At 31.4% G+C, this 72,089-nt stretch overlaps 2 protein-coding genes across 2 annotated transcripts; one reads left to right on the top strand and one right to left on the bottom strand.

Moving 5' to 3' along the window:
• Positions 1-20,151: 20,151 nt before the first annotated feature.
• LOC132712734 (uncharacterized protein K02A2.6-like) lies at positions 20,152-24,153 on the bottom strand. The gene has a single exon (XM_060695157.1). The coding sequence runs from the start codon at positions 24,151-24,153 to the stop codon at positions 20,152-20,154; it is 4,002 nt and encodes a 1,333-aa protein (XP_060551140.1).
• Positions 24,154-41,828: 17,675 nt separating this feature from the next.
• On the top strand, positions 41,829-52,109 carry LOC132712741 (uncharacterized). The gene is made up of 14 exons (XM_060695170.1): positions 41,829-41,874; positions 42,806-42,864; positions 43,193-43,234; positions 43,636-43,715; positions 43,861-43,926; positions 44,143-44,266; positions 44,764-44,886; positions 45,078-45,248; positions 45,468-45,638; positions 46,188-46,358; positions 48,472-48,596; positions 49,105-49,201; positions 50,612-50,773; positions 51,668-52,109. The coding sequence occupies exons 2-14, from the start codon at positions 42,840-42,842 to the stop codon at positions 51,931-51,933; spliced, it is 1,623 nt and encodes a 540-aa protein (XP_060551153.1). The 5' UTR covers positions 41,829-41,874; positions 42,806-42,839; the 3' UTR covers positions 51,934-52,109.
• Positions 52,110-72,089: the final 19,980 nt, after the last annotated feature.

Here is a 72,089-nt window from a genome sequence, read left to right as displayed (position 1 = left end):
AGCCATCATTAATTTACCTTAACAATGACACTTGTCAGTGTAATTTTACGAATTATCACGAAGTTAACAGGATGAATGTCACTTAAAGTACACGTTTTTATCAGCAAAGTTGTCAATTATTCGTGTCCTAACTTAAAAGAACAAAAGCATTCCCTGATATTGATTTCCATTAGACTAAATTCAGTTGTAGAAATTTCAAGAACCAATTATCATCTGTCTTCCATTTTTCTACATGTTACAATATTCATTTTTTTCCCATTTTCTTGACGTCGTTAAACCAAGTGTTTCTTGACAGGAATTTATGGGTATTTTTGAACAGTTGAACTTGGGTTCTTGTTGCTTTGGCTTCTAGATTCGTTGCAAATATGTGTCAATGTGTGCCTATTATAATAACAAATACGTGCTTTAAACAGTAATACAATGTCCTCTACCCCACACTGTTAACCGAATTACGTAATATATATACATTTGATAAATAAATGTTCAATAGACTATAAATCCATTCTTTGGGTCTTGCTATCTTTTCATTTCGCTTTAATTAAAATATACCAACCTTATAATCGATAATGCCAAACTAAAACATTCAGTAATGTGTGGATATGTCATGCATTGAAAAAAATATTGGACTTAGAAAATTGATGCCAGTTACCAAAAGGAATATTCCAGATTGCCTATATAGCACATGCAAACACTTTTCAAAATAATTATTGGACTTTTTTATATGAATATTTATTGCTTTAATCAAGAACCGAGTGACTTATTCCGAACACTATCTATAGCTTTAACATTGACAAATAGACAATCGAAACATTGAACATATTAGGGCAGCAAACAAATGGACTAAATATTACGTGCTAGCTAATAACGATAGTGCTGATATTTTAATACGTAGTAGATACACATCGACAAAGGATAACAGCTTATAATATAAGATACAAAACTGTAAAGCGACATTGTATGTGTATCAAATGTTCTGTTGCTTGAAGTAACTGTTGCAAACGAATGCAACGTAAAGAAAGCTAAAAGACAATATGATTTACTAATTACTAGACATTTTTAGATGCGTATGAACATATTTAAGGGAACCCATTTTACAACGTTTTTACTTATTCAGTTGCTTTGCTATGCTGATCATTACATTGAGTTTTGTATGGACTAGTGCACGCACTCATTTATCCGTATCGATCTTAAAGTGCACCCTTGCTTAATAAACTAGCAAAGAAAAAATCCACGTTAGCATAACAATGAATAAATGTAAACGTGTATGCGGTTCGTAATAGAAGCATTAGCGTTCACAAGACAATATATATATGAGTCGCGTCACGACAAAACCAACATAGTGCGTTTGCGACCAGCATGGATCCAGACAAGCCTGCGCTGCCGTGCAGTCTGATCAGGATCGCTTACCAACTCTATTACAAGTAGAGAAACTGATAGCGAACAGCATGGATCCGGATCAGACTGCGCGGATGCTGGTCGCAAATGCACTATGTTGGTTTTGTCGTGACGCGGCTCATATCTTCAATAGTTTGGTTCTTTGGTGTATTGTTTAAGTTCTCCAGCGCATGATATACCCATCATATAATCAGTTAATTACATTGTTTGATACACCATATTCGTTTCTTATTTCCCAAGAGCCATCCATATTTCATGTGAACACACTGCTTACTAAAGCGGAATATTAAATGTTTGCTTTTGTTTTAATACAAATTATATTAATAAGTTTGGCAATATCAATAATTTGCCTTCTAGGTTTATAAAGTAAATATATATTACAATAACAACAAACTTTTATGATTATATGCTGCTTTTACACAGCATTTAAGGTATTGTTTAACGTTAATATTTAACATTTGTACTATGTTTTCATTACCATTTTTATATTGTTGATAATGTACCCATATAGAATATTAGAATATCAATCCAGTAAGCGTAACATGTTTAGTACGCATATGCATATATTATCATTCTTAAAGTAACGCTTTATTTTGCTATATTGAATTGACGTCATGTGTCATTATTATGAACAGAACAGAACAGAAATTTTATTAAGACTTGTACATAGTACATCATCTAAAATACATTATATTCACATATGTAATAGCTGCATGAAAATTAACAAACAAAATAAGGATATCACATTTTACGTATACAATAGTTTCATAGCAACACACAAACATGCAATCAATCAATCAATCAATCAATCAATCAATCAATCAATCAAACAAACAAACATGTAGCTATGGAAAAATGTGTATTTACTATCTACTTTTATAATTAAATAAGATGCTTTTATGGATATCTTTGGAATCAAAACAAAACATTTGGAGAATGAACATTAATTGTAATCAGACAGTAGCATTTGAAAGTACATACCTAATGGAAAGAGCTTATTTAACAAATTTGGATAAACGTATAAGCTCATTTTTATTTTTTGAGTTTAACAGTTGAGTAAATTTGTAAACTGATGGATTTCTGTAATAGTAGGCTTTTAAGTATTGTTTTCTTATAACATCATAGCATTTACATATACAGATAAAATGGTACTCGTCCTCAATATCTAAATCATCGCAAAACAAACAATATCTTTCTTCACTAGGGATTCTCTGTCTACTAAATCTACCTGTTTGAATTCTTAAAGGAAGGCCATTCATTCTTAATCTACAAAAATAAAATCTAAAACACCTAGGTAGTATATTTAAATAACATTCATATTCAAACCAAGATTTAACATTTCTATATATACATAAAACAGGACTTTTTTCAAGATTACCGAACCATTCTTGCTTGAAGGAATCAATAAGACGACATTTAAATTCAGATAAAAACATAACCTTGTCTATATTGTTACAATTATCAAAAATATATGAAAATCCATAATTGTTTAAGATATTTTTAACATTAGAAACCCAATTTGTCTTCCCTTTATTGCTATCTTCAAGTGCCTGAGTGTAAACTGTTTTTAATATTATGGTGTCTGTATTTACCAGTTTAAACCAGAACTTAATAATTCTCACATATCTATGAATATATAATGGATATATGCCAAGTTCACCATATACACTAGTAATACAAGTATTTAATCTAACTTTTAACAATCTTTTACAAAATTTTAAATGTATTCTTTCAATTTCCTTAGATTTAGAATAACCCCAAATTTCACATGAATAATTAAGTATTGGTGAAACGAAGGCATCAAACAATTGACATAATGTTTTTGGACTAAAATCATACTCTTTGCATTTACATAACAACATATTCATTGATTTTAAAGTTTTTCCAATTAAATGTTCTTGATTAAGAATAAATTTACCAGTATAATTAAAAACATTACCTAGATAATTGAAATCATTAACAGCTTCGACTTCTTGGCCATCATAGGTCCAATGCTCAGATGGTAAAAGTGCACCCCTTTTTCGAAATACCATTATTTTTGTTTTTGAAGTATTAACTTTAAGGCCCCAAGTGTTACAATAAGACAATAAGAGATTCAAAAGAGTTTGTATTTCATCTGGACTTTTACCTATGATAGCCATATCATCAGCAAATAATAAAAGAATTAAAACTATATCATCTAAAGTAAGACCTGCTTCAATTTCAGACTGAAGATATAATTCAAGGTCTTCAACAAAAAGTGAAAATAAAAGAGGGGACATAACTTCCCCTTGACGAAGACCTACAGCATATAAAAATAATCCGAATAGCTAGAACATGACTTAACACAAGATTTTACTTTTTGATAATACTCAGTAACTTCCCTTGAATTCCGCAATTATACAATTTAAACCAAAGGCCATTTCTATAAACAGAGTAAAAGCATTTCATCATATCAACAAATATAACATTCAATCTTTTATTATCATTTAAATATTTCTGAACCAATAAATTAAGAATAAAAATAGCGTCTACAGTAGATCTTCCCTTACGAAATCCGAACTGGGCATCCGAAATAGTGTTGTGTTCATTACAAAAATTTTCGATTCGTCTATTTATAACTGTAGTAAATAATTTTGACAAGCAACTTACAAGTGTAATGCCTCTGTAATTATTAACGTCATTTTGATTCCCTTTCTTATGCAGAGGGATAATTATAACTTCGGTCCATTTATCAGGAAAACAGCCCGAGTTTAAAATACAATTAAATAAGTCACAAATATAAGACGATAAAATATCAATACTTTCTATAAAATATTCGTTCAATAAACAATTATTACCATAAGCTTTATTACGCTTCAGTGATTTAACAGCCGATAAAATTTCAGAACAAGTAATAGGCTCGTCTAATTCAGGAAAAATTTCATTAGTAATTGTAAAATCATTATTTTCACAAAACTCCTCAGCTTCAGCATTGTAACACTGAAAAAAAGTCATTGCTTCAATTAGAAAAATATTCTCTAAATTGTTCTAAATTTATTTTATTATCAACTTTTCCCATTTGTTTTTTAAAATATTTCCAAAAATCTTTCGGCTGACTCTTTTTCAAATTTTCTATTTCTTGCATTTTCTTTCTATAGAGCATATTTTTCTTCTTTGCAATAACAGATTTATAAGCAGATTTATGATTACACAAAATTACTCTATTTTCATCCGTTTTACAACAGTTAAATGATTTTAATGATTCTAAATATACGTTTCTGGCATCAATGCAATCTTTATCAAACCATTCTGAGTGCTTCATGTATTTTTCTGCATCATAGTAATGAACACTTCTAAATTTCAAATTATATGAAAAAAGAGGATCTGCAACACTCCGCATTGTATCTGTAAATTTATTTAATGCGTCATTAACAGACTGTCTACTATTACAATCTAATGTATTAACAATAGTATTAAAAACGGGTAAATTTACAATTATGCCCGAACGAAATTGTTGCCGGCGATCATTGTCCCATTTAAATTTGATCTCAGAATAATCTGCATTATTATCATGTGTATTATTACATACAAGTGACAAGGTCAAAGGGGAATGATCACTCCATTCATTAAATGGATGTATAGTAAAGTCACTGACCAATGAAAAAAATTGCGTTCATTGCATAACACATAGTCTATCACAGATAAACCGTTATGAGATAAAAAAGTATAAGTGTTAGTATTCCCGATACGGCCATTGATAATACGTTTACATGATGATTTACAAAAATCTAACAGTTTAATGCCATAATTGTTATGTTTACTATCTATTGTGGCCCTGCATGGGGTACTATCGGGTTCATAATCTATGTCATCAATGTTTTTATTTACTTTATCATGTACAATGAAAACATTTTTGTTGCCTACCCTACTGTTAAAGTCACCTAGAAGATAAACAGAACCAATATTTTCATAATTAGATACATCATTTTCTAACGTTTCAAATAAGTCTATATTAAAAGTATTATATACAGGTGAATTTTCACCCCAAGTATACACACCACATAAATATATATATTCATCAACATTAAAAAAATTGCAATCTAATTTCAACCATATAATTGTATCAAAATGGTTCTTAACAATTTGAATTCCTTCTTTTAAATATTCTTTATAATAAAGTACTATTCCGCCACTGCATCTACGCGCATTCTTATTTTGAAATTTTCGAAAAAAGTTATGAGTGACGTAACCATTAATAGAAACATTACTTTGAGCATTTGTCCATGATTCATATAAAAAACAAATATCATTGTTACTTATAATATTGACAAAATTATAATGGGGCTATCTAGCAAAACAAGTCAATATATTTTGACGATATAAATAACGTTTTCTATGATTTATTTGTATTATTGTATTGTTTTCTCAGTTATAAAACATCCTCACCGTTCTTGTCCTTAACAAGTATTGTTTGTTTTATCTACATCTCTGATTTAATCAAAAGCGAATGGGCATGCGTGCAACCATCGCCAAACCTACTTAAAAAAGCCGCCAAATATTTTGTTCCGGAACATTTTATTCTGTTTACGTACACTTTTCATTTATATCAAATTACATATACATTATATGTAACATTTTTAGCTAAATCACCATAAGGTTGTAAAAGACATCATAAAATTACATTGTTTTTAAATTTTGATAAAATATTGCATCATATAGCTTTATATACTTTAAAATCAGAAAGTCCCACATTTACTTTCTTAAAATACATAACCAATCATCTGCTGCAAGAAAAATAATTATTCACAAGAAAAATAATTATTCACATCAATCACATAATTGTTTGCCCAGAAGGGAAAGTATAATTATTAATCACACAATCTAAATTGCTTTGAAATTAGGAAAAGTGTGCTGGGAAGAATTCCATGATTGAAAATTCTCTTTTTCTCGCCGTTTGACTGGTAAAATAACTAAGGAAGATGCTGTTTTAAGTCTTCATGAGACCATGAGCAATATGCATGTTTACTAATAATACATTTGTACAAAGGATTATTGCACAAATAAAAATTGCTCTTATTTTAACATTGACATAACCATAATAATATGTTGAAACCTATATAAAAACACTTAATATTACCCATAAAAATTATAAAATAGTTGTGTGCCAACAGCACAGAGCTTGATCAGACGGCAAGAATGTTCAGCTTGGCTTAATTCTACACAGATTAGTACACTTCGGTTCCAGCAAGGTACAAACAACTTCATTTTTATTTATTAACATTACTTTTTATGATTCAGTTTGATCAAATATGCTGCTTTAAATTCCATGTACCACATTTTTATGCCTATACACTCTACTTTTCTTAAGTCTCTGTACTTTTGAAGGCAAGTTAAAAGGCATGTACAGGCATTAATGATTTTCTATTTATATATATTATCATTGTATTGGCTTTGATAGTCCCTGTTATACATTATAAACAAACGTCTTTGTTTAGATCGATTGTATATGTAAGTCTATAATTAATCGTGTGGATGATTAATATATGTACCATCAGTCTAGTTCACTCAGTTGATACATCATAATTATGTGTTACTTATTTCCCAAGGGGCATTCACGCGTCCTTATAAAACGGCTCCAACCTAATCTAGGACTTCTACGTTACGAAGCATAACATTACACAGGACGTTTTAGACAAATGATTTCCACATAATATGCATAATACAATTTAAGAATATCCAATTAATATATATATTTGATATATGATAAGAAAACAATATCAACATTGAAGAGTGGCATTCAACGAACAAATCCGCCAAAACAGGACCACGGCAACAAGCCCAGCATGACACAAAACAGGAATGTCAAACAGACAAAAAATGGAAATGATGCAATCACAAACCACACAAAACAGGAACTCATTGAAACCTACAAGTTAATGAAAGATATGTCAAGAAAAAAATTAAACCCCTATCACAAAAAAAAATTTAAAAATGTAACAAACTAAAATGAAACAAATATTATAAAAAGGGAAAAATGCGGTTGCGCAATATATCTTTTGCAAAAATTTTAAAAACGCTGATATTTCTTTAAACAAAGGGGCTATCTAAACTGGAAAATGATCATACATTGATGTTTCAACTACAACTACAATTCTAAATACATTACATAAATCAATAGAAAAGTTAGCCCTTTTCTTTTGCTCATTTTTAATAACATTTTTTATTTATATTCGTCTGAAACGTTTATCTTGAATGAATGTTAAACTATTTTATATTTCATTAATTGAAATTTGCATGACAAAATATTGTAAAATATCAGATACTGCAAATAGAAAAAAGCAACAAACAAACAAAAACCCTTTTATGCGACATTTTCATAATATAAAAATGATATTTCATTTTGGAAAGTTTGTTTTATGGAGTATGGTGTCAAATTACCAATACCACGCGGTCAGATTACTGTTTGTCAATCAGTGATCAGAAAAAAACCTGTTTTAAGTTTTCATTTAATCGGGTTTTTTACGTTATGATTACAATATATAAGTATTTCTCAAAACCGATGCAATCATGCTTATCAAGAAAACAAAACAGTCATACCACTCAGGGAGGAACAACAGGCATTCATTTTTAACACCAATAAGATTGGAAATTGCAGTAATGAATTTCAAATTACTAATATTATCTATCTGTTTTGAGTTTGAACAACGTTTAATTTGCCAATTTCTAGGAGTTATTTTTCACGTATTCTTTGTAATTAGTGCATCGATTGTCATAAAGATTATTTTATATACCTATACATCTTCTCCATAAAATGATCAGGAAAAAGCTTCAAGGGATAGAAAATCCATATTATCTTTTACCATTTAGTGACAAATGCGTTCCATATCTGAGGATGATTAAAAAAATAAATCTTATTCTAAAGATAGAAAGATGAAGTAAACATATATGAAACCCAAACAAATAAAATACCATGGATCAAAACAATTAAAATGTAGACATACTCAGAATATATATTTTACAACACTACATTTTTAGGAAATGAGCAGGAGTTATGATTAGGAGTTATATTAAACTATACGAAAAAAAAAAAAATAATAAATAAATAAATAAAAAATAAAAAAAAATGTAAAATGAAAACTGCTGATAGTTGCTTTTAACGAAGGTCTATCTAAACATGGAAAATGATCATGCATTGATATTTCAACTACAACTACAATTCTAGCTACATTACATAGATCAATAGAAAATGTTTTAGAAGACTAAACGTCGAAAGCTTAAGAAAAGCGTTTGTTTTTATTGAACTGATTATATATTAAACTATACGAAAATACAAATTAAAGTAGCTGAAATAATTAAACTTTTAGGCGGGCAAAACAGTGGACGCTGACCTTACAAATCCACTGGTCTCAGATCAGTCGCGTTAGATTGTTTACGACAGTACATTTCCATTTAGACTGACAGTCTCGAAAGTAATGCATTAATCTTGCGACGCAATAAATCAATGGTAATGAAAATAAGTAGAGTGATCTTGTTATGTAATTTCCTGAGATCTACTTTATACAGCATTTTTTTTTTGAAGTCATTATTTTTTCTTTCTCCGATGTGTGTATGGATAAGATTTATTTAGTTATTTAGTTTATACAAAATTTATTTTTAGTTCGATTGTGTTGAAGCTTTAAGCTTATTGAAACACTCTTCGAATCCGTTCCTTGTAAACCCAAACCAGTACTAAGCAATGAATGTAAAGTTTCTTGCTCAAGGAAAAAACAGTCTGCCCCATGGCAGGGATTTGAACCCACGCGGTCAGCAATCCTTAGATTACTAGTTCCACGCATTAACCACTCGGCCACGCCGCCAAAGTTTTTTGATATTCTATTAGTTATTTGAATGTTACCTATTTTACATATTATTCGAAAATTTATTTTTTAAAACTGCCTGAACATCACATTTTCTTAAGTGACGTAACTATGTGTTGCCTAACTTGACACAATTAAGCGTAAAGTTTGTGTGCCAACGTTACAAATAATGAATTATTGAGCAAAGTTTTATTAGAATTTGTTATGTTAAGAATGATATACTTAAGAATGATAAATTTAGATTTTTTTAATCCAAAAATCTCGAAGCATTTAGAAGTTTTTCTACTGTAACACCACAACTTTATATTCATTTTTATCCGAATATAGTATTTTTATTTATATGCATGCATGACGTGTGTTCACAACTTTTTAGACTATTTAAGAGGTACAGAGTCTTTTATTACATACTTTAAAAGATATAGCTCTGTGAGTGGTATTTTTTGAAAACGAATACTGACAGGCTTTATCATAGGTTAATAGAAAAAACTTAAAACGAAACCCAAACTGGCCAATGTTGATTTTTTACTGATAAATGAAGATTTAAATTGTAATCAGTTTTTTTTAATATGTGTATCTTAAATATTGTTTATTATTTTACCTTTTTTTGATATTCTATTCCATTAATAAATTGGTCGAATCTTACAATATAGATTAGGAAGTAATTTACCTATTTAAAACAAACGTTTATGTGAGTTAATGCATGCAGAAATGAAGGGGGTTGCTTAGAGATATTACAAGTCTACCATGGCGAATGTTAATTGCATATTAGTTCCGTATTCCATTGAAATGCCACTTAAGGCAGAATGAAAGATCAAGTATACTGTAATGTAAAGTACTTTTCTTGCGGTCTGCAAAAGGATTTATTATTGAAAGATGTAGGATATATGGTAAAAAAATATGATTTGATGATTACTTCTCACGCATTCTGCTTCCTATCTCCGTGTGGAAAAGCTGACTTTAGTCCGCCAAGCAACAGAAAGTAATGGAAAACAATTACCGGTGTCTCAACATATGATAAAAAAATCAAAATTGTACCCTTCGTTTTGACTTTTTTTTTCGTTTTGCTAATTACATTTTTTTCTGATTTGCGTTCATGTACTGTATAAGTGGTTAATATTTTGCGACGTGGAAATATTTGTGATTTTTTGCGAATTGAAATAATTCGCAAATAACTGATCACGCAAAAGTTATATCTATTTAGACAAACTTTTCTTTTATCATTTGAAAAGACATTTTTATACAGTATCTTACATGAATAAGTCTAACTGTTCAGGGACTGAGATTAATTTTTCTCATTGCTTGTTTGTTTAGATTTGGTCATAACAAATCACAAATGTTTTAATGAAATAATGTATGTGTAAATAACACAAAAGGTTATTCATATAAAAAAGAATGTTTCAAAATATGACAAAGAAATGTGTGATCAGGTCCTTTATTAAACTAACAATGTATATATCAAACATTTATATAAAAAATAAAGGTGTTAAATTACTGAATAGAATGATTACAATAAAGACATATTCAAAGTTTATTTCAGAACTCAATTCATGTACACACATGACAATATGAGCTATAGCATATAAACGTACATTACATAAAGAGGCATAGCATACACATGAAAATAACAATATTAATACAATCCATCTTAACAAAATGGAGAGAAACACGCATTTTCAAGGACATGATGAACAAATATGTAGAAATGTTAACTATTCTCAAATTTTGTTATTATTTCCTTAACAAATAAACAAAAATTTCTGTATTCATTACAATGAGTCATATTCATGTACTTGCTTAATTAAAGTTTAAAATACAAGAAATCATATTTTCGCAAATATTTCCGCACTCAAAATGTCCATTTTTGGACATTTGCAATTTTTTTGTGACGCAACAATATCCACTTTTACAGTAATAAGTGTTGCTTGAAAGTCGGAGTTGATGAGCAGTACTAATCTTTAAACAATCTGCTGCCTTTTTGTGGTTATAAAATACCTTTTAGTAGCTAAACTTTTAATTTCTACAGGGTTTCTGCACTTAAACAATAGTCATACTGTATCTGTAATAAACCAAACACGTGTATTCGATGTCTAGTATATGAATTAAAAATCTATACCCTCGCTTTCAATTTTTCAATTCAAAAGAGGAATTTTTAGTTTTCCATCTTTAACACAAATTCAACTTTAATTTCCTTATTTTTTGAAAGTTTATGAATCGCAAAATGGTCAATCAACAATTACTTATCTTGTTCTTATTGTTACATATAACATTAATCAATTTTTCAACTACAAGTACGGATAGTACAAGTAAAATGGTTTCCTGCGGGGAACATTTTTAATGTTTTTAATGATATAAAGATATTTCATTTAACTATTTTCAACATTTGTATCAGGAATATAGTTGACAATAATCGATCAATATAGAAGAAGGTCTTTGGAAACTGGTGGTCTTTGGAAACCGGTTGAAAACCAGAGAAGGTCGAACATAAAAGAATTACTTCTTTTTAGAAAATGATTAAATATGCCTACCATTTTATGAATAATTCCGAGCAAAAATAAAATAAAGTAAACACACAAGTTCAAGCAGAAAATATCTATATTTATTATGGCAGATGCCACTACGAATATTTTAATTTTGTAGATTTTCAGTATAAACAATTTATTGTTTGTAAAATTTGAGACAGATATTAAAGAAACATTCATAATTTTCAAACACATCATTCAAGTTTTTCCACCTTAAACAGTAAAATAATTATAGAAAATTAGAAATATCACGTATGTAATAGTTTTTTGTTCTTAATTATGTGTAATTCGGACTAATTCCCTAGAGGTAAATCCGTAACGTACCGGCAAACGGTATTTAGCTAGGTTTTCGAAAAGGTCAATTAACCAATCATATACGGTTTATAGATCACATGCTCCTCCATGTACCGAAAACAGGTCACGTGCTCCTCCATGCCTCAAAAGTTAAACGCGTACCAATACCCTGCGGTCTCCAGACCGCAGGGAATAAGCAGTTGATTTGTCACTCATTTCATTATGTTCTGTCTTTACTTTTAAAGCGTGAAAGTTGTTTTCTAAAGGTTAAAGTTGTTATTTTTAAGTTAGTTTTTTATATTATGGTCATATCAAACAAAAAACTAAAGTGGAAAATGAAACTTGCTGTATTTAACAATAAAGAAACCCTATTATACATCTTACCTTACAGCTTGTTCTTTATTTGTAAATGAGCAAAGCGGACAATTCGTTTCCCGATATTCTATTTTTAGAAACGAACATCACCTACGCGTAAAATAGCTGCCGGGACACTTTGCTAAAGACTTACAGTGATATGATGCACTTTTCAAAGATAAAGTTACTGAAATACTTATTTTGAAACAACACGTAATTGTTTGTCTAACAAAAGATAAAAGCTGAAGGCTTCTTTGAAACCCTTTGAGTAATACACTGGCGATACACTTCATTTAAGTCAATTATTTATCTAATTATTTTATGTACTCATACAAATAACTTTCATTGGAAATGTAACAAAGACTTTCCTTTTGGGATTTGAATTGTATAAACTATGTCTTTGCTGTATTGCCGCTAGCCTGTTTCTGTTATATTTCAATGTCAAATGCGAATATTGTCATTTCCGTTATACATTTGTGTATATGTTTTTATTGTTTATAAATGAGTAACATAATTTTGGAAATGCCTTAACTAGCCAAGTCATATACTCGAACTAAGATGTTCAGATAATTTGAATGCTTGTTATTAACCATTGAACAATGACATTGTGTTTATCACAATAGCTTATGTAAAGAATAATGAGTAAAATCTTCCAAAAACATACTTGTTATAGGATATATGGGCAAACATGCTTAGTGATATTTTATATTAGTAAACAATATTACAGAAATAAGAAAAATGAACACAAAAAGAAACAAACTATGTTAAAATAACAAATAAAAAAGTTACAAACAATGCTGTGTATTAAATAATGAAATTGTACCTTCTGCAGACAAGCAATCTGATTGTTTTTACATTAATGTTACCGGATAATGCAAAGTTAGAGGATTGTCAATATTTGATAGTCTGTTTTCTTGATTGTCACGGAAACAAATGCTTTTCACAGCTATTTAGTTTCCAGTTTAATGTGTTTTAGACAGCATGTCTTACAAAGTAATGTCAGCAAGTGTTAACTGGTAAAGCATGTCGTTCTGGAAGCACTACGTTATTTAAACTTAAAACGCATGAACTAAAGACAAGTATTCATATTTTCCGAATTTCGAATATATATTGTAGATTTTCAGCAGACGTTTATCTTCAAAAACTCATTTTAAACTCATTTATGCTTCTTATAAATGTTTCTGTACCTGATAATGTTGCAAATATTGGTTCTATTTCAAGTTGATTATATTAGAGTTTCATACTATTTTGTTTTCGTTTATTGTCTCGTCAACTAATGAACTTGATTATGTTACCTGCCTGTAACACTCGTAAGAGGGGTTGGCAGTATCCAGAGATAGATAGATAGATGTTTCATATATCACTTTTTTCATTATTTTAGTATGCATTCCCTTCTGGGCGTTGAATACATCTGAAGATGTGCTTCCTAATTTGTTGCTAGCTTTTCTCCAGTAAACAATTATTTTACGACATGTCTTTTCATTGATTATAATTACTTTTATTATATTTCAATGTTTCTGTACTAGAAAGGAAATCCATTGAAGGAAAGCTTTAAAAAGCCATGCCAGAAAATGTATAAGATAACATTTATGGAACTTAAAAGTTTTAAATTTACTTGACAGACTACTATAATTTCCTTTTTTAATATTTCTATAATCATACAACAATCGAAGATAAGAAATGAAGATACTTCCCTTGAGCTATTGTAGCTCTCGGTCCAATTCCTTTCTGCTTAAATTGTAAATTATTTTCATGTATATATTACCTTGAATAAAAATATGTTTAAACCAAGATACTTCCCTGAAATGTTTGTTGAACTAAAAGATATATTTACAAAAACAGATTGATATCAAATTTGAATACATTTTGTATATTAACTAACGTACTTTTTGCTGATCATAAATTCTCATTAATTCAAACTTTGTAAGTTTTGCAGGCTAGTAAAAACGGTAATTTTACCTAGCTATTAAAAATCTTTTGATTACAATTTCATCCTAAGTATTCCTGAAGGAAAAATGAAAGAAAAAAAAGAAAGACAGACAGATAGACAGGAAGGGAGAAAGGAAGGAAGAAAGGAAGGAATGAATGAAAGAAGAAACGAAAAAACTGTCTTTTATATTGGTTTGTTGCCCATGGAAGATTACAAAACGCCACGTGGTATATGAACCGTTAAAATACTTTGGAATGAAAAAAAAAAGCCTCATATGGCTTTCAGTTACTTATCAAAATGAAACTGTGTTCTTGTAAATCGAGTTTCTTTCTATCTGTTAACATTCTAGGTGATTTGTAAAAGTATGTATGAAAAATGAATCATGAAAGAAATTTTACGTACGTTCATGATGAATTAGTAATATAATCATGCAATTTTACATTGAAGAAGATCACGATATAAGTAGAAATAAAGGTCTAAGGATAACTAGAATGTACAGTATTTAAACATTCGTCAACTTTGGCACTATACCCATATACAAAATGACAGGACATTAAGAAAATACAAACATCATTGTATATAATTGCAAGGACAAGACAGAAATTTAAGATGAAATTTGACAATGCAAAGCGAGGACTACGGATACTGTAAAATATCCTCTAAAATCAATAATGTGCCAATTTGAAAGCAAGGACACTACATTTAACTAATGAAATAAAGATATTAGATCCGTCTTGTCTATTGTTGAAGAACAAAGGAAACCATATCATTGTACAAATTTGTCTGGCGTGAAATTAAATAACAAGTGATCTGTTAATTTTCTCAGACACAAGAAAACACTCCCTATAACTATCTGGCGTTATCAAATAAACTAATTGTCTCTTCTTGTGATTAAAGATAGAACCTTATCTTGTTAAGATATTAAACGCAGTTTTACTATTTTTCAATCTTAAATAGACAGTACAAATTCAAATGCCAAAAGAAGCACATGTCTTGTTTACAATACACTAAATATTTCGTAATACACAAAGTTATATCTATCAAGTTAATATATATATGTTAATGCCCTTTACATATTGACTATAAAAAATAATCATAAATTATATTTTTGATGAAATAATCGATAAAGTTAAAATCACGATAATTTTTCATTGTTTATAAACTTGAACTCAAACCGTGGAAAGATTTGTACAGAAAGAGTTTATAAAGAACGGAACAGAACATATATTTTATTTCTTTGTTTAAGCATAAAAAGCTCATCACCATATTAAGTACACAAATACAACATATAAAACATAAATGACACATGACATGAGTAAAGATATATAAATTATTTCAAAATAATGGCGTTTATGAAATATGAGAATGTTAAATCAGATAAGAAATTACTGATAAAACATATGAATACATGTACTACACAATGATGTGTCTATCTTTATCTAACATTCTCAAATCAAGCTACAATACATTTTGTTTTATGTTTGAGAAACTCGGTAATAAACGTGTTTTTAAATTAATTAATTCACCTGCCTTATGTTGCAGAAGGATGACCATTTCCACATGACGTATTATTGTCACAAATGACAACTTACCATTCATCAGGGGTGTCAACAATTAGTAAGTAAACGTGATCTGGCAGAATTTCACACCTAAGATCTATACAATATCATTCCGTGTATAAACGTATAAGTTACAATTGATCGCGGTCCATATCTTAACTTTAAGGCACGTTATGCTTCGGAAACGATATTTTTTACTATAATTTTGAAAAGGGCAAACTTGAATTTTATAACATTGAAATAATGGTTTTTAAATTACGTCATCTATATTTTACTCGAAGAAAGAGGTGTTTGATCTCATAAGAATAGCAACATGTTCATAAAGTAGTATTTTGACTTCAATTCAAACTACTTAATCGCTTGAAGTGTAATAATTGCCTAAATGTAACAGCAGAAAAAGATTGTTACGATAATTGACAAATAAGTAACTGTTTGGAAACGGTAAAAGTACACCGAAATAAAAACAAAAACTTTTGAGAAATAAAACTATCTCTAGGACATAATAGGTCTTTCACCATTTTATAAATATTATTTTCTCTCATTATGTACCGTTCATTCCCACAAATGGATGGTCAATCTAACAGACTTGTATAAGGAGTATATTTAGGAAAACTCACATGCGATATATCCGTTAAATAATGATGCGTCTTTGAGAAATAGAAGTCTATCATGTGCATATAATGGCATACGAGTTCCGTTTTCCATTTAAATGCACTTACGACTGACTGTATGATATGTTTCGTCACGTAAACCAAGAATATATGTTTCATTTACTATGAGCTTAATAATAATGTAAATGTAATGTAAAAGTAATGGTCAAAAAGACTACATAAGTAAAACAGTTATAGTGTATGTATTTTGCTAGATTTTTTTGCCTACAATCCTACTCAGCATCATCAAAAAAATATTACAATTCTCTTTAAGTATATCTATGTGAAAACAATACTGGCCCGAGATTTTCTACTTTACTTTATAATTTTCCTAAATTTTATTAAAAACGGTCTCTGAGGTACCCGTTTATACACAGTGCTATTTTTAATACAACTGAAACGATCTCTAGTTGAATTTTCATTAAATACGTTTTATTGAACAAGAAGTATATTTAAAAACGATACTCGGCCGAAGTAAATCTGTTTGACATTATGTTATTTCTAAGTTTTTTGATACAAAAAGAATTGTTAGCAATACTTGAATAACAATGACATGATAATTATTTCTTGTAGCTATTAAGAAAATACCCATTTTGTAAACATTGAAATTGATTTATAGTATATTTTTATTGATGATTTTTTTTCAAAGAACACTTTCTATTTAAGATGTCCCTTTTGGCTTCAAAAGTTTTGTAATCATTTACGAATTAACCTAAAAATTAAAAAAAATATCTTCATTCTTGTACATATTATTTTGGAATTATCCTCTTCATTTTATTTTATAGTGGTTTACCACTATCCCTTACATTTTATCATAGAGCTATCCTTTACATTTTATTTTAATATGGTCAGAACTGACCTTTACATTGTATTTTAGAATAACGATTTATCTTTGTAATTTAAAATGACCAATGAAAATTCGTCTTATGTTCAGTCATTCCTGTTAATATTTACTGGAAGTCAAACCGATAACAGACGGACTTCGTCCGAAACAAAAACGTTTAAGAAACTCGTCAGAAGTTAAACAGGGTGATCGGGACTGAATGAATAACTTAAATAACATTCAATTTTGTGCAATTACATATATTGAGTATGTAAGGTATTGTATTATACTTCTTCAAACGATTACTTTCTTGATATCTCGGTAACGGTGCTTAATCTAGCACATAATCTAGTTTTTTCTTTAAACCACTAAAGGATAAACACATAAATATACATTTATACTAATGTTTTATCGTTTTCTAAGTTTTTAAATTTTTTATTTTTTTTCCATTCAGTAAGTCTATTTGGGAGTGATGAATCACCTCAAGCCATTATATTGTATTGTTTTGTGCTTTTCTTGTTTTATTTGTTATATTGTTTTTGTAATTATAATTCAGTTTAATGAGATAATATATATTTTCTTTACAAAATTTTACATTGTTTAAATATCTACAAAGTACACTTCTTGGAACACTTTTATGCAAATGGAGAAAAACATTCTCTTTAATTTTAGGAATGCCAGTATCTTTCCAAGCAAATTTATATCAGACTTTACGTAGACTGCCTTGATGTCAAATTGCTGGACTCGAAGAAGAAGAAGACAATTAGTCGTCTCGGCTACTGTAGAATTGAAACTGATGTTTCAAAACTGATCGGCAAATTAAACTTAATGGTATCCCTTCTTTTCGGCTTATTAACATGGCATTAATTTTTCTTATTTTCTAAAAACAAGTTGAATTTATATTGACATGTTTGTTTTCTATTTTAAATGTCTATTTAATGTGCCTCACTTGATCTATATGAGAATTTTAGTAAATGAATAATTTTACAATCATACTTAAGTCAAAATGTTATATTCAATACTTTTTGTGTGAATTATAAAGTTTATATGATAAACATACATTTAGACAATGCAATTATTTATTTGACATAAAACAACAACTAATTCTACAAAAATATGTATACAATAATATTTATAATGTTATTGTGTTGGTTTTTTTACTTTTACAAATAGTTGGACTCACCGTAACCAACATTGAACTGACTTAACGTACATCATTTTGAGTAGGCCAAGAAACCCATTAACAAGACAATTCTATTAAGATAATGCCACTTTTGTTTATTTATGTTGATCTATTATGATGTGGAATATCTGAAGGAGAATTCGTCTACCATAATGGTTTCATTATAGATACGAAATGGGTAAGATGAACTATAAAAATACAACGCCATCAATGTAGGACTCTGTGACATAAAACGTATATAGGTTTATGTTCATAATTGTGTAATTTGACCATTATGTATAAATATGTAAGATATGTTGCAGAATATCATAGGTTATGTTGGAATATGTTGGATTTGATATATCAATTACAATTAAGAAATATGTCTGCCAAATTAACAAATCAATTCTTTTTAAATTCATGCAAAATATAAATGTTTTGTTTTTTATTTATTTTAAGTTCTTTTTTTATATTTTGCTTGTAAACAACCGGACGCTTCCGTAACATATGAATCTAGATTTATCGGTAACATATTACATGTATTAGGTTTCATGTTTGCTTCTATATCAAAATACTACGCTAATATATGGAACATACTAATAGATGAGTTACAAAGTAGCTGGTAACATGTTACACAATTTTTCAACGGTTATATTTTGTAAAGGTTATTAGAAATGCATTAAATTATTGTTTATGCACTAGAATTGTTCGAAAGAATAATTTTATGTCTTATTAATATGAAATCGGTTTTAATGTTTAATTGCATAATTATGCTAATATACCATTAGTTTACAGTAATATTTTAATTATTGAATAATATATAACTTTTTTACTTATGTATCTAGTTATCTGTTTATTTGCTATTATTATTATTATTATTATTATTATTATCATTTTGTTTAGTTATGTACCATTCATGTATTTTGAACAGTTTTTACTTTGATAAGTTACAGAGTTAGACCTCTAAACAAGCTTCACTGCATTTTTATGACTGACTTTTAATAAAAGGAAATTCCATAAAGTGAAGTCATACTTTTTTCAATTGCTTGAAACTTTTCACTGAAATATTCAAATATCTTCAGTTAGATATACGAGTTTGACTTTCTAGACAGTTTATAATGATAGTATCTGCGAAATAAATAGGATATTGACAGTGTAATATTCTTTGTATATCTTATATACTATTAAAGTTGGTCCATGCGATTCACAAATGTGAATATAATAAGAGAAAAGACACAGGTGTGTTCTAGTCAGTTTTATTATCTGGACTGTTGCATTGGCGGGAAATCTCCCAGGATATAACATTCTACAGGCACAACGTGGTCAGTGGAAATTTACAGAAATGAGTATTAAGGTTAAAGGTCATATGAATATAAAATAACTCAATATCATTACATTTCCCTCTTTTTAAATACATATAGCTGAATGGTATCCACATTAATAAATCATAAATGAATATGGTTCAATTTAAAATAACGTTAGAATAACACATGTTTAAATATCAATTAAGTAATCAGTTTATGTAAACAAATATATGTTTATCAAACAATGTATGTGTTTTTTCCAGTTTATATATATTTTCTTTATAGTTTATTTTTTTGTTTGTGATGTTTTCTTATTAGTAAACACTCAGTATTTTTTTTTTCTTTCAATTGTTCACCATGTTCTCATTATAATATCGTTTGTTCAATTTCACTTCCCTGCCTGATCGTGTGTGATAATAGTGGTCAATTGGGCTGGGCTTATTGGAGGTCAATGAGTGGTCAGCATCATGTGATTCTGAAATTTTTCCATTAATTGAGGGAGTGATAGGGTTATTAGCCAAAATGTTGGGGGAAAATTCCTGAATTTCTGGGAAAGTTTCTTCAGTTTTATTAAGCATTCGCCTATTTCTGCGGTAAATGCCACCTGCATGAGTTATTACAGAGTAGGATCGGTCATTGTGAATTTTTATCACTTTTGCTGGTTCCCATGTTTTGTTGACCTTGATGCGGACATACTCATTAAGTGTAAGAAGGGGTAGTTGCTTTGATGTTTTATCATAGCAACTTTTTTGTTTCTGCTTTATTTTTTGCATCTTTTCGCGTACCTGTTTACAATTTACTGTTTTGGGTTGTAACTGAGAATTTGTGGTAGGTAGACTAGATTTAGTTCTTCTACTCATTAGTAATTGATTTGGGGAGAAGCCACATTCAAGAGGGGTGTTTCTGTACTCAAGTATCGCGAGATAAGGATCTCGATTACTCTCCTGAGCTTTCCTGAATATCCGTTTAATAATCGACACTGTTTTTTCGGCCAATCCATTACTGTTTGGGTGGAGTGGGCTGGATGTTATGTGGGAAAACCCCCAATCTTTTGCAAAATCTGAAAATACTTCAGAAGAGAATTGTGGCCCATTATCAGTGACAAGTTTGTCACAAATGCCATACCTTGCTAAGTGAACTTTTAGCTTTCTAATTATAGTAATGCTTTGTGTGTTAGGTAGAGCATCTACCTCAAAGTATCTACTATAGTAGTCTACAGTCAGCAAGTAGTCCTTACTGTCAAAGGAGAAGAGATCAGCGGCAATGTTTTGCCAAGGTCGGTCCGGCACGTCGTGGGGAGTTAATGGTTCTTTTGCGTTGGAATACCTGTACTTTTGACATAAAGCACATTTTAAAACATGATTTGTGATTTCTTTTGTCATACCAGGCCAAAACATTACGTCTTTAGCCCTTTGTAAACATTTTTCTACACCCATGTGACCTTGGTGCACTGATTCAATCACCTGTTTTCTTGCAGATACAGGTATGACGATTCTCTGTCCTCTGAATATAAGGTCATTTACAGACGACAATTCGTCCCTGTGGTTCCAGAACTCAATTATTTCTTGTTTACAGTCTGCACGTGAAACTGGCCATCCGTCAATAATAGTTCTCTTCAGAATCTGCATGCTCGTGTCATTTTGAGTTTCATGCCTGATTGATTCCAGTCTGTTATCGGTTATGTGTAACCCTTTCAACACTGTATGTACATGTAAGTCGAGACCCTCTAATTGTAATGTCTCTGGAAACGGTTGTCTAGAAAGTAAGTCACTGATTGGTACTTGTTTTCCAGGAACGTGGCGTACGTCAAGGTCATATTTTGATAACTGTAACCGCATTCTTTGAAGTCTCGGTGGACATGCAGACAAACTTTTCAACATGATTGAGCTAATAGGTTTGTTGTCGCAGTGTACAATTACATGTCTACCGTATACATACTGATGGAAGCGCGTGCAACCAAACAGTATTGCTAACATCTCTCTTTCTATGTTAGCATAATTAGATTCAGTCTCTGTCAATGTCCTAGAAGCGAAGGCAACTGGGCGGCCATTTTGGATGATGGCTGAGCCGACCCCACGCATCGAAGAGTCAGATTCAAGAGTTACACTCTGTTTTGGGTCAAAGTATGCAAGAACAGGGGTACTTGTGATTATGTTTTTCATTTTCGTAAATGCTTCTGTCTGGGAAAAATCCCAAACAAATTCTACATCTTTCTTTAGTAAGGATCTCATGGGGCTTGTGACCTCTGCTAGGTTTGGAGAGAATTTTTGCAGATAATTTGCCATACCAAGAACATTTTCAAGTTGCTGTCTATTTTCTGGTATTTTGAGGTTCATAATTGCCTCTATTTTACTAGGATCTGGCTTTAACCCTGTTGATGTTATAAGGTGACCAAAGAATGGGACTTCATTTACCCCGATTATACATTTGTCCGGATTGAACTTTACTCCCTTGGAATGTGCTCTTTCAAGGGCGTTACGCAAGTTTGCGTCATGTTCTTCACGTGTCTTCCCATATATCAAAATGTCATCTACTATGGCTGTTAGACCCTGCAATCCTTCAAAAATTTCATCTACTTTCTGCATGAATATGTCACTCGATGCAGATATGCCATATGGGAGTCTTAACCAACGGTATCTGCCGAATACCGTGCTGAAGGTTGTTAATAATGAAGACTGTTCATCAAGTTTGATGCTCCAGTATGCGTGTGTAATGTCAAGAATGCTGAAGTATTTTGCATCAGTCAGTCTTGATGTAACGTCGTCAATAGTACGCATTGGGTAGTGAGGTCGCCTTATAGCCTCATTTAAAGCTTTTGGATCAAGGCAAACTCTGAGTTTACCTGTCTTTGGTTTTTCTACAATGACTAGGGAGTTTACCCAGTCCGTGGGTTCAGTGACCTTAGTTATTATTCCATCATTCTCCATGCGCTGGAGTTCTTCATGAAGCCTGTCCCTTAAAGCTTCCGGCACTCGCCTAGGTGCGTTTATTACAGGAACAGCATCACTCTTAATGTGAAGTTTACATTCACCTGGGATAACCCCTACACCTTGGAATAAGTTCCCATACTCTGACATGACCCTTTGTTTATCTAATTCTGTATTTGATCTGTCTATTGAATAGGTGAGCTTTATCAGGCCTAAGTTTACAGACGATTGTAAACTTAGCAGCGGGACTGTCGGACTATCAACAACATAACATAATGACTCGCTAGTCTTGTTGTTGTAGCGCAATTGCAGATTTATTATACCGCATACAGGTAACATGTTGCCTGTGTACAATGTTAATCTATTTTCCGCGATTTCAAGAGGTTGTTTTATCTTTAATTTCTCATAATAGCTCAATGGTAGAATATCTACCGCGCTCCCAGTATCTATCTTAAATTTAACAGGAATATGGGAAGGACCGACATTAATTGAAACAAAGGCACGATCAGGAGTAGAAGATGAAAATTTTACCATATCAACGTAATAATCCTGATTTTCCGATTGAACGTTGTCACTATAATTGTATTCAGAATACTTCACATTGTCAACGTTTTTATTTCTAGATCTGCAAACGCTTGCAAAATGATTTTGCTTTCCACATGCGTAACACTTTGAATGTTCAGCTGGACATTTTGACCCTGGTCTATGAGTGTTCTGTCCACATCGTTGACATTTCAGTGGTTTTCTTCCATCTTGTTTTTGAATGTTATGATAATTTCTGTGTTGTTGTTGTTGTTGTTGTTTAGGTTGCTGAAATGGTTGGTTCTTGTATCCTTTATGTTTTGATTTGTGCTGCTTAACCAGGTGTACATCATTAGCTGCTGCCATTGATTGAAGTTGTTTCTGTGCATATTCGTGTGCTTGTGCGATTTGAATAGCATTTTCGAGTGTTAATCCATCGCCTTTGTTTATCAACTTCTCTCGTACTTTTCCAGAATTTGTCCCAAAAACAATTCTGTCTCTGATCATTTCGTCCTTGTCTTTAAAGCTGCAATCTGCTGCACTTAGTCTTAGTCTTGTGATGAAGGCATCAATACTGTCAGTGCCTTGCACTTCATTGTTAAACTTGTACCTCGCAAATATCGGGTTCAAGGACGGCTGCACATGTGCTTTGAACTTATCATAATAAGCCTGAAGATTTTCAGCATCATCGCCAGTGAAGGGTTCCCATGTAGCGTGAATGTCCCTGCCCTTGTCACCGACCCATATCAACAAATATGATATTTTTTCTTTCTTAGTTTTGTTCTTGAGCGGCCCTGTAAACATCAGTTCCACATGCCTTTGGAATTTAATCCATTGTTCAGGAAGATTTGAAGCTTCCCAGTTTATAACTGGCACAGAAAGTCCTGTTAATTCCATATTTTGTTATCTTATAATTCCAACTATAAATTCTGACACCATGTAATATTCTTTGTATATCTTATATACTATTAAAGTTGGTCCATGCGATTCACAAATGTGAATATAATAAGAGAAAAGACACAGGTGTGTTCTAGTCAGTTTTATTATCTGGACTGTTGCATTGGCGGGAAATCTCCCAGGATATAACATTCTACAGGCACAACGTGGTCAGTGGAAATTTACAGAAATGAGTATTAAGGTTAAAGGTCATATGAATATAAAATAACTCAATATCATTACAGACAGGACATGCCTCTGTAGCTTAACCCATCTCAATTATTCCAAACCGTCTGTGAATTTGACATTGCAAGGAATATTTTAATAGGGTTTAAGTGGTAGAGATATTGATTGTAGCCATGTACATGGAATATTCTCTTCAACTGTATCACGTACCTTAATGATATCTACAAGAACAACTTGAACAGAAGCAAAAAGTTTCATTTTACGTGCACGTGACATATATTATGTAAAAGCACTTTCCAGAACCGACCATAAGGTAATGGAAACAACACCATTCTGTTGTTGATAAAGGATTTTATAAAAGTATTGCATAAAACATAGCTTCATCCTCTTAAAATTAAACATTAAATGTAATGAAAACATATATGAAATTCCTAGTACTTGAAGGGTTAGAAGAACAGTCTAATTATAACTAAGATATTTGATTGGGACAATTTCTCATATTAACAAAAACTATTCCTAATACTTTTCTGATCTAATATGATACAGAAATCACCAAACCAACCAATGGACATCTGTTATAACTGCTCATTTTAATGGACATCTGTTATAGCTGCTCATTTTAATGGACATCTGTTATAGCTGCTCATTTTAATGGACATCTGTTATAGCTGCTCATTTTAATGGACATCTGTTATAGCTGCTCATTTTAATGGACATCTGTTATAGCTGCTCATTGTAATGGACATCTGTTATAGCTGCTCATTGTAATGGACATCTGTTATAGCTGCTCATTGTAATGGACATCTGTTATAGCTGCTCATTTTAATGGACATCTGTTATAGCTGCTCATTGTAATGGACATCTGTTATAGCTGCTCATTGTAATGGACATCTGTTATAGCTGCTCATTGTAATGGACATCTGTTATAGCTGCTCATTGTAATGGACATCTGTTATAGCTGCTCATTGTAATGGACATCTGTTATAGCTGCTCATTTTAATGGACATCTGTTATAGCTGCTCATTTTAATGGACATCTGTTACAGCTGCTCATTGTAATGGACATCTGTTATAGCTGCTCATTTTAATGGACATCTGTTATAGCTCCTCATTTTAATGGACATCTGTTATAGCTGCTCATTTTAATGGACATCTGTTATAGCTGCTCATTTTAATGGACATCTGTTATAGCTGCTCATTTTAATGGACATCTGTTATAGCTGCTCATTGTAATGGACATCTGTTATAGCTGCTCATTGTAATGGACATCTGTTATAGCTGCTCATTGTAATGGACATCTGTTATAGCTGCTCATTTTAATGGACATCTGTTATAGCTGCTCATTGTAATGGACATCTGTTATAGCTGCTCATTGTAATGGACATCTGTTATAGCTGCTCATTGTAATGGACATCTGTTATAGCTCCTCATTTTAATGGACATCTGTTATAGCTGCTCATTGTAATGGACATCTGTTATAGCTCCTCATTTTAATGGACATCTGTTATAGCTGCTCATTGTAATGGACATCTGTTATAGCTGCTCATTGTAATGGACATCTGTTATAGCTGCTCATTGTAATGGACGTCTGTTATAGCTGCTCATTTTAATGGACATCTGTTATAGCTGCTCATTGTAATGGACATCTGTTATAGCTGCTCATTGTAATGGACGTCTGTTATAGCTGCTCATTTTAATGGACATCTGTTATAGCTGCTCATTGTAATGGACATCTGTTATAGCTGCTCATTGTAATGGACATCTGTTATAGCTGCTCATTGTAATGGACATCTGTTATAGCTGCTCATTGTAATGGACATCTGTTATAGCTGCTCATTGTAATGGACGTCTGTTATAGCTGCTCATTTTAATGGACATCTGTTATAGCTGCTCATTGTAATGGACATCTGTTATAGCTGCTCATTGTAATGGACATCTGTTATAGCTGCTCATTGTAATGGACGTCTGTTATAGCTGCTCATTCTAATGGACATCTGTTATAGCTGCTCATTGTAATGGACATCTGTTATAGCTGCTCATTGTAATGGACATCTGTTATAGCTGCTCATTGTAATGGACATCTGTTATTATAGCTGCTCATTGTAATGGACATCTGTTATTATAGCTGCTCATTGTAATGGACATCTGTTATAGCTGCTCATTGTAATGGACGTCTGTTATAGCTGCTCATTGTAATGGACGTCTGTTATAGCTGCTCATTGTAATGGACATCTGTTATAGCTGCTCATTGTAATGGACATCTGTTATAGCTGCTCATTGTAATGGACATCTGTTATAGCTCCTCATTGTAATGGACGTCTGTTATAGCTGCTCATTGTAATGGACATCTGTTATAGCTGCTCATTGTAACATTTACTCCTATCTTTAAGCAATATTGCATCACAATCCTTGAACAATCCTAGGACAGAAATTATGCATACAATTAATTGTCTACATTAATGCCATTTAATTAGAAAATAATATATCCCAAACAGTGATTTAATCTAGTTCAGATGCGAGGAATTATATCACGAGGGCGTAGTTTTAACTTTTAGTTTAAACGCCAAAAGGAAAAAAGAATATGTCATAAAATATTTACACAATTTTGGAATTGTATGTACACTGTATATATACTTCAATAATGAATACAATATATTTTAAGATTTACACTGAAGTCTGTAAATTATATGCAGGCATAGTCTATATACTGGAATGTATCGAATAACTATGCAACATTCAATTTTATTTGCAATATAATCTTTACGATTTTTAAAGGAAACAAGCGAATAAAGGATTTATCACGTTTCCCCTTATATGTTTCTGAACAGGTTTCTTAGAGATTACAAGTGAACAGTGTCTGACTCAATAAAAAGAATATTAATTTCATTTCAATTTTAATCTAAATATTGTTACATGTACGGATCAATTGATAATTATATGAAAGTAATTAACTTAAGTATAAACTAATATCTGTGTAAAACGAACAGAGGTTTTAATTTGTCCGTGCAATCTAAAATGTGTTGTATTTATTTTTTATCATGGCGACCCCTTTTTCGTGTTGGAAATAGCGATGTGGATTCAATGAAGAAAAATGAATGTCTGACAGGCAACTATAATAAAACAACTATTTTAAGTATTCTCTTGTGCTACTCTTAACATTGTCTGATGATTTGGTATTATCTAAAATGTCACAAAGATAATAACTATTGATATCTTCTTCAGCTTGGTTTAGTAAGTGTACAAGACTGGGAATTAAAATACAAGATGTGTTTGCAATTTTCTTTAGGTTAATACATACATAGTTCACAGAATCACTTAGTTTTATTTGAATGCATGTGCAAATGGAATTGTTTGTTTGTTTTGTTTGTATTTTTCTTGTTTTTTTTTTGTTTTTTTGTAAACTTTCTTGAATAAGTATTAAAAATTTAATTGTAATTAAAACTATGGTATATTTTATAATTCGATTTAAATAAAATATTATAAAATACCTAAATTATGAAAAGTCTGTCCCACTCTTTTTCAAAAATTATAATTCTTATAAATATCATTATTATTATTATTATTATTATTATTATTTTTATTAATATTATCATTATTATAATATTATTATTTTTATTAGCAAAATTAAATATAAAATTGAACACAGTTACGTATGTCAAAATGTAAAGTTATTTTTATCTTTACCTGTGCACCAATCATTTACACTAAGATGGGCATAATACCACTTTAAGACTAATGTCTACATAAAGTCGATATCCGAATAACGGCGATGACAATTACCATCTAACTATAATGTAACTGTTCATACAGATGACATCTATCAATCATTGCAATTATCTGAACCCAGACAGATAATTCGGTATGATTTTTCAGAGTAATGTTAATATCTTTAAGCACTGTTATAAATGTGTGTCTCGATGGTGGCCTAGCAGACAGTAAAGGTACCAACATGATTTACTACATTTCTTTTTGTTGTCCTTTATTAGTTTTCATTTCCTTGCTTTTGTTGAAATAGTACAAGTATATAAGACAAAGTGGGCCTGGTCGAGTGATAAACGCGTCGGACTAGCTTTTTTTGGGATTGCTGACCGCGTGCGTTCAAGCAAGCTGTTGTTTCTGTGAACTTGAAAATTTACACCTACTAGTATTTCTCTGTACTAGTTGGTCCCAGGAATGGATCCGTGATTGTATCAACAAGCATTGAACTCCTTACAGATAAAATTTTAAAAAAAAGCTTTACACTTTGTCATTAATGTGTTCAATTGTATATATAACTTTGCAAAAAATAAGAGACATCAATACTCAAATAGATAAGACGGTATAAATAGAACCCTGCTTAAGACATTGTAGGCTTTTACGAACAAAGGAAGAAAAAAGAAAATAAAACATAATTCAACATGTTTGAATAATACGTCTCCTCTTATCTTTCGTGTCAACAACGTCCATAAATAGTAAGCTTTTTCATTGTAAACATTATAATATAACAACTATTTTAGGTAGCATTTCATCCGTCATCATCATATCATGACTTAAAGCTAGTGGTAGGAAATTTCCTTTCCCAAGTCCATCGAATTAACAAGAAAGGAGGAATGACATCCGCAATTGTTTGGTTTATTTCGAATCTAACAATTTATGACATTAAAAGTTTGTTTCAAAGTGTTGTCATACATGCCTTTCTCTTACCAATTTCTTGGCCGAAATAATGAGCAACGAAATGCGCTATAAATCCGAAGAAAATATCATAGTATTTCATTTCACACCCGACTTATTAGCAGGAAAGAGTTAACAACTTTATTGAATTAGTTAAATGAAGTGTTGTTCCTTTTGAAATTGGCAACTGAGAATATTGGTTTCATTTATACTGCTTAACTTGATCCTATTTTTCAGTCGTACTTTTTGTGAAGAACACAAAGCGACCTCGATTTGTTTTCTTGGTTTTGTTTGTTAATTTTCTTCTTTCTTTGGTTTCTTTTTTATGTGTATGTTTTCTTTTTTGCTGTAATAAAATTCAAACGCCTTACGTAAAATTGTACAACACACAAAAAGGTCAATATTTGATTTTATTATTATGTTATGTCAAATTAGGGATACTTATTTTGTTGTTGCTTTTGGGGTATGGGCTTTCAAAATATTTTTTAAAATATTTTCATTTTTTTATCAAATGGATTGATAAAGTTGCAATTGAGAAACGACTGTAATGCACATCTTATATCTGTTGAAAAAAATCGCAGACGTTTGATCTTCTTAGGTATTTTAAAGAAACATTTAAATCGTAAAACAAGAAAACAGACAGACAAGAAAATATTTCATATTTTTTGCAAAAAAAAAAACAAACTTAAATGTTACATCGTAAAAGAGAAACTCTAAGTCTAAGGTACACATTAACAACACCATTTTAATGTGTTTTAAAATTTCAAAAAAATCAGTAAGCGTGTATCTGTGTTTGTTTTACATTTTCACCAGAATGTGTTTATACACTGCGTCTGCGTTTGTCATTATTTTAGAACTTTAAAACATCAAGAAGGTTAGGTTGTCAGCGAATCTTTTTAATAGATCTCTTGAAAATGTCAAGGGTTTATAAAAAAAAATGTTCAGAGCTCTACGAATATTTACAACATTTGGTGTTGAAATGCCAATGTTCAAGATTGAGACTCAATGTTTTTTTTTCTTTCGCCAGAGGCTCGCATAATATGATTTTATTCAACTCGTTCAATAAATTTAGTATTAAACTAAACTCATTCAATATCCTCTATATATTTAATAAAAAAATCATATTCGTACTTAATTGTTTTTAAATCAGGTCATTTTATTATGTTTAATCTTTTTTTAATCAAAGTTTTAAAATAACTTTGGTACAGATAATTATAGTATTACAAGTTGTTTGTCAACCAATTCCATAATTGGAACACCTTTAATTTTCACATTTTCGTTTAAGAATGTAGTGTATAGTTCAATTTTGGAAATAATGCAAGTGTCTTTTTAACGTCACTAAATGCATTATTATTTAGTCATTATAATTATGAACATTCATGTCCATACAGTTATGATATAGTATCCCTAACACGTAAATTACATTATTTATAGATCCTGTAACATAATTTTTTCATGGTTTAATTTCATAAATATGATGCTCAAATTAAGATTTGTTAATATTGTAAGTTCAAATAAGCACTATTTATAAAGATATTACCCAATTTAACATTTCATGTACATAAAGGGAGGTAATTAGAAATTTATTTTCTATAAATTCTAAGTCAATTTTCCAATAAGCAATGAATGCATGTAATTTATTGATTAAATATAATGTGCACAACTTTTTGAAGTACACATTTTACATATTCTTCGATGTTTGAAAATTGTTTTATTTGCATAATTGATAATAATTAGATATATAGTAACACACAGTAACAATATATGGATATATGGGGCCTCCGTGGCCGAGTAGTTAATGTCGCTGACTTGAGATCACAGGTTTCTCACCGCTATAGGTTCGATCCTCACTCGGGTCGAAATCTTTCATGTGAGGAAGCCATCCAGCTGGCTTACGGAAGGTCGGTGGTTCTACCCAGGTACCCGCTCGTGTCTGAAATAATGCTCGGAGGGGCAACTGGGGTCTTCCTCCACCAATAAAAGCTGGGAAAAATCGACGAAAAAATCTCGGCGGGACGCTCTAGGAAGGCTCGCCAATGTGGGCTTTCCGGCGGCGACCTTAAATTAACGCATTAAAAAAAACACAGTAACAATATCAATAATCTTTAAAGGGAAAGACAAGGTTAGAATAAAAACTTGATTTCAGAAAAAGAATACAATAAATAATAAATCTGCAAATTTTCTGTCGCCAAATAATAATATTTAACGAATGATAACAAAATTTAAATCTCTAAATCACCGATTTTTACAAATCAGTAGGCGCGGCCATGTTTGTGTATTGGCCGTATAAAAACAATTGCGCGTGATGTCAATTCCCCACATCTTTAGATTTATGATAAATCTAGTAGAATCGTAGCAAAATATTAATATAATAATGTATTGACCAGACAAATTAATTTTCACAGGTGGTGAAGAGGAGATTTTTTTTTTGGTTTAAAATACATAACAATATAAAAAAAAATAACTAAAAAAAAAAACCAAATAAAAAATCAACGTCTACCGGTCGCATCACTTCAAGCCAGTGATACCCGTTACTCCAAACAATGCTATGTTTATTAAAGTCTAATCTTAGTGTAATTAAACAATATTCCACCGATTTAATAAATACACATGTTATTATTTAACAAAGTTTCACAATCAAATAATGCAATTAAATAAACAAATGCACCAACGAATAATTGGCTGTTAATTATTGAACGGCGATAATTATCATTATTATAAAAATCCTACCAAAACGTGTTCTTAATAGTACATGTAATTAAATTTTTGCAGTTTGATTCTGACTTTCAAATTAAAAGGTGTGAACATATTTATAATTGATGTACACATTTCAAAAATATAAGCAACTCTTTTGAAAAGTAAATTGTTAACATTTCTGTCAACGTATGATGCGGAGTGGTATTTATTTACATCGTAATCGTAGCCTAATATTAACTGCAGGCAAAACATTTTTATTGGCTGCTCAAAAATCTAATTTGCATAATTTATTCACACAATTGCTGGTTCTTACTACTTATTAATTATGTCTAATACTGTGCATTATCCATTTTAATTGTTCCTAATTTGCACCAAATGTTCCTGTCACACTGTGTACTGACGATTTTATTGCTCCTTGTATGCCTCTGTGCCGACATACCTTTTGATCATGCACAATGTTGCCCTGATTGGTTAATCACCCTTGTAAAATATTCTAATGACGAAATAGACATCTTTTTTTACGCTTCATCAGTGAACTGAATGACCTTAGGGGAAATTAAGTTCCACACCTGTCAAGTTATACTGTAAATTACAGCATTTCATAAAATAGCAACAATTTTTTTTCAGTTACCAATAATCATTTTAAATATTAAGTAGATTTATGATGTTTTGTTTTAATGGAATAAATTTACGGTAGTAGAAATGCGTATCTGTGTGGGAAAGGGATTGGGTAAGTAGATAACGTGGAAAAAAGCTATAGGGAACTGGATAAACCCGATGATATGCGTAATTACAGGGGAATGGGCAACCTGTTGCTGTTGGTACCAGTTTTGACTGGGTTCCTAAATAACCTAACGGACAGTTTTGTTTTCATACAATATTAGTCTGGCTGCCGATTTTCCTGCGCCATTCTCATTTTTAGCGTAAATGGCGGAAAATCGCGTCCTCAGCAGATCTCTGCATATTGGATTTAGTTGATATTTTACGCTGAAAAAAAAAACTTGACCGGCGATGTACCCTATTTACGGAAGAGCATTAGTGCCAGGTGTATGTTTTTTATTAACTCGAAATTTCGAGTTAGTAACTCGAAATTTCGAGTTACTAACTCGAAATTTCGACTTACTAACCCGAAATTTCGACTTAGTAACTCGAAATTTCGACTTACTAACTCGAAATTTCGAGTTACTTATCTCGAAATTTCGACTTAGTAACTCGAAATTTCGACTTATTAACATTACAAGAATGGCCAAAGTTATTAGTTAGATGGTATAAGATATTGTAGGCAGTGCCTTTGAACGATGGAGATGGAGAAACGGGTGCCTGGACAAAAACTATTGAAAATTAACTTAAACTTAGTAATGGCATGTTCACACCCGACCTAAAAAATACAAGGCTTCCTTTAATTTGTACGTTCAGGCGTTCTTCAGACGTTGTATTGTATCCCATCTGTTCGAACATATCTTTTCACTAATCATATTCTTCTCATCCCTGTAAAAAAACCGATCCTATACTTCACGTGTGGAACATCTGAGGAAAGTATCGCGGCGTGGCCAAAATAGGGCGTGCTGAGGCCTTTGTCAAAATTGTTGGACTATATTTCTTGTAAAGTCGGATGCTTTTATATTATTCCCAACATATATATAACAACAAGTATCACTTTTATCAACTTTTATCAATACAATAAGAATCAAAGTATTAGTAAATAATGAATAATGTTACAAAAACATTATTAGTATAAAGAAACGTGACAGACTAACTGGCGTATACACGCCATTTAAAACTTATTTAACACATGATATTGCACAGTTTACAATAGGGTGGGTTTTGGACTTGTTGTTTCTCCACATGATGGTTGTATGTGTGCTTAAGAAAAAGAAACACCCGGTTAACACGGAAATGTGGAAAGTGTGATTTTACACCCCCCCCCACCCCCTCCACAAGAAAGCGAAGGATATGTTCAGTATGTGTGGACAATTTGACCCTATAAAATTGTTCTGTTAAATAAATGTTAAAGGTGCTCTGTCAATGTGCAACAGCTACACACGAAAGAAAGTATCTTGAATTCAATCCTTGCATTCACCGGCAACCAATGAAAGTCGTGCAATGTAAGTCGAAATTTCGAGTTAGTAAGTCGAAATTTCGAGTTACTAACTCGAAATTTCGAGATAAGTAAGTCGAAATTTCGAGTTAGTAAGTCGAAATTTCGAGTTAGTAATTCGAAATTTCGAGATAAGTAAGTCGAAATTTCGAGTTAGTAACTCGAAATTTCGAGTTAATAAAAAACATACACCTGGCACTAATGCTCTTCCGTACCTATTCGAACAGCTTGTCTAGCGAAAATTAAGTTCAAAATAAAAGGATATATCGTCAATTTGAAGAAGTTTCTCAAGTTTCTCATAGTACCCAAATTATATTGATGGTTTATCTTTGAAAATTAAGCAGTCATTGCTTAAATCATGTGGTGGGATCAAAAGGAAGTTTGAACATCGGACAAATGATAATTAATGTCGCGGCGTCTTCAGTTGATTAATTAAAGCAATTTAGTTCCATATGCTGTTTTCAAAATTATTATATATAGTGTGTGCGATAAAATTAATAAGTTCTTCATCAAGATATATTTCAGTTGTACCAGCGTGTACACCTATACCGGAAGTGGGTGTAGCACGTCACAATCTCGGTCTCGTCTGTCTCGCGAGAGTGACAGAACGCCAAAATGGCGGCGCCCATGAACTTATTTCTCAAGTAAAAAATAGTGTCTTAAAACACGAATTTCTCACTTATAGGGTTGATGTCAACAGAAAAACTGTCATGGTACCTCTTTTTAAATGATGAATATTTATATTAGACAGACATCAATCCATCCATTCCTATTCCTTTAACCTAAAGTAGAGTGTATAGTCAAACCATATAGGCTTATACATTTGTTAACCAATACGATATGCTAATCTAAGATTTCCCCTGATTTAATGGAAAGTGTCTCTACTTTTAGATCATAAACTCGCTTTATTTCGACCCATTTTATTGTTGATGTACCATAATTAGTGAAATGGCTCATCATCTGTAAATGTCACCATACAATTTAAGACATTTTCTTAATTAATGACAATCGAGAAACAGAATTATAGTATAGTTTACTCTTTTTGTGGGGGTGGGGAGTAGACTTTGTGATTTTCTAAAGGAATTGTGTGGTAGGATGCTCTTACCGTTGTAGAGACAAGCTTTAATCTCTTCCATTGATTTCACTTCCTTTAGTTTTTTTTCAGAGACAAATACATTTTATTCTACAGTAAATGAACTTTTGAAGACTAACGTTTAATCACTGTAGAAAAAGGTATTTGGTATTGCTATTGGCAACATAATTTTTACGCACTACAGTTTATATTCTGCACAATATGTTTAACAGAAAATAGAAATTCGACTTTCGATTTGAAAAAATAAAACATTGAAAAATTCATTACCTCATTTTGAATTTAAAATAAGTCGATATAAGTTGTATATTTAAGAAATGACATCTGCCTGGGAGGAGTATATCAGCTATTTAACACCGGTTTGGAGTTTTGATGCGTAGGAAATGACCACGAAGGCCGTAGGCCTGAGTGGTTAATTTTTTTCTCATCAAAACGACAAAACCGGTGTTAAATAGCCGATACACACCCCTCGGGCCGATGTTATTTCGATTCTAACACAATAAAATAAAGAAGATCACTAATGTTATTTTTTCAAGCGGAAATATCTTCCGGTGCCGATTTTTGTATAACGCTGTTTGATTTTCGCACCCTATTGTTGCGAAGAAATAGAAATTATTAAAGAAAAGAAATAATAAGAAAAAAAAACGTTATTTTATCAAGTTTTCAACAATAAAAACAGTGCCCCATTTATCATTCTTGTATGTATGAAATAACGTCAGCTTGTTTACGAATGAGTTGTTTACTTAGGATGACGTCATTACGCTGCTTACGGATTGGCGCCGTTTTGTTAAAATATTTATTTACTGATACGAATCAAACATGTGGTGTAAGTGTATGCTAGTGTATGAAACGAAAACATTATAAGAACTTAAAATATAAATACATTTTTTTTATTGTTGCTTTAAAAGGCTTTGTAAACTATATAATCGAGGGTGAAAACATAACAGCCGCATATACACGTAGTCCCTAACCAGTGTTTATTGGCAGTTTAACACCGTTTTTTTCCTTCTTTGTCTATAGTGGCAAATTCACGTGAGTGGATTTGAACACTCGGATTGAAAAACAAAATAAATACTAAAAAGTTTTCAGATCAGCAAAGAAGTTTGGATAACAAAATTTGCAAACTTCCTTTACTGATTTGAAAAATGGAAAAAAATGTTTGTTTATAATTCCTTCTTTCAGACCAATGTATTATTGTACGAGGCAGCAATGGTCTTCTTTCTTATGAGAGATGGACGTCTGGCATCCACGTGATCTTATGATGACATATAATTTCAATATATCATTGTGATGCACTTAACGTCGACGGATAATTTGGTGTGATCGAACATAATACCTAAGATAAAGATATGTACTGTCTGTATAAGTTTCTATGGAAACTGTAGAATACATTGAATGTAATAGAATCGCTTGTCATGGCGACTGTGGAAAAGGTACACTAAACCTTAAGTTAATACTTTCCAAGAATCGAAAAATGTGTCACCAATTTATTTGTAAAATTCATAGGTTAAAGTTTAAATAAATTTAAAGTAATATTATTATCTACAGTTGTTGGAAGTGAGTTGAGTATGCTATTAAGCAAGCATATATCACTTGGTGTTAATACATTAATCTACCGTATTTATTATAAAAAGTGAACTTGGCTTAATTTAACCTTATCTACATGTATGGTCAACATTTTTAGTGCTTTCTTATGCATGTACGTCTACTTCTGTGATGTCATTATTGTTGTTGCTATTGTTTGAAGTAAATAAGTTGTAAGAATACACGACGTTGTAGTGCATTACCATCTTGTATACGATAGACACAAGAGTTTTATTACCATGGGGTCCTTAAGACACAACATGTTTCCGGTCCAGTTTAATTTACTCAAAAGCATTTTTCAAATAGTATTTAATAAACCATTGACATAACTCCAGTTTAGATAGATACTCCATTATTGTTACGCCCCGCATCGCTTATAACTTTGCCCCGTACCTTAATATACATTATCTAAATGTGTGATATAACGCACATTTCTTGTCAAAAGAACATTCTTTTTATCAAGAAGGTACCCTATGTGAACTATTTGGTGTATCTTAAGTTATGTAAAGGGCATTTTAAAGAAGTAGTGCTAATAGAGTAATGAATTCATTTTAAATCACGCTTAGATATGTTTCGTATGAAAGCGATGCGACGGATCATTCGCATAATGTGTTATATCTGCATACAAGACAGTATAACAAAAATGTTCGCTTGTATCAGAAATAAACTGAGAATTACTAATAAAATAATCATGACAACCGTTATGGATACTACAGCCATATTTATACTGCTTATAAGTATGAAATCAAGAAATCTGGAAATTTTCAAGACATGAAGCGCATTTAAAGACAGGTATATTTTTCTCTTGTTTGACAAATTGACATAATTTTAACTATTTCCATACAGGATTGTAAACATTATTTCATAGAAGTATTTGGATGAATATAACTGTTAATTAACTGCTACGATTTTTCATTTAATAGATTTTTTATGAGAATTTAAAATGGTATGCTATCAAATGTGTTGCATTAGAATTATTGGAACAAAATAAAATTGTAAATTAAATAGATAGTTAAGTATATTTAATCTTCTTTTAATAAATGTAATTATAATAAAACCAAACCAAAGAGACTGATATTCTATTTAAGATGATACAAATTTTGACTCAATTTTAATTGTTTTATATTGTTGATAAATAGTTTTTTGTTTTGTTTTGTTTTTTCTTATTTTGTCCATAGATATAAAAAAACTAACTGAATTTTCTATTAATTTCAGTTCAGTGGAATGTCAAGCACCTGATAATGAAATTGGAAACTTGACAGGACTTCCATTATAAGTAATACAAAGCCCATCTCATTGCACTTCCAGACTATCTTTATGTCGGCGAGGATTTTAATTATATTTACATTTTTAGAGCTATTGATTTAAAGAACAAGAGTCGCCTAGTCTCTCATTGAACATATTATGGTATTTTAAGCTCGTTTAAGTAAGTTTCAGTATTATATATTATACAAATATGGACCTTTTAGCTGTTGGATATGATGTGATATGTACTGAAAAAAATAATATTGACCGGGACGATAACCGAGGTCAATATTAATTTTTCAGCACATATCACATCATATTCAACAACTAAAAATACATATCTGTTTTATTATATAATTTATAAATAGCTTAATATGGCTTCATCTGCCATTGCATACGACGGAAATCATTATTTTTCAGCTTGTCTACTTTTTCCATATTTTGGCCCTTTCCATTGGCATACTAATCCCTATTGTTCTTAAAAATGTAAATCGGTAGCTAATATAGACTAATTTGACTTTTATGTACACCCAACTCAACGTTTTTTTTCAGAATAATAACAACAAATTTGGCTTGACGTCACGTCAAAGTGGATTTACAGAAAATCTATTTTTAGAAGAAAAACCGGTGAATATACTCTGATATTGACCTGTTATTTTTTACAAAAAAGTTGCTTGTTATTCAGTCAGGGAAAGGCATTTCAAAGCTCATTTATGCCACTAATGTTTTACTTATACCATTTTATCCTATTACATGTATATTATGATACGGATGATACTGATGCCACTAATATTTTACTTATACCATTTTTTCCGATTACATTTATATAATGATACGGATGATACTTATGCCACTAATGAATTACTTATACCATTTTCCCGATTACATTTATATTATGATGCGGATTAATGTTTGGAGTATTAGGTTTATATTATCTACATAACATATTTCAAGAATTGTCCGAAAAGGCCAATAGTATTCAAGAAAGATTTCTTTACTTTGTAAAACACGATAAAACTTAAGCATCAAGTACAGGCTGCAATTACCTTTTTTACAGGTTACATTTCTTTTGTACATCATTAAATTTTAGAATAGTACTTATAACCATCTTATATTCATAATTAGATTCTTTCTGATCGAACAATGTTTAGAGAAAATCTGTAGAAAAACAACAAGTATATTGTTTTTTCTTGTAAAAAACGACTGAAATTTACTTATAAGATAGGACAGTGTGAACATACAACTGCTGAAACTAACTCTCTTACATCTTTTGCCTATTGTTCAGTAAGATTGTGTAAGTCTCGCGTGAAATTAGATGAGACGCTAACTGTTAATTTTCTCAGACAAAGTAAAACTTCCCCATATATATTGTATCATATATACACAATTCTCATTTTAGTATCATTAATGTTCAATATCTAAGATTGTTGCTGGTGTTACAATTTAGAATTGACAAAGCTAAACCAAGGCACCGTGCGGCTAGTAGAACGTAGTAATAACTCTCGGAAAAAGATGTTAATACACCATAATTCAGTGTTACGAGTGTGATTAATTAAGTGAGGTCGTATCTAATATCAGTAGATTTATAGCCGGGAAGTTATTAAGCTTAAACCTTGGAATGCATAAAATGCTTCCATAATTAACTGAAATTATGTTTTTGAATTGGGCAAAAAATACAATGTATCAGGAAATATCGTAGATTAGCATACGGTATTGATATATAGCTAAACTGTAAAAAAAGTATTTTCTATCATTTGTGTTGCTTATAAAACCGTTTTTTTGTCCATTTAAGATTTTCTTTTTCATTATACATATTCTAACAAATGCGATGTCATTCTGATAATAATTGTTCAAAATAATATCAATGAGATAAACTCTTACAATATTTAAAGTGGCATTATGCTCATGCAAGTTTATAAAGTGAATGAACAAGTAAAAATAAAAAAAATAGTTTACAGTTTGCCGTAAATCGGATATAAATCCTTTTGATTTGCACGAACGATAAATAACTCACTTGGCCAAAGGACATTTCTATAAATGACATCGGAATTTAAATTTAACGTTCCATTTATAAAATGAGTGGGGCTGCAGACTTTTAAGATTTACATTTTTTACTTTTTTCCATATCAACTGCAGGTCAATCTCAATTATTACACTCAATCTTTTAACATATATATACAAGTCAATTCAGCTAAACATGACAATGAAAAAATAGCATAATGACACTTTAACAGGTGAGCTTGTCAACTTAACGTGTCATGCTCTTGAAAAAACGTTGCTATCTTTTAATACTATATTGCATTGGCATGTACAATTTCAAAGTTTTCTAGCACTATCTAGCAAACAGACATATTTGACATATTTCCAGTAACAGCAATGCAAGTAGATTGAAAGTTAAAAGTTACTGAATGAAAAGCACGCCAAATAATAATACAACGTGACGTCATTTACGACGTCACGTCATTAAGTTGGTACCCAGTACTGTGCACGCTGATATTGCACTGAAACAACGTAAGGGGCCTAAAATCAAAAACAGTAAAATTATCAAAGTGGTAATTTCACTGTTTCAAACAGTGACATTACCAGTTTTAAATCACTGATATATTTCTGTAAACCACAGAAAAGCAGGTAATAAATTGTATTTACATGTTCAACCGTTTTTTCATACTATCTGGCAATATACCTGTGTTTTGAAACATGTTGCGAATCATACTTCTACATAAACATATGTATTAGATTTTACAACACACAGTTGAATTACACTTTTTTATAATAGTAATAATATTTACAATTATTTATGTTTAGAAATATTCTTTTTTATTTGAAATCATTTCAATTTACCATTATTATAGTTCCTAAATATACTGAATGCTTTTAGTATTTTCAAGAACGTTTCTTCGTTTATTTGCAATCAATCAAATTAACCATGATAGTTCATCTAATGTTCAAAACGTCTAGGTAACAGCTTTTGACAGCATATATACACAGATCTTAGGGCTGTCATTAATTTACTAGTAAAATACATTAAAAAGGGTTTGCTGAAGACCTTAGTCTACATCAGCTTACACATATTAATAATAAAAGGCTAAATCACATTCTATGACTCAAAATATCATCAAATGGATGTAATCAGAGGTGCTAGGATACACGGAATATTTATTTCATTATTAAGGTAGACCATTGGTTATGCATTACCTCTATTTTGAAGAGTATTCATATAGGCTAGAATCACTTGTCAATTACATTTACATTGAGGGACGTAGGTTCAAAACCTAGAAGGGGCAAATTTTTTTTTCTTTTAACATTATTTATGTATCTCTCAGATCCCTTATGGAAGAATTAGTGTTTGATTTTAATTATATTATTATTATAGGTAATTATTTGCTAAATTACGCCAAATTTAATAGGAAATATGATACCAGCTATTTCCAAAGTTTAATAAAATAAAAATGTTAGAATGAAAAAGGAAAGTGTGGTGTTGTCAACCTGATAGTGTTAACTGAAGCACTTACATTCTAAACCTCATGATGTACGGCATTAAACGTATTGTAAACGTTCTATCGTTTACATTTCTACATGTCGCAAATTTGAAGTTATACATTTCTGAATACTGTCGGTTATACATTTCTAAATACACTTTGAATAATAAGTTGCCTGTTACCAGCTTCCATTTTGTCAAATTGAGATAATCAAAACGCTAAATGCCAGTGCAGTTTGTAACTCCCCGTCAGGTTGGTCTGCTAGGCTGTATTCCCTGAAGCCAGATCCGAATTTGGTATTTTGTTTAGAACTACTAGAAAGGACTTTCACCGTGGGTCTGGTCAACTTTAATTTATTTCCTGAGGCTAGAACCTTGAATGGTTTTAATAATTATATGAATACATATTGAAGACAGTATTCAATATAATTCCAAATAAAAACATGGGTAACAACATATTATTACAGTACGTAGTTGATATGTTAAAGGACATAAGAACCTAATATATTTTTGGTATTTTAGATTGTTGAAAAATAAACTATTTTCATAGCAGGTCATTGGTTTAGAAAATAACAAAAAAAGTATAATTTTTATTTTCCTTCTTCCTGTTTTTTTTTCATTCTTGTTGTAAAGGTAAAGAAAAATAGGATAAACTGTAAGTAAATGTGTAAATTTTAATTCATATTTATTCTATTTCATTTGTACTAAAAAGTTTATAGTTTATATGTTTTAATGGGGCGTGTCTAGAATCATGTTCATATCAAGTTATATTTGATAGAGTAAAAACAAAAAAAAATGTAATAACAAAAACAAAATCTTTTTTATCAAACAATTATTTCAAATACTGTATGATATATCTACAAGTACATTAATTGTAATTTATATTGAAAACAAGGAATAAAAGCATTTTAAAATTAAAATTTCCTTCAAGCTAAAAATAACTTAATGATATACATAATCATTTTTGCAAAATGATAAAAATTTTATTACTGCTAAATGCAAAGTTTTATATTTAATTTATCTAGGACTTTATAAATGCATATATTGGTGTCAAACGTCTGATTCTGAACATTCAATCACCTTTTCTTTGTACATGTTAGTTGTTGACAAAAAAGGTTAACTGCTAATAAAATAAGATCGTGAAGAAATATTTGGCTGTTTCGTTGCCATGTATGATGCTGATTTCATCAGTTAAATCTGTTAGTAACTTAAATGGTTGCAAACTTTTATATTAATTATTGAAATAAAATAAATTTTATTTTTATCACATATCCGGGCACTTTTTGCAACTCCGTAAAAAGCAGCATAGCACGGTCGTGCCTATATATTGATGTGTCGCCATTTGCATTATACTCATGCAAACATAGCTTTTAGCGTTGCACTATAAGCACATAACATGAGTGCTTGACAATTGCTTTATTTTTACCGTTCACTTCTTATTTTCGATTTGTTATATATATAATATTATATTCATGTATCTTCATTACTCAATTTATTGCACTCGCCAGTGACCTATATAATTTCATTTAACTCGTTCAATAAATTTAGAACTAAACTGATATTGATTCCATATCTTCTATTTACAGGGAGTTCAGATAGAAATAGTTTAGAGTTCTTGAAATGAAACCGATTTTGCTTATACTAGGTAGGTCTAATTTCTAATTTTTTAAATGACTTATATTTTACAACGTACCTATAAAATTCACAAAAGAACTTTATTTTGAAAATGTGGTTCAGCTCACAAGGAAAAAAAAGACTTGCCAAAATAAACTAGGTTGCATTCAAATAATTCACTTTGTTGAACATATTATATCACCTTCAAAAGAACAAACAAAGGCAGGTTGTTTACACAAATGACTAGTTTGAATGATGGTTTGAAATGCTATTGTACTTAAACTTACAAAGAGGATTATTTTCAAATTATCTGAAATAACATCTTTAAGCATATTGTACAGCCTCGTTTATCTGTACAGGTATTTTATTGTTGTTTGGTGTATCTGCGATCAGAGGGACAGGTAGGTTAATCTTTACTATCTGATGTCGTAGGTCATTTATTTTTTCAATCACAAAAGTTGTGTGAACAATAGTTTTTAAAATACTCTAAGATGTCTAAAACTAAATTTTGAAAAATATCAATGAATATTTGATAATTTATTTTCTTACAAATAATATTATATATTTCTTATTATTCAAATGATCTTCAATAGTATTATCGTTATTTTTGCAAGGTCTATCAGACCATGATCAAAACATCGAGATTACTAGTCTTCAAAACAAGGTCGAAAAATAATGTAATGATCTCATATGTAAAATGTCCGTCTGTTACATCACCAATACATGTAATCAAATTGATAATTTTGTAAATAAATTATAAAATATTTTATTTCGATCAAAACCTTATTTGTTTTGGTTTTAGATTCCTTGGAATGTTACAGTTGTTCTGATGCTCAAAGCTTTAACGAATGTGAATCAGTGGAAACATGCGAGACAGGACAGGTAAGACTCAACCATTCAATCAATCCAGGACAAAAAATGTGAAAAGATAAAACAATTATTTTATATTTAATGCATTCAACTCTCATTTTACCATTTCCTTTTGGTGAAAAGTGGTACCCATTATATTTATTTTATCTTTTTAAAGGTTTGTTTCAAGAAAAGAGAATATGAAAACCAGGTTCAGTTTACAATGGGATGCATTGACAAAGAGGTAAATTAAAGATTGTTTTATTTGAGACATTTTTAGAAAAAATCTACTTCGTAAAATGTCTCAATGTCATAATAATACATTTATCAAATTGTGTTAAACGCGAGTCTTACACAAATATATTAATTTAAAATAAAAGTATTTGCTTTGTTAAATACGTTAAAGATACATCAACCTTCTTTATAATGATTACCAACTTTTAGCATTGTCCTTTTCCAGAGTTGTGGCAGGCACGATTCACGTCAAAATTCAACTGCAAAAATGAACGCTGATAAGACAAGTTATTGTTGCGAATGTTGCTCGAGGGATAAATGTAATGAACATCTCTGCTTTCATCTTCCACGTAAGGGGCTTTATTTTGCATACACATATCGTGGCCGTATGTTATTGACAAACTATTAAATCATGATCAATTGATAAGAAAAATATGGTTTAGGTGTGATAGATACATGAACAAAATAAGACAACATACTTCTTTACAAATATTTACCTGACAAAGACTGAATTTCTTATAAAATAAACAGTTTAGGGAGATATTTATAATTTTTATAAATATTTAAGTACTTCATCGTTAATGATAACGCCGTGATTCTTTTGATGCGCATAAATTAGATAAATATTCATTAATAAAAATACTCTTTCAAATTATTTGTCTCACACCATACATTGTTTTATGATGCACCATTAACATGAAATTATCTATCCATGCTTTTATTTATTGAAGAACATTTGTTTTACATGAACATGATGTGCATTTAAGCTGACATACGATCTCGACATTTCCTTTCTTCATTTTATTTGCAATGAAGCCATATTATTTTTGCTACTTACTTGTTTTAGACTCCCTTTGTCAAGATGACAAGTCGGTGGATTGTGCTAAATTGGACTCGATGTTTGATATTTGTGAGGTTTCGAGTCAAGCAAAGAAAATATGTCCAAGATATTGTAATCTATGCCATCTGGGTTTGTAAACTATATCAAAATCTTTAAAAGTACTTTTCTTAAAACGTTTATCTGATGAACGACCATAGAATTACTGTAATGTAATGACACATTTTTCTTTAGTGTATATAAAGTGTAACTTTCAGAGGTCAAATTAAAATAAAAATAAAAATTTCTAAAATGCGATCGATTTGGCACGATATTTCATACAGTTGATGGTAACTGGTCTCCCTGGTCACCATGGACATCATGTGACGTAACTTGTGGATCAGGATTATTGTTACGACATCGAACATGCACTAACCCAGCACCACAAAATGGAGGTCTTGATTGTCCGGGCAATGGAACTGAACAACAAACTTGTCATCTGAAGTTATGTCGAGGTAGTATGACACATGTGGCAATTAACAATTAATTAATCTCATTGTTCGCAACACATTTGCTTGAAATATTTCAAATAAAAGTTGATAAACTTCTATCTTCAATTAAAGATTCAGTATGCATTTCACACTGGTTAGCCTGAATGATGGTAAATTGAAATCTTAAAAAAATAATGGTACAACAATTGGAATATATTCAACGATATTATTGTAATGTTATAGTACATGGTGGCTGGGCTTTATGGGGTATTTGGGGAATATGTTCGGTAACATGTGGTGAAGGAATGAGAAAACGTACACGTTCATGTACCAATCCACGTCCAGAACGTTTCGGCGACCATTGTTTTGGTGATAGTACAGAAGATGAACTGTGTAACACTAGATCTTGTGCAGGTAAAATATATATGTAATACATTTGTATCCAACTGTAATCTATTCCCATGCGTATTTTCAACCTTATAAGGGCATGTTTCTTGTATGTAAATAATGCCTTTACTGGTATTATACAAATCTTGTTCAGCAAGAACTGATCAAAGCAAACAATATAGTAATTACTGGCTATATACTGGTTGCAACCTTATAATAATGTAAAAGGGAATTTTGATAAAATGATATGTTTAAGCACGATTGCAAAACAAGTTCTTGCAACTCAAATTAATAATATTTGAGACCGTTTCCTTCAAGTAACAAGTTCATGTGCCATATGCATAAGAAGATTAACTCATGATGACAGGGCTGATGGGCAGGTTTCTTAACCACTAGGCCGCCGCCCAACTTAAGAAAACATCTGAATGTGTGAAGTTTACTGGTTTTAGAATGACGTTTAAGCTTTATTTTATTAAGTCAAGACATAAGGCCTGTCAGCTTGTTTTAGTTTAAACATAACATTTCTATATTAAAACAAGTTCTTCATTTTGTTTATGTTTGTATATGCATGAACAGTTGATGGTGGCTGGAGTGAGTGGTCGCAATGGGGAATATGTTCAGCGACATGTGGCAACGTTGGGCTTCAAAATCGTATACGGTCGTGTACAAATCCAACTCCAAGAAATGCTGGTCAACATTGCATTGGACAAAACCTTGACGTTCAGCTGTGCCATGGATTATGTACCGGTAAACGCATTGATATTTAAAAAATACTGTCGAAAGATATAGAGGGTATTTGTTTATGTTGAGTGAATATGCAGTACAATTATCACACTGAGAAGTGAGAAGAAAACGTCTTATTTTCACGAATGAGTCACGCACGCGAAAATGTGCATATTTTGTTTCTTCGATGTTTGATGAATAAAATATTCACATAAAAAACAAATTATTTTTATGCCGAGTAAGTATAGATAAATCAGGACAATTTTCGACCGTTTTCATTGAAGTGCAAGGAGGAGGATGTCAGACGTTCAACGGCTTGCAAACGCTGTACAAACAAAATAATTTAAGTTTGTAGTTAATATTGCGGAGTAACTTTAGATTATATTGACTCGATATGAATTTTATCACACAGATAGAACCTAGTATCTCACTGATAAACATGAATATGATAGTAATTATTGTTGCTATAACTGCATGTATGTAAAAGTTTATCATATTTTTTTACCGTATTGTGTATGTTTGTTTTTTTGTTTTTTTTTGTTGTTGTTTTTTTTATTTTGTGTTTTTTTAGGAAGTCGCATAACCTTGATATTAAATTTTTGTTCAGCTTACTTCTTTCATGTGTCCAAAATACCTGATTTTATATGACTTTATATTAATCTTGTGGAATTTGTTTTAGCAACTTGATTTTACTGACGTCATATAAACAGTTACCTAGATGTTACCCTCCCAGATAGTATTGCATTCTTAACCCTATGAGAAATGTTGACGTCAGCAATATCGACCTGTCTATGGACTTAAAACATTTTCACGAACAAATAAATCAAGCGTGGTGATTTAAATTGTACTATATTTGTAAAGTGTATTTCAAAAGAAGAAAACCAAACCAATTATGTCTTTTGACACCTATTTCTAGTGGCTGTTTCCAATCACATATTACTGACAGAAGTCTTTTTTCACAGTATATTAAGCTAACACAGGGTTGTATCTGTTTGACATATTCAAACATGCTGCATTGAGTTTTAATATTAAAGAATGTTGACGGAAATCTTAAGGAGTAACTTTGTCCTACAATGAGGCCAATACAAACAGGATTAGTTTAATTTCATTTCTCATTCGTGCTTTAATACCGATTGTATCAAGACAATAACCTTCTTTGTCCAAGTGTGCTTCTTATCTGAAGTGGCGTTCTAAATGATCTATTTGTTTGTCTACAAGTGTGTAAGACCGCCTCTTTCACTAGTAAATTTGCATCCCTCACCATTAAATCTACTTCGCTTTAGAATTGAACTAAACAATATAATAGGTTTAATGATTCCTTCTTTTTATCCGCTTCTGTAAAGTTCACCACTTAGTACTTTTGATTCCGATCGGCTGGAATATATTTGAGCTGCGTTCTGTGATAAAATATGATAAACAAGATCAACAAAGAAAGGCGGCGTTCAATGAACACAACTCTCACATGACCCAGCAACAAGTACTAGTGGCTAGGAGAAACAAAAACAGAACAGGGCACAAGGCAGAGCACGGACAGGCTAATAACTAAAATGATAGATTATTTGTAACTGATTGAAAAACAGGCACACAAAGCCAAAGGGCACAGGGGAAGATGACAGGAAACCTGGGGAGGAGGGGTGGGGGTAAATTAAAGAAAATAAGACTTGGGGCAAAGGGGAAGATAATTACCGTCGACGAGAAACAACAAGAGACACAAGCAAAAAAGCTTACTTTTCTCATATCTATATTTTCTATCATACCTTGTTAAATATACAGGAAAGCACAAAAATAATAAAGGAAGGACAAAATGTTATATTTATTTGTGAACAATAGTCTAGATAACTGTTTTAATACTCAAAATGTAAATCTTGTTTAAATGTACAGCGTAATAAATATTAAACTTATTTATACTATCCTAAAGCTTGTTCAAGTCAAATTGGTGCAAATTTACTTTTCTTCATTCTTTGCGAGCAGCATAGTATGTTTTAAACAATTCTTTCAAAATATCCTTCAGCGTCTCACATAGTTTACGAATTGTTCTTTTATCTTATGAAACATGAATGCAATGCTCATTAATTATTTAATGTAGCACAAATAACCAATGAAATGTTTTACATTCTTATCTGATATACCTTCACAGATTGCTATGAATATAATAAGCTTATGTCCAAGAAAAAAAGTGGAGTATATAATGTACATCCCTTGAAAACAAGCCGTGCAATTCCGGTGTACTGTGACTTTGATACAGATTCGGGAGGATGGACGGTTAGTTTGATTATTTTAGCATTGTTTTTTATACACCGATAGTATTTTATAGAGATGCCTTCATTGTCCATTTTCTTTCATGTTATAACTAAAAGTAATTGTTGACAGAAGTGAAAAATTCTTAAACCCTTGGCTAAAGACATAAACATTTATGACGAAGAATTCCATACACAAAGATTTGACAGTTAATCTGTTCAGAAATGTAAAGACAATAATAATTACACTCAAGGGAAATATAACGTACATTTTTTGCTTATTATCGAACTTATTTAAAGCAACTAAATATGAAATTTGAAATTGCAAAAGTCGACAATATTCTTAACAACTTAAATGGCATTCAAATTGAAATGTACATAAAGTTATAAAGAAACGATCATTGCGTCTAACAAATATTAAAACTCTGCTCCTTGTCTATAAGTGTGTCACTCTTAAGGCGTACTTTGCTAGATTTAACATTTTCCATTACTGTGAAATTCTGAGAATATTTCTTTCAAATTTCAACATTCAGGTCTTTCAATTCCGATTCAACGGCAGTGTTGATTTCTACAGAAACTTTACTAAGTATGAGAGAGGATTTGGTTCATTAGACGGCGAATTTTGGTTAGGTAACTACTTCCCTTTTATTTGAAATCAGATTTTCTTCATAAGATTTGTACACATGATAAAACATACAAAGAAATTGCCATAAGTAAATTTCAGTTTTGAAATAAGTGAGAAGATACAAGTGTCATTAACCATGAACAATATTGAACAACATCGGTAAAATATAGCAAACGGAACTGCGGTGTTTAAAAACAACAATTTCATCACTTAGGTTTTTTTACTTTTTGTCCTTTATAATAATGTTTGTCAAGAGAATGTTTCAATAAATATCTAAGAAAGTTGATTAAGAGAAACTACATTTAAGAAACTTGTAATAGGAAGTGTAATATTTCCAATCTTAACTTGCTTCATTAAATACTTGAACATGTTTATTAAATGATTGCCCCAAATATAACATTTAACAGTTCAAGGATCATCTCAATACAATCTAATTAAATCATCTCTAAATAACGCTCCACTTTGAGATCTAACCGTGACCAAAACGAAATCATTTCTGGTGACCTTTCACACAGCCAATCATCGGCAAGCTTTCATAATGTTGAAAGCGATGTGGTTTATAGTTTTAACCCTCGGAAAACCAATACTGAGTATGTAATTTTCACGTTTACGAGAACAAACATGGCGTTGTCCATATAGTGGACAGATATACTGGCAAAACTAAATCTTGAACTTAAGTCAGATTGATCTCAATGAAACTTTAAATAGTTATTATGACAAATGAGATAATGTCATAGATACATAACTCTTTGTAAGTTTTTACATTACCTCCATACATGACAGCTATCAAATGCTTGCATTATGGATCTTGGGTCGTCTCTTAACTTAAGGTGGGGTACATATGAACATATAGTGGACAGATATACTGGCAAAACTAAATCTTGAACTTAAGTCAGATTGATCTCAATGAAACTTTAAATAGTTATTATGACAAATGAGATAATGTCATAGATACATAACTCTTTGTAAGTTTTTACATTACCTCCATACATGACAGCTATCAAATGCTTGCATTATGGATCTTGGGTCGTCTCTTAACTTAAGGTGGGGTACATATGAACATATATATATATAATTACACTTTCCTCACGCATATTTCATTTATTGACTGAGCTTGTTCATGTTTCGGAGGCCGACATTTTAGGTTGCTCTTTAACTTTTTTAATGACTAAGGTCACTGGCGTTTGAAAAATATAACTCTTAACTATTTTATTTATTGACTGGCGTTAATAAAAAAAGAAATGTGCAGGTTCGGAGAGCATCTGACTTTTTAAGAAATATTCTTGTTTTCGGTTAAATTTTAATGTTAAATAAACGGAATGACAACATTCTCTTTTGTGTCTTAGAAAAACACAGGTAGAGACATGTACAAGCTTTTCTTATATTATATCAAACTAAGTATTTTTTCTATGCAGGTCTTAAACATATATACGAAATGGTTTCCCGACACAAGACAGAGTTAAAATTGGATCTGACAGCGGCTAATGGAAGGGTTATGCACGGAACATTTAAGAATTTTCGCCTCAGTAATGGCCCGTATTATACTCTTCGTATGAACATTGGAGTCAGTACTCCAGGTAAGAAATAATGTGATTGTTCTTTTGAATGCCAATTTTTTTTTTTTTATTCAAAAAAAAAAAAAAAAAAAAAACAACAAGAAACAACAAAAACGTGCATAATTATTCCCGTAAGAAAACAATTAAAGGATAAAGGCTTAGTTATATTGCTCTTATTATGAAGGACAACGTGTATTTTACATATTTCTACCTTTTAATGAATGAAACTACAAAACTGAAAAGACTACATGCTAATAACTACTTCATCCAATGAATATTAACACAGACTTTACGAACATGTAAATTATCTTGAAATGTTGAAATTACATAGAGGATATTTGTTTGTTTCAGTGTAAGATCGAAAAATATTTCACCGAGTGAACACCAGATGCAATATTTTCCACGAGTGGCGTAGCCACGAGTGAAAATATAATAGCTGGGGTTCACGAGTGAAATATTATTTGATCTTACATGTAAAACAAACAAATTTTCTGTTTATTTCGTGATTTTTTAACGATTTTTACACCATTTTACTGATTTTTGCCGCGTAACGTCATGCTCTTATCTTCATGACGTCATCAAATAATGACATCACAATGTTGAAGCAAAATATAATTCCATGATTATTTTTAGATTTTAGATGTTTTTCAGCACAACGTTCGTAAATATTTACGAACTACAGTAATCACGTACATTTTTTATTATGATTGACTACATTTCCGCTGAAAAAAACATTCATTAATGATAAATATTTTCTTTTTACGCCAAATATAGTTCGGCTACTGTGAAATTATATTTGGTAATCATTACTGTGAAATTATCAGAATATAATTAAGTAATCTACTGCAAAACATGTAATAAAAAGACATAGAATGAATATTCAATGCATTTCTTCAAATGTCTTCCTTGAAACAGATGAAAGTGAAGGATTACCAAACCACGTTGGGCAAGCATTTACAACTTACGACCATGATCAGGATGCATATTCTAAAAACTGTGCTGTCTTAAGGGATGGTGGTTGGTGGTACAAAAATTGCGGCTATACCAATCTTAATGGGAACTATGCAAAACCAGGAATATTGTCAGTTGGCAAATTTGCCCATGATGGAATGTTTTATCACTCCTTCACCAACAACTTTGAATCATTAAAAACCTCTAAAATGATGTTCCGCCGAGTATAAACGTTTCTTTTTCATACGTTTGAAAATCTTATCGGTGGTAGGGTTATTGTGGTATATCGTTTTCCGTCTTTTACAAACAATGAATTTTGGTTAAATTGTGTTTTCATTTGGCATGTCAGTATGTTAAACGAAACAAAGGTCAAGTTCGATTTGGCCCGTTACTTATAGAGATCTGCGGTTTTTGGTCAATATTAAGTGAAAAAATTGTTCCTGTAACAAATCTTTTGAAGAATAATAGTGAGTGTGTTTACAGTTTTATTTTGTTATGAAAGTTTTTATAAGAACTCAACTCAAGTTTGATGCTGCAATTAAAACATTGCTGATAGATTTGTACCACTCTTTAGGCAAACTTTAAGTGAAGTAATAGATTTTCGAAAAGAAACTCTTCAAAGGATTTCAATTATTGCGTGTATTTGTAAGTATGTCATATCAAAATAAAGTTCAAGCTTTTTTATGTAAAATCCTGTCACACTCGGGTGGCTTTCTCACGGCATCCAAAGAAAATTCAAAACGCCGACGTAAGCGCAGTAAGATTGCAAACATCGCCGTAGCATCGCAGTGTTATTGCATAGAACGTCGACAGACAGCGCGCATTTTGAGCAAACTCAACACAAACGCCGTCACTCGGCGTTTTGACAAGAGCAAGAGACAAGAGTTTTGGGATCGCAGTATAGACGCCGTAGCAACTCAGTTACATCTCTTACAACGCAACAGGAGCGCCGTGAAAGCGCAAAAGGGTCGTCGAATGAACGCAATGGTTAGCCACAGCGCTTGTTAAGATATTGTGTGGCGTCTCTACCGCGCCTACACTAAGTGTGTACTGCGCTTGTTCTAAGCTTTATTTTTCTAAAGCGCTCTTACTGCGACTTTACGACACTGTCACGGCGACCATTGCGTTCTCAGGGCGATTCTACTGCGTTCACCGGAAATTGCAGAATACAGTTGAGTAGAATCACTACTTAAGACCATTCCGGAATAAAGGTCATCCCTGCATTAAGAACTTTTAAAAGAACATTTTTTTCTGTTCTTTATATTAATAGTAGCATGGTACATAATTAAGACCACCCAACATATCCACTTTAAAGACCACCAGTTTCACTTCCAATTAATTGTTTTATTTATTTAACCCCGCTATTGAGACCAGTGACATTCCAGTCAATACCTATTCAGATTACAAGTCTGTTGTTATTTAACTGCTTGAATTTTCTAAAGCTTGACACTTTGATGAAACAAGGTGTTACAACTGTTATGATTAAATAATTGTTTAAAGGTGAGAAAAAAAACTTCATAGTGGTTTAATGTTATTTTCTGCAAATCTATTTTGTAAAAAATTAATTTCTTAATTAAAGGTAAGTTATAATCAGTTTATAGTAATATGTGAAAGTTATAATACAATTGATTAAACATGTTAACACACAAAACTTCAAATAGAGTGGTCATAAAATATCTACGCCTTGATAATTATAGCCATAATTAGGACCATTCGCAATTAAGATCACTGTGACTTTAGTCCAGTCCTTTTGGTGGTCTTATTATAGGGTTTCCACAGTATATATAGACGTGTTTGCAAGTAAATTTCCTTTTTTAACATGTATGATGAACGACAGCAAGCTGGTATATTGCTTGCTTAAATGCAGTTGCAGCAGGTTCACGACTATTCAGAATTATCGCTGGTATATGAAGTACGATTTAAGCGCAGTGTGAACGCCGTGAAAGCGCAGCGGAAGCGCAAAGAACGCAGTAGAATCGCAGTAGAATCGCAGTCCGAACACAGATAATCGCCTATTAAAACGCCGTAGGAACGCGTTATAACGCTGTGGAAGCTCCGTAGAAACGCTATAATCGGCGTGAAGACACCGTAAAGTCTTCATTTCATCATAATATCTGATTTTTCTTGCTATCGTGCAGCGCTTTGTTAAAGTTAACAACGCCGTACAAACGCGGTAAAAGCGCAGACTAGTGTGACAGGGCCTTAATCAAATGATATAAATACGATTGTGCCCCTATTACTGATTTGAAGTTATAGGTTTCCACATAATAACCTTTTAATTATTTCAATGTTTTATTTAAATGATTGACATTTAAGTATGTTTTATTAAAACACAAGTCAAGTTCTTCTGTTGATGTAATCTATTCATTAATAATATAGTTATGTCCCTTGCCATAAATTATCGAGTGAAATTTTCAGTTTCTTTGAGACTCATATCATAGTCAGGGATTTACATTTGATAAATCTGAGGTTTCATACGTTTTGAACTTTACTTAATCATTTGTATCATAGTCACAAATGATTAATTCTCTGGAATCAACAGTACATATATTTTAAAGCCACAAGCCTCCAAATGGCAAAATGAAAAAGATCGGGGGAAACAAGTAAACTTCTTTTCCTTTGCATAATCTACTACGTTACTTACACAGTAGCCAAAATATATAAAAGGAGAACACTTGTGATGTGTCACAACAGTGATTCGGAAAAACCCGAGTTTAAAGTGTGCTCGGGGTCGTATAACTTTTTTTTGTCATTGTGTAGACCCTTATCATATTTCAAGCTAAAGTATGAATTGATAAGTTGGTCATTCAATATATATATATTCTTACATCGTTTATAGTGCCACAACTTACGTTAAATATCAAATCAAAAGCATTTATTCGTTTCCTTTTATGTTTGATACGATCCCGGATTCTATGCACTCAGGATCACAGGTTGGGATATTGCCAAGTACAATCACGTGGTACTAAGAAAAAAAGGGAAGTAAGATTGTATAATTAAAGAAAGTATTTACCATTTGGTGGAAAAGCTAAATGTTTGTTTTCAAATTAATATTTTTAAAATATGCACTTTTCAAAGTGTTATTTTGACTGCTTTCAACTATATAATGTTGTTGAAGATTGTTAATTAAATGGTCGCTTCTATGTTATCTTAAGGGGGCGTGCTGCTTTAACTGCCCACCAATTTTACTGATGTACAATAGTCCTTATTTCAAATTAATACGTTGAAAAACCTACACTAGCTTGAATGATGCTTAGAACTTTGATAATTGTTTACAACTGTGCGCTATTTGAATGCCACAAACGTTGAATCAGACAAAATAGAAGTTGATTATATTATCTTCAATTAATTTATTAATCAATCAATAAAATATTAATTTAATTTTATTGCAAGGAATCATTATTAATACTTAAATGAATGTTTCATTCATTTATTCATTCATTCGTTCATTCATTCATGTTTAATATATGCAGGTAATCTCTTTGACTGTATAATTATATAAATAACTGTATGATATAAAAAGATTCCGTTTGTATTTTTTTTGTCCGAAACAAATGTTGAATTTATTCAAATTTGCAATTGATACAATTTGTATGCGAGTGAGAAGAGAAGTTAATAACAAATATTTTCACGAATAAGGTTTGATATTTAATGCCATTACAAATGGTTGAAACTTTCGTATAAAGAAAGATAAATACACATATTCGACGAGATAAAGAAAAGAAATAACCTTGTAGTTTTATTAGGATATTTATTTGATTGATATGTAATTAACACAGTATAAAACAAATAAATTACATTTGGCTGTCGGGCTGATAGAGCACATTGTCAATCCGAAAAGGTAATTATCCCCTAGGTGCAGCAGAGGGGCAACATGCCAGTTCAATGGCCATACTTTATTTATTTCATTATACTTGAAGAGCAACAACTACAATAAAAGCATCATCAGAAATGTTGGCAAACGGCATTTCATTACTGAACAGCTGTAAACAAAATGGTGGCAAATTATCTTTTGCTACAATCATGGTCAACAAACGCTTGACGCTTAATATTGACTATAAAAATGGAAAAATTAGTCGAATTAACAAGTACAATATTATATACAGAAGTACGTAGGTGTTATCTCCCTTACACCCAAAAACATGTTGTAACACAGTCTAGTTAAACTGAAAATTTGCTGAATATGGAGTTAGGTAAGAGTTATGTGCCCAATGGTGACATAAGAAATATTCCCCGGGGAATATATCCTACAACGGTGATATTCAATCAGAACACATGATAGGCCTGTATCTGTATATCTATATTTATATTTTTTCAGAAAATACAAGATGCTTGTTTGAAAAAATGAAAAGAAATGAAATGAAAAAAATGAAGTGCAATAGTTTGTTATTAAAACAAAATGTATAAAAGTAGCTGTTTGCAAATATCGTTTGCACATCATAACAAACAAGTGACAGATAATTTCCTGTACCGATTATGCAGAGAAATGGTTGCTTGAATTTATTATCATATATTTTTGTGAAAAAAGGTTATAACTTGCTATATTTGTTTGCATACAATATGAACATTCATTAAGATTTGTTTTTGTCTTGGTAACACTTATACTGTTTATTTATTATTATGTATATTGTTTTATATGTACAATTTAAATGACGTCACGATGCAACTTTATAATATTATCGTTTACATTTAAACGGATTTTTACAATGTGTGTAAATTTGACATTACGCTTACATCTATTGCGGTTCTTTTCCAGTTGTTCAAGTAGTTGTTTGAGGTCAAATCTTTTGTTATTTAAGTGATATGTCAGAGGAGGGACCTATCAATTATGATGTTCTCGAATATACCTGTATCAACAATCAAATTATAGTCGTATTGTTGACTATCTATTCAGATTGTTCGGTAACACTAACCTTTCAATGAACACAAATACGCCAAAACCGTTTTAAATTTGCATTAATTAACAATAACAGAATTGAATTGATTGCTACACTTACTAAATGACTTTCTTTATATCTATTTACTTCAATATTTGTAAATATATGTAAACAGTTAGTCCGATTAAAAATGATATCATTTATCAATTTTATCGTAAATGACATGAAGCAATGTCAACCTATCTCAAAAGTAACCCATCCTCAGATACAGATGTATGATACCTACCCGTTCGATATTCCTTTCTTTCCTTTTATATGATTAATGTAAGTCAGTGTTTTCGCATAAAAATATGCATCTTTGATAGTATAAATTCCATAAAACCCGTTTATAAACATGATCATGACTGTATGGTTTCTAACTGTATACCATATCTGAATAAATTGTAGACCCCAAAGAAGAGGGTTATGGTTAACTAACTGACCACAATCAGAATAATTATCCTGATTGTTGCTGCTGTACAAATTCAAAATTCTTCGGAAAATGATGCTCTGACCAAAACAATACATTTTGATGATTCAGCCACTTGTTTAAAATTAAGTCACAGATTAAAATTTGATATCATAAACACTACTTAAATTACCTCACAAATTACTAGTATATTGTTTAAAAAGGTAGTATTTACTTAAGACAATACGGATATGGACATTACATTTAAATTTGTAAGCCATAAAAATGAATGGGTATGTCTCATAAGTTAGTTCTATCGAACCTTATTTTATGCTTATTGTCCAAGTACGACACTCTGTTGTTCTATGGTCACACCAAAATAGGTGACACAAGATAGAAACAAATCGACTCAAACTTCGTTTACATGAAATAGCTATTTATCTATAGTTTTTATATAATTGCTTTTCTATCGCGTTTTATATTGAACTATATAATAGATAATAGGACATGCCCACGAGCAGAATGTCGAGCCCGCTCGTCTAAATTCAATGCTGAGCTTATAAGCTTCAGATCAAGAGGAAAGTTGAATACATAGGTGAGGTGTGCGCAACATCCTCTTTATACTTAAGGCAAAATCTTGATATTGCATCATCTTAAGTGACCTTGACCTCTGACCAGGTGACCTGGTCCATGTGCATGACACGAAGTCTCACGATGAACATTTGTTCTAAAAAACTAGATTCATGTTATTTGAAAATTCCTGCATGCACGAAGAAGTTATGGCATGAACAAGTTTGGACACACGCACACACTTAAAATGAACGGCCATTCTGACAACTATGTAAAGCTTACCGCAAGCGGGCTCGAGAAAAGTCCTTTAACCAAAAAAAAACAGAATACTTCAAAGCATTAGCAAGATACGTATAAACAAATTTTGACATTTTTTGCCTTTGACCTCTTGTGACCGTGACATTTATTTAACTCAAGACAACTCAACCTACAAATAAGAATCTTTGTGGTCTGAGTTATATTAAAATCCATCTTTGTATACTCAAAGTTATACACACAAATGAATGCTGTTTTTTTTTTTAATTTGAACTTTGACCAAGAAGTAAGCTTTTAACCTATGCCACAGACACCTGAATGTTTCGTTCGACATTCAGCCTCACTATGGATAACATATGTCCGAGGTTATATTAAAATACCGCCATGTATGTAGAAGTAACACTCCAGACACTGGTTTTGCGCCGACCTACCATGCGTGACCTTAACCTTTAAGCGGGAGACCTGGCACACCATCCCATCATGGTAAACATTTGTATCAGACAATTTTGTAATCCTTCAGTGAATGAGCACGATATAGACCGGACAAATATAGACAGACGCACGGACTGACGGACACACACGAAACCACAAAAAGTGAAAAATATATGAACCCTCAACAATTTATTTTTTGTCTGACAACTAAGCATAATACTACAAAGCATTAGCCAGATACAGCGCCAATAAACAAATTTTAATTTTTTTATTAGACCTTTGACCTTTTGTGACCTTGACCTTGAACTTTATTTTGTGCGAGACAACTCAACTTAACAATGAGGACATGTGTGCTAACGTATATTAAAATCCAACAATATTTATAGAAGTTATACTCGCAAATGAATGTTTTCTTTTGTTATTTGACATTTGACCGCTTAGTGTGACAATGACCTTTGCCACTGGCACCTGAATTTTTCACACAACACTCCGCCTCGCTATGTAGAATATTTGTCCCAAGTTTTATTAAAATCCATATATGCATCCTTGAACGGGCTTTGTGCTGACTCACCCCATCATTGTGAACATTTGTACCAATTTTTTTCAGATTTTTAACACAATACAATATATTTATGCATATACATACAATATATTAGATATATATTTAAGGAGGAATAAAAAGATAATTATATTTTATGACTCTACATTCAAAGTTTATAAATACATTTGTAATTCAATAGTAGCTTACCAAAGTCAAAATTTTAATGCCAGACATATTTTTAATATAACATGAGAAAATGATTCATTATCAGAACTTATTACTTTAAAATATTATAAAACTGATTTAACATAAGGGAGAAATCCCAATATTACATTAATTTTTATATTAAAACAAATGTCATCAATTCAATGGAGTCAACTTCTACTATTTTAAAATTGATACTCAATGAAGAGTTATACCTCTTGTTATGAATATTTTATGCATTACTATCATAAGAAAAAAAATTAAGAGACCAAAGTTCATTCAAGTTGTACCAAATTATTTTGTTATCCTTCAGATAAAGAGCGGATAAATCCAGACGGACGGACTTTCCTACTGAGTTGACATTATGGGTTTTTTTCTTTGATCTCCTTTGATCTCTGAAACCCCATAAGCAACGTATTTGCACCCCATAAGCAACGTTTTTCCTCACAAGTACCGTCTATACGGATTGAACATGGATATTCACCCCACATCGTCATTTCAGTGAGCTCGGACGAACTGACGCACGGACGCACATACACCGACGATACGCCAAAACTGGCGATAATGTCGAGCTAACCGCAAGCGAGCTCGAAAAAATAGTCTTAAACAAAGACTATTGTCTGAAAATTCATAACGTATTGAAGGAAAAAAAAAACATGCCTCGATATTTTTTTTATAATAAAGATATTTTTATTATTATGGTAATGTTATTTAAGTGGTTTGCAGTGTTTTTTTTTTTTTTTTTTTTTTTTATTTGCGATGCTTCTCACGAAATATGATTATTTAGTTTTGTATTTGATAAAAGTAGTTATATACTAAAAGGATACTTTTTCGTTTGAGTGAAATATGAAATATATTTTCACGAAACATGATAAAATGCCACATATTTTCACGAGCCGGGACGGCGAGTGAAAATATGTGGCATTTTATCATGTTGAGTGAAAATATATACTATGTTTCACGAAAAACGAAAAAAATAACCTTTTTATTTAATTTCATTATCAAGAAAAATGGTTATGAACACCCTTGCTTGCTACGCAACTGCAATTGTACAGCGCGCAGTAATATATAATTATTGTCTTGTTTTGCACGCGATATTTAGCGCTACATTATGACGTCACGTAAAAAACTTTTTAAACGTCTGTACAGCGTTAATGACTGAACTAAAGATATTGGTGTTCGGATTTATTTTCTTACTAAATAGTTTGACCATTTTCTATCATTTTAGAGAGTTTACAAAAACAAAATTCAACAAAGAAAAATTGTGTATTTATCAGATTTTTCAAACAAAATGGCGAAAGAAGTCCGTCAAATAATTATGAGTTTTGACTCCGCCCAATTTCATATTTATATTTAATATTTATTTTTCAAAAAAAAAATGAAATATACCTGACTGATATAGCACCATATTTCATGGATAAAATTAAATAATAGAGTTTATTTGTACACATTAAATTAAATAGAATGCTATCAGATAAGATAGCTTGTATATACGGGAAAGTTGATAAGGCATATTGCAATGATACTTATAAAGCGAATTGCAAAGAGTAACGAAACAAATGTGTTGAAAACACCTGTAATCATTCCCTTTCACTGTTTAATCTTGTTTGATTCAGCAGTTAAGGTAACAAGCAAACAAGATTATGCGGATATTTATACAATTTACTGTCGTTGTTTTTCACTAAAAGTGATATACGTTTAACAATGTTTTAACAACAACTAAAACAACTATGTTTCTTTCAAACCTTTCATAAGTAGAAATCATTCTAGCATACATGCAGATTAATATATTGAAAGACTTAAATTTTAAAGCCTCAAAACATTTAAACGGTACAATAGATCTATGTTTACCCAATGCCCATGTCCGATTATTACGGATTGTGTGCTTTCTATATGTGATATATTTATCGTCTAATTTTTAAAACAATTTTACCTGAAATGGCAACGATATATCTCAAGAAAAAATCACTTTCAGAGATTTTTTTAATTTTGTAATTTTTGTGAAGTTGGCGGCCCAGCGGCCTAGCGGCCTGGCGGCCAACAATTTTAATGTTCTAGAAATGCTTTTTTTAACAATAAAACGGCATTTAATGAAGTTTTTAAGATAATTATTGTTATTTAAACGATATTTCTAAAGAAAAAATCACTTTCAAAGATTGTTTTAATTTTGTCATTTTTGTGAAGTTGGCGGCCCAGCGGCCTGGCGGCCTAGCAGCCAAAAATTCTAATGTTGTAAAAATGTTTTTTTAACAATAAAACGGCATTTAATGAAGTTTTAAAGATAATCATTGTTATTTAAAGGATATATAAAAAGAATAAATCACTTTAAGAGATTTTTTTTATTTTGTCATTTTTGTGAAGTTGGCGGCCCAGCGGCCTGACGGCCAAAAAATTTTAATGCTATTGAAATGTTATTTTAACAATAAAACGGCATTTAATGAAGTTTTAAAGATAAACATTGTTATTTTAAGGATTTATAAAAAGGAAAAATCACTTTCAGGGAACTTTTTTTATTTTCTAATTTTCCATCGGGAACGAGGCTTAGCGTTTGGATTTCTCTATCCTCTATCCAACCCAATGATAGCTTATTTATCTCACTCACCTGGACACACAAGAAATCAGTGAAACTACTGGCTACGCGCATTACAACGTACCTAGTTTTGAAAAGCGGGGGCTTAGGCGCCTGACTTTCTATGATTAAAAAGCAATATGTACGAGGGATGTCCAAAAAATTTGTGCACTGTAGTTATTGTCGTGTGAGTTATTGATAGAAAAACATTAATTATATATCACTTGAAGGGGAGATAAATCTTAAATAAGAAAACAAAAGAAAAAAACATGTGACCGGCATGTCCTGAAAACGAATCGTCATACAGTTACCTTGGTAACGTAATACTGGAGCACGACAAATAATTGGGTTAGTTCATTCCTTTGATGCATCACGGTATTCTTTATACACTACATATTAACGTTAAAATTCAGGGAAAAGTGTGTGTACGTATTCCTAACGTCACTAGAAAATATGGCGTCATTTACCCTATTGTAACATTCGTAAACAAAAATTTGTGTGCGGTCGTCAATACTGTAATTACGTGAAAAAGTCAGTCGCTGAACGTCTGGAAATACGGACGATCATTAAATTTGGTACAAATATTGGTAAATCACCAACAGATACCTACAGAGAACTTAAAAGGGCAAGCGGGACAAGTTCAGTGTCACGAAGGCTGGTTTTTAAATGGCACAAACGCTCTGTGGAGGAGAAAGAGAGTCGGTACACGATGACAACCAGTCAGGCAGACGTCCGTCCGTAATGCCGGCGCATGTGATGAGGGTTGTCCAATATATTCCTGCACTGATGGAATATGCTACATGTACGTTGCATAAAAACAATAAAAACTACACAATACTTTTCATCAATCATTCCTCTATTGACAGTAAAACAAACTATAACATAAAAAGCAAATACCACTTTATATTTACAAGCAACAAACAATACAATTACAGTAATGAACTAACCCAATTTTTTGTCTTGCGCCGGTATTACGTTACTAAGGTAACTCAATGACCATTCTTTTACACGACACGCCGGTTACTCGGCTTTTTCTTTTGTTTTCTTATTTGAGACAGATTTCTCTTTCAATTGATATATAATTCATATGGTTTTATTAAAAACTCTCACGACAATAACTGCAGTGCACGAATTTTTTGGACAACCCTCGTACGTCCGCAGAAATTCTACTGACCAAGTTTAGTGAGATTCGTCATCAACAAGCATCTATTATTGAGAGATAATAAATTATAAACCCCCTTCATCATTTCCGATACAGGACCTTATCTGTTTTAATGTTGGTTGAAACAGGTTTGTACCTTAAAGATTAAAGTGATAGCGTTTGTGTAGATGAACTACGCAATTCGCGGGTCAGTGATTTCCCGCAAATATTACGAAAATTTTCAAACAATATTTTTTGTGTTTATTATTTATATCAGATACATAGGTAAATGTGTTGAGTACGTCTAAAATAATTATTTAGTGACGCAGTGGTCAAGTCAACTATAAGGGTGTAAAACAGTTATCATATTGTATTTATCTTCTTTTAACGATAAATATAAACAATCAAAGCACAGAAGGCGCTGAATTTGTTTGGGTCTCAGAATGTAAGAAAGGTGCAGGTTGTGAGATTGTATGTTTAGTGCCACCAATGCTTTCCAGCGTTTTAATTGTAGTAAATTGGCTATAAGACTAATTGCAACACTGATATTCAATCCAATGTTTTTTTGACTTTAACAATTTAAAAAAAAATGAGTTACCTTTACTGGGATTTGAACTCCAGACCTCTCGCTTCCTAAGCGAGCCCGAATACCCTTCAGCCACGGTTAAATTTATATGTGAACGGCCTGAAGAAAACCATAATTATTATTCTAAATTAGGGCTTGTAACGACTTTAACTGTTGTTTAACACAGATGTAAATAATCCTGGAGCTTACTATAAGCATGTATATTTATAAAGAATCAAAGGGTTGCAAGTTCTGTGGTATTTTCTGATCTTTGCAATCTAAATCGTACTGTATATCTGTATGCATTTTCCTGTATAAGTTTATTTTTATGTATTATAATTCATTTTGTAAGGCACCAGAGTTTGATACATACGGAATTCTGCATAACTAGAGTTGCATCAAAAAATCATTTATGTTCTTTTTTTACGACAGCCACACTTTATCCTTGTATATCATGGCTACTTCCTTAACAAAAACACTTAAAAAAAAAGAGTTTAACAAAAAAAAAATTTCCACGTCTGGAATTCGAACTCGAGACCTCTCACCCACAAAGCGAGCGCGTTACCACTGTACCACGGAGAACTTATTCAAAGATTGTCTGAATAATATCAAGTCATTCTAAATTTAGAACTTCCATTGCATTCGGGTTTGTAATCTTATTAATTTCGAGGTATTTTGTTCAGGGTAAACCTGTTGTTTAAAATTGAAGTAAATATTTTAGCGAAAATCCTTTCGCCCAAACAGTCCGACAAGTAGAATCTATATATTCCACTACTCGGTTTGTGTAGTATTCGGTAATCGACATGGCTAAAAATAGTATTTTCATTGATAAAATCATATTCATCCGCGTAATTTGTGATTGTGCATTTATTGACAATTCTATAAGCCAACGCTATTGTTTAACTTTAAATGCGTTGTAATTTGTTGGATACTTGTAACAAAATAAAATATTTCTTTCTTTTAAATCGCTAGTTTTAAGCTGTTTTGAGAACTACTTGTTGTTAGGTTTGTCGTAAACGTCTGTGTCAGAGATTGAATGTCCGCTTTGTATTTAGTTATTTTCGATCAGAAAATACAATAAAACAATATTGGAAATCTTCGACCATTCGGGAATAACTTTGCTTGAAAATTGATGCGCCTGTCTTTGACCATCTTTACGCAGTGATCTCCCATGAATTTTTCGGCTTTAGTGTACATACAAAAGGGAAGTAACCGCTTCAAAAAAGTGGACTACTTTCGGCATTTGCAATTAACAACATTAGACTCTGAAATTTCGCTACCATTATTTGTTTGGTCTGACGACCCAAACAAATAAAAACTACCAATTTGCCAACTGTCCACTTAACGCAGTAGGTAAGACCGTCATTTAAATTTCTAGTTGAATATCAATGCAAGGCAGGTTCGATTCGCAAAAATTATTGCTGTATGAAGAATTTTTAAATGTACTACGATTACCTAATATTTATAATTTGAATATATGGATCAATATATAACATTATTTTTTACTTTTCTGATAATGCTTTCTCCTGATGTGTGGCGTTTTCTCTAACTGTACACAAGTGCATATCAACCCGTGTCCAAAAAATATATACATATATTGTAAAGGTGGATTTACATAATGGATTCCGGTTAAATAAGAAGGTGTTTTCAATTCACATATAGTCGAAGTGAACTTATATATTATCCAAATGGTTAAATAAATTGGAAAAGAACAATATAAGACAGCCATGGCTTTCCATATTTTTTTCGCATTGTTATCAATCTTTGTTATGTAAACAAAGGTTAACCTCGAACTCGATAACGTTTACATTAACGGGCCATGCCATTATGATATAATGGGTTGTGCAAGTTATTCAGTTATTTCACTTTGCATTTTTATTGATATATAAAATGAAGGTGGATATGGATACGTACAACTGAGCAGCGTAGTGGTTAGAGAGTTCTGATTATGAGGAGAAAGTTGGATGATATATTCTATTATTCATTTAGTGTTAAGTGTCTTGCTCAAGAAAATAATAGAAAATAGCAAATGCAAAATTATAAATGATAACCTATTCTGTCTCGCAATTACAACGGTTAATGATAATAATACCTGTCATATATATATATCAGATATTTTTTCTTGCATATTGTAAATATTCCATTATATTTTTAATTCTTTATCTTTATTTTCAACGCAAATTGATATAATTACAGCCGTAACTATTTTCTGACATCAGCGTATGAAATTGCAACTTCATTCATAACGGAAAAATGACGTCATCCTAAGCGTGCCGTTGTACAGCATGCGACTCGTCTGGTACCCCCTCCCATGCCAGATGAAATTTCCGGCTTGGTAAAATACACGAAAACGCCTGTTTGCTATGCAACTCCATCATCTTCATAAATCATCGATCGGCTTAAACTATTTCGCAATACTTTTTGGCTCTTCTCCAATTTCAGGAGGTAGACTGGTACACTTGTCTCCGATCAATCGCAACTTTTTGGCCCTTTGATATTATTATAGATAATAGCCGAGGCAGTTTCGAATGTAGATGAGGACGTTCCGATTGTTCCCCTAGATTGGAGGTGGACTGGTTCTCTGTCGAGTATGTCTCATGCGTCCTACTGGGCTATATTTTTACGAGTTTTTCACAAAGTTTACTGTACTTCACGCATCTTCATAATTATTTAGATGAAGATCAGCGCATCTTCATATATAAACGAACAGGTGAAGATTGATATTGCGAAATAGCATGAATAATAAAAGAAATGCATTTCGAAATGGCCTATAGAAATTTTCTTACATAAAGTTTAAATTACATTCCTTTCACGGCTAACATTCACGAATTCGAAAACCTAGGTTAACGCCGTTTTCCGGTACTTTCTTTACATAGCTGTGGGAAATTCCGTTAATGGAGTGTAATAACGAATTCTTCGTTTTTGGTCGTTATTGAATCAACAGATACTACTATGTAGGAAAATAATTAAATATCATTGTAAGAATAATTCCATACAAAAATAAAGTAAAATACGCAAGTTTAATCACAAAAAATATCTCGTTATTTATTATGGAAGATGCCACTACGACTGTTTTAATTTCATTGAATTTCATAATAAAGAATTCAATTTTATAAAAATTTGCAATAGTTGTTGAGGGAACATTGATAATTTTCAATCATGTCAAGTTTTTTCACCTTACACGGCGAAATAATGATAGAAAAGTAAATGTTCCAGTGGTATGTACTTCATTTGGTGAAATTCCCCGGAGGTAAACCCGTAACATACCGGAAAATGGTGTGACGAATAAGTCTATAAACTGAAGTCAAAGTGAAGGAATCACATATTCATATATGAAGCAATAACCTTTTAAACATCTTAAATAGATCCATGGAAACAACATGTATTAAATAGGCGATGTAATTGCGTTTGTTTTTTTGTTTTGTTTTTTCTTTCTTTCTCTTTTTTGCTGAAATCACGAGAGCCTGACCCGGTGCGTAGTTTGTGTAACGCACTTACGTGAGTACAATTTATCGAGGAAAATGAAAATAATATATAATATGATGTGAAATTATCAGCATAACAATTGTAGAGGCATACATATTTGATGTGTCGTATAATAGGTCAGGATGTGGCAACTATTGATCAAATGTTCTTCTTAAGTTCAGAGAATCTTTATGTTCATTAATGTGTTCGTTTAAACATATGCATTGTATATCTCTTTACATTTCAACACATTTTTATCTTTACAGACCTTAAATAAATAAGCGTTGAACACTTTCAACTTCATTATAAACATATACATACAAACTTGCATATCATAAATAACTCACATGACGTCACTTATTGTCCAGAGACAGCGACATTATTAGCCGAAAAAATGTTCTAAGACTAGACTACATCCTACTTTATTAGAAAACATGTTTAATCCCGCAAATTTCGAAGCGTCAGAATGAAAAATAGCGTCAGAATGAAAAATAAAATAAAGTTCAATATTTAAAAAAAATAAGTTCGCGATTCTGAAAAGAGACGTGGAATAGTCTAAGTATGTGCTACCGACTCACTTCCGACTGTTTTTATGTTTGTATTATCCTTTGTTTTCTTTAGGCTGTGCTAGGCTGCCAGGCTGCCAGGCTGCTAGGCTGTTAGGCTGCTAACTTCACAATTTTCGAAGCGTAAAAAAATCAATATTAAAAAAAAAATAAAGTTAGCGATACTGAAAAAAGACGTGGAATAGTCTAGATATGTGCTACCGACTCATTTCCGACGGTTTTCATGTTTTTATTATCCTTTGTTTTCTTTAGGCTGTTAGGCTGCAAGGCTGCTAACTTCACAATTTTCGAAGTTCAATATTTAAAAAAAAAATCGCGATACTGCAAAAAAAACGTGGAATAGTCTAAGTATTTGCTACCGACTCATTTCCGACGGTTTTCATGTTTGTACTATCCTGCTAGGCTGCTAACTTCACAAATTTCGAAGCGTCAGAATGAAAAAAAAAATGTTACGATAAAGTTCAACATCTTAAAAAATAAAGATCACGATATTGAAAAAGGCGTGGAATGATCTAAAGAAGTGCTACTAATGTATTTCCGACGGTTTTCATGATTGTACTATTCTTAATTTTTTTAGGCTGCTAAGCTGCCAGGCTGCAAGGCTGCCAACTTCAGGCTGCTGGGCTGCTAGGTGGACCCGAAAAAAAAATATTTTAAAACTTCATAAAGGACCATTCATATTTGTTACAGAAATTGTACACCATATATTATTAGCCTGCGTTCAAGTCTGTCATTCTTATGTGCTTCTGTTCGGCTGATCGATATTAGTAAAAACATTTCAATAACTGTAAAAGTTTACAAGGTCACCAACTTCACAAAAATTATAAAATAAAGAAAAAAAAATGACAAAATAAAAACTTTCTCTGAAAGTGATTTTTTCTTTATATGTATCCTTTAAATAACAACGATAATCTTTAAAACTTCATTAAATGCCGTTTTATTGTTGAAATAACATTTCTATAACATTATTTTTTTTGGCCGCCAGGCCGCCAGGCCGCTGGGCCGCCAACTTCACAACAAGGCCATGTCAACATGGCCATCCCCCGCCGAATGTGTTTGCTCATTGGAAGAATGTATATGTAGTAGAGCAGAATAATTCCATTTTAAGAGGTCTTTTGGTAATGAAAACTGATGGCTATAGTGATTACAGATTTGAAACCTATGTGAATACTGATGGCTGAAAATAACAAAGGGCAATAATTGAAAAATAATGCAGGGTAGGTTATCATTCTTGTGTGCTGCATCCCTCCTCAGTAAAATCTATCCACCTATGAAGTTTCAAGTTGATACCTCAAATACTTTTTGAGAAAAAAATTGAATTGAAAATTAAGTATGAAAAATAACAAAGGGCAATAACTCAAAAATTATAAAAGGTACAGTTATCATTCTTGTGCAGTGCACACCTCCTGAGTGAGATCTATGCACCTATGAAGTTTCATTTTGATATCTCAAAGGCTTTTTGAGTAATGCTCTGAACAAAAATTAATTTTGAAAAATAACAAAGGGCAATAACTCAAAAATAATGCAGGGTAAAGTTATCATTCTTTAGCACTGCACTCCTCCTTAATGAGATCCATCCACCTATGAAGTTTCAAGTTGATAACTCAAATACTTTTTGAGATAAGCTCTGGACAAAATAGCATGAAAAAAAACAACAAAGGGCAATAACTCAAAAATTGTATAGGGAAGAGTTATCATTCTTTCGCACATCATTCCTCCTCAATAAGATCTATCTTTCTATGACATTTCATGTTGATATCTCAAACACTTTTTGAGTTATGCTCCACTCAGGTGAAAAATTAGGTATGAAAAATAACAAAGGGCAATAACTCAAAAATTATGAAAGGAAGAGTTATCATTCTTGTGCACTGCACACCTCCTGAGTGAGATATATGCACCTATGAAGTTTCATGTTAATATCTCATAGGCTTTTGGAGTTATGCTCTGGACAAAAATCAATTTTGAAAAATAACAAAGGGCAATAACTCAAAAATCATGCAAGGTAGAGTTATCATTCTTGTGCACTGCACTCCTCCTCAATGAGGTCTATCCACCTATGAAGTTTCAAGTTGATAACTCAAATACTTTTAGAGATATGCTCCGGACAAAAATTTCGGACGGAAGGACGGACGGACGGACGGAAGGTCGGACGGACGGACGGACGGACGGACGGAGACTATTTCTATATCCTCCGCCGAAAATTTTCGGCGGGGGATAAAAATGACAAAATAAAAAAATTCTCTAAAAGTGATTTTTTTCTTTTTATATATCCTTTAAATAACAATGATTATCTTTAAAACTTTATTAAATGCCGTTTTATTGTTAAAATAACATTTCCAGCACACTAAAATTTTTGGCTGCCAGGCCGCCAGGCCGCTGGGCCGCCAACTTCACAAAACTGACAAAATAAAAAAAAAATCTGAAAGTGATTTTTTCTTTTTATATATCCTTTAAATAACAATAAATATCTTTAAAACTTCATTAAATGCTGTTTTATTATTAAAATAACATTTCTATAACATTAAATTATTTGGCCGCCAGGCCGCTGGGCCGCTGGGCCGCCAACTTCACAAAAATGACAAAATAAAAAAATTCCCTGAAAGTGATTTTTTCTTTTTATATATCCTTTAAATAACAATAATTATCTTTAAAACTTCATCAAATGCCGTTTTATTGTTAAAATAACATTTCTATTTTAATTTTAACATTAATTTCTTTTTGCCGCCAGGCCGCTGGGCCGCCAACTTCACGCCGCCAGGCCGCCAGGCCGCTAGGCCGCCAACTTCACGTCGCCAGGCCGCCAGGCCGCTGGGCCGCCAACTTCACGTCGCCAGGCCGCCAGGCCGCTGGGCCGCCAACTTTACACATTTATGTATGTTAGATATTTTAAATTATCACATCAACCAAGGCGCAAGTGTGTAATTAATGTATTTTATAAAATTGAAAAACAAAATGTATTACATACAAACTTAGCCTTTAAGCGCGATGATGTTACCGTTACACTATAAGCGCACGAACAATGACTCTTTTTTACAACATATCTTTGTTACTTTGGATCTGTGGTTAATAAAATATTGCATTCGACGTTAAATTGAATACTAAGTTTATTGAACCTGTATAATAAAAGAATATTATGCTCGCCAGAGATTCGCAATATATGATTTAGTCTACTCGTTCGATAATTTTACTATTTTACAAATTTAGTTTCCTCTTTTAATCACACCAAACAAGGCAAAAGTGTCTTTAAGCCATTAAATAAAACGATATAGTCTGTCCCAATCAAAATAGAAATGAACTGTTTTCTGGTATGAATTTACAAAACGAAGTTGAATAAAAAATAAACCATTTTTGTAAGCTAAAATACAGTCACCCCTCGATTTTTTAAAAAAAATTTTTTCTAAAGTCTTTTACTTTTCCCTGAAAACCCAAAATTTTAAAAATTTCTTCTAGGGAAAATATGGTTTTTGGGTATTTTTCGTAGCCGTTGCCCGGAAAAACTCTTTATTTGGAAGAACGGGAAAAGCATGTTTATATTTTCAAAAAATTTGTAAAATGAGGATTCTGGGGTTTTTTTAAATTAAAAAATTAAAGCAAAAATTTTTAAAACAAAAAAATTTAAAAAATTTTTAAAATGGCCGGTGCACCCTGAAATTTTTTAAGAAAAAAAATTTAAAAAAAACAAACAAGGAAGAAATGGTAAAAATTGAAACCGAATTTAAAAAGATCTTTCAAAAAAAGGGGACAAAACCCCCCCGTTTCCCCCTTGGGAAAAAATTCCCTTTCAATCCCTTTTTTTCTAAACCAAAATTAACATATGATTTTTTTAATTTTTAAAAAATTTGGGGGGTTTTCAAAATTTTTTTTAAAACCTTTTAAACCGGGCCCTAAACCCCAAAAATTTAATATTGTTCCAAAATATCTGCAAAAAAAAATTGAAAATTTTTTTAAATGAAACAACAGGGTATTTAATTTAGTTAAATACCAAATTAAAAGGAAGGTCCTTTTCAGTTCCAAAACATAAAAATGTTTAAATAAATCTAAAAAAGGGAACCTAAACCAAAAATAATTTTTTATTAATCAATGGGCCAAAAAAAAAATTTAAAAAAACATATACTAACAAAAATTTTCTCGTGTTTTTTATAGCAAATTCCCAGTTCTAAATTGGAAAGAGAGCCAAGGCATTATAGAAAAATTTAAAAGAATTTGGAAAAATTTTAAAGTGTGCCCTTATGAAAAATTGAAACAAAAAATTTTGAATGGCTGTAAATTTTCACCATCGTTTCATTAACATTTAATTTTTTGTTTAAAATAATCTAATTCAAATTTTTAAAAACCGGGTTAAAAACGAATCTTTTAAAAAAATTAAAACCCCCCCCCCCCCTTTTCCCCAAAAATTTTCATTTTTGATTTTTGCGTTGAAAAAACCTATTTCGATAAAAAAATGACTCTGTTTTAAACCCGTTACCCCGGAAAAGGCTCCCAAAAAATATGATTTTTACAACTTTTCAATAGTTAGTGTTTTAAAATATAAAACTCTTTTTATTTTTCTGAATACTATAAAGTATCATTTTTTCATCCCCAATATTTTCACTTTGATTTGGGGAAAGGGCCAAAATTGAAAAACGATGAAACGTGGGCCTTTGTTTTTAAAAAATTTAATTTCTTTCAATTAAAGTCGTACTATCCCGTTGATGGTGTTTGAAAAACAGTAAAAACGATTGAAACAAACTTTGATATTCACATTGAAGAATAC

This window comes from Ruditapes philippinarum, unplaced genomic scaffold (genome assembly GCF_026571515.1).
Source record: "Ruditapes philippinarum isolate M1 unplaced genomic scaffold, ASM2657151v2 ctg7083_1_1_1_1, whole genome shotgun sequence".
NCBI classification, from domain to species: Eukaryota; Metazoa; Mollusca; class Bivalvia; order Venerida; family Veneridae; genus Ruditapes; species Ruditapes philippinarum.
This window is presented reverse-complemented; position numbering and strand designations above follow the sequence as displayed.

What these genes read in the sequence shown, in the direction of transcription:
- LOC132712734 (XM_060695157.1), bottom strand. Translation starts at nt 24,153, where the DNA reads ATGGAATTAACAGGACTTTCTGTGCCAGTTATAAACTGGGAAGCTTCA.
- LOC132712741 (XM_060695170.1), top strand. Translation starts at nt 42,840, where the DNA reads ATGAAACCGATTTTGCTTATACTAG. An exon ending in TCATCTGAAGTTATGTCGAG is followed by an intron (nt 45,249 to 45,467) that starts GTAGTATGACAC and finishes GTAATGTTATAG; the next exon opens with TACATGGTGGCTGGGCTTTA. An exon ending in AGACGGCGAATTTTGGTTAG is followed by an intron (nt 49,202 to 50,611) that starts GTAACTACTTCC and finishes TTTTCTATGCAG; the next exon opens with GTCTTAAACATATATACGAA.